This window comes from Antennarius striatus, chromosome 18 (genome assembly GCF_040054535.1).
Source record: "Antennarius striatus isolate MH-2024 chromosome 18, ASM4005453v1, whole genome shotgun sequence".
NCBI classification, from domain to species: Eukaryota; Metazoa; Chordata; class Actinopteri; order Lophiiformes; family Antennariidae; genus Antennarius; species Antennarius striatus.
This window is the reverse complement of record NC_090793.1, coordinates 3,204,201-3,265,868: the sequence shown is the minus strand read 5'-3', so window position 1 is coordinate 3,265,868 and position 61,668 is coordinate 3,204,201. Positions and strand designations below refer to the sequence as shown.

The 61,668-nt window shown below is 41.9% G+C and overlaps 4 protein-coding genes and 1 pseudogene across 7 annotated transcripts; 3 read left to right on the top strand and 2 right to left on the bottom strand.

The window, feature by feature from the left end:
* Positions 1-6,111: 6,111 nt before the first annotated feature.
* LOC137612186 (leptin receptor gene-related protein) lies at positions 6,112-9,260 on the bottom strand. The gene is made up of 4 exons (XM_068340585.1): positions 9,131-9,260; positions 8,660-8,735; positions 7,960-8,146; positions 6,112-7,724 (listed from the first exon to the last, which is right to left on the bottom strand). Exons 1-4 carry the CDS (start codon positions 9,144-9,146, stop codon positions 7,608-7,610), a joined length of 396 nt encoding a protein of 131 aa, XP_068196686.1. The 5' UTR covers positions 9,147-9,260; the 3' UTR covers positions 6,112-7,607.
* An 8,089-nt stretch (positions 9,261-17,349) lies between these two features.
* LOC137612405 (acyl-coenzyme A thioesterase 1-like) lies at positions 17,350-21,031 on the bottom strand (annotated as a pseudogene).
* Positions 21,032-21,397: 366 nt separating this feature from the next.
* Positions 21,398-29,798, top strand: LOC137612715 (acyl-coenzyme A thioesterase 6-like). The gene is made up of 4 exons (XM_068341384.1): positions 21,398-21,405; positions 26,817-27,278; positions 28,129-28,316; positions 29,030-29,798. Exons 2-4 carry the CDS (start codon positions 26,828-26,830, stop codon positions 29,606-29,608), a joined length of 1,218 nt encoding a protein of 405 aa, XP_068197485.1. The 5' UTR covers positions 21,398-21,405; positions 26,817-26,827; the 3' UTR covers positions 29,609-29,798.
* A 1,358-nt stretch (positions 29,799-31,156) lies between these two features.
* LOC137612674 (acyl-coenzyme A thioesterase 6-like) lies at positions 31,157-43,641 on the top strand. 3 transcript variants are annotated; one of them, XM_068341319.1, is made up of 5 exons: positions 34,674-34,761; positions 39,598-39,762; positions 40,922-41,386; positions 42,101-42,288; positions 43,002-43,641. In XM_068341319.1, the coding sequence occupies exons 3-5, from the start codon at positions 40,933-40,935 to the stop codon at positions 43,578-43,580; spliced, it is 1,221 nt and encodes a 406-aa protein (XP_068197420.1). In that variant the 5' UTR covers positions 34,674-34,761; positions 39,598-39,762; positions 40,922-40,932; the 3' UTR covers positions 43,581-43,641. The 3 variants fall into 3 exon arrangements, with proteins under 3 accessions (XP_068197418.1, XP_068197419.1, XP_068197420.1); XM_068341317.1 differs by lacking the exons at positions 34,674-34,761; positions 39,598-39,762 and adding an exon at positions 31,157-31,266; XM_068341318.1 differs by lacking the exon at positions 39,598-39,762 and having other exon boundaries at positions 34,655-34,761.
* A 1,432-nt stretch (positions 43,642-45,073) lies between these two features.
* Positions 45,074-58,050, top strand: LOC137612673 (acyl-coenzyme A thioesterase 6-like). 2 transcript variants are annotated; one of them, XM_068341315.1, is made up of 4 exons: positions 45,074-45,183; positions 54,830-55,294; positions 56,009-56,196; positions 56,900-58,050. In XM_068341315.1, the coding sequence occupies exons 1-4, from the start codon at positions 45,117-45,119 to the stop codon at positions 57,476-57,478; spliced, it is 1,299 nt and encodes a 432-aa protein (XP_068197416.1). In that variant the 5' UTR covers positions 45,074-45,116; the 3' UTR covers positions 57,479-58,050. The 2 variants fall into 2 exon arrangements, with proteins under 2 accessions (XP_068197416.1, XP_068197417.1); XM_068341316.1 differs by lacking the exon at positions 45,074-45,183 and adding an exon at positions 48,612-48,678.
* The last annotated feature ends 3,618 nt before the right edge of the window (positions 58,051-61,668 follow it).

Here is a 61,668-nt window from a genome sequence, read left to right as displayed (position 1 = left end):
CACTGTGTTCAAAAAAGATATAGTAGCCTCATCACCGCTGAAGCCACTAAGCAGCCAGAAAGTGACTCATCAGATTGGCAGCCAGAGCCTTTAAAACAATCAGCTGCATGCGAGTGCATTGTTGTTTCAGTATTGACTGAGTATAAAAGAACAATGGCCAGAGTTCAGGCCGTGTGACCGGCTGCACAGAAAACCTGGGCTTGCGCTAGCCATTCGCCACTTCACCATAGGCAAAGTAAATTCCAGATTGGCTACAAGGTTTTTAGACTGTGTAGCCACAGTGGCGTTCTTATTTTTACGGAAAAAAGGCTAAAACTTAAAACTTTGTCGCTCGCTATTTCTGCTAGCGAGCGGCTTTCGCTATTTCCGCTAGCGAGCGGCGCTAGCGTCACCATTTCCGCTAGCGAGCGGAAATGGTGACGCTAAATATGTATTCACCTCGCTTGCTATTTTTCATGCCTTTTTAAATTGAAATGAAAAATCATGTTGAATTAAAAAATAAATAAATAAATAAACTATGGCATACCAATGGTGTTGGTCAAAGTTAAAATGTCTTCTAGTCTAAGTAAAACTTATTTTGTATGACTGTATCTTCACATAGTGAATGCAAGTTTTCAATTGTTGAATCTCACATTCATACCTGCATAAAGTAGGACAGAAATAAAGATAGTTAAGCTTGAACTGTTGAGTTTAGTGTATTTTTGTAGGTAAACTGAACAGAAGATTTTGTCCTCAGAATGCACCAGAATGCAGGAAAACAACCCCATTTTCTAAAACATTTGCGGGGGGTGTCCCCCCCATGCCCCCCGCAACGAGCATCCGCGCACTGCGCCACTGTCTTGGACACAGAATGTGGCTTTTTGTGGCTTGCTCAATTCATTTACACTGAGCCGCAGTGGCTTAGTCATACTACTTCCTAGTGCAAGCCCAAAAAACCATCAGTTGAGCTTGAAAGTCAGGAGCATAATATGGGTCAGGAGCATATGAGACTGTCATGGCGGTGAAACGTTGTCAAGAATTCAACAGTTTAACCATTTAAAATTGATGCAAATGTTTAAAAGATGAGGGGGAATGCTGTAGGGATGGCAAAGTGTTGCTGCTGTACTGCAATGGACATGAAGCAGATGGTGACATTCGAAAAGAGACATTTCCTGCAATCCAAAAGCTTCAATCTGTGCAAGATTCGTAAAATGTTCTGGTAAGGTAGTTGCTGGACAAGCCTGAAGGTTATGCTACACAAAGGAATGAAACACAAACTCACATCTCACAACATGAGACAAAGTTGAGTTTGAATACTAAACATTTGTAAAACTGAAGTTTATGCGGGAAAGAAGATTGAGGTAAATGTTTTCGGCATCCATCTGTTTCAACTGTTCTCACCATAAATGCAGGGTTTACGTATGAAAATGAACTTCAAACCCTAATCACACTCATTTCAACATGCTTTGTGCATTTTTATTGATACAAAATTTCACTGCAGGTTTGGCATAATCATTGAAATGCAGATCATTAATACATCCCCAATAATGCAGTTGTGTTAAGTCTTTAGATAAAAACGGATGTTTAGTTCTCTTTTCAGGTGAAATATGAAGCCTAACAAGTACTGCCATTCATATGCCATCACCACAGTTAATACACACATCAGTGTTACATTGATTGTGGAACAGCGATTGATCGTGTAAAATTGATTGTATGTCATGGGCCCATTACAAAACATGGTAGAACAAAAACAATCGTCACCTAATGAGAGTGCTAATGTGGGTTTACCCAAGCTTTCCATCGCACCATTAACAAATAAATCAGACTCTAGCTCAAATACAATCCAAGCTCTTTTATTTCTGGACAGGGATGTCATTGGACTGCTTTTACTGGAACACTTTGCCCAGTATTTTCCTGTAGCGATATTGGATCCATACTGGATTCATGTAGAATGCAGAGCCAAATAAACTACACATAAGGCTAATACAACATTGGACAAAATGACAGTTAACTCATTAATCCCAGTCCGTTTGTTTCCCTGTGAAAAACATGAGAAAGCAACATCGACACCCTGACAATTGGTCGTATCAGTCGTCTATCGTGTTCATATCGCACAGAATTGTTACTGACTACTGTGCAAAACCTGTAACACTTGAAACCTCACTATTATATGCAGAATGAGGGCATATCACGGACAATAACATTAGTAACATCGCTGTAACACATTAACAAAGGATGTCATATCTGTGCTGTCAAGTTGGGTAAATAATTTGCAAATTTACATTGAATTTTCAGACAGAAAATCCAACATATCTTTTTGTCTGGTTCAGATATCCTATTTTCCCAACACATCATGAAAGCAGCACCACTTACACTTATAATGTGTAGCCTTATGAGCATGTTGAAAAAATATTTAGAAATATGAAAAGTTTTTTAGATAAATATAATATGTATATATATATGTAAAGATATATCTATATTTTATATATTTAAATTTATTAATATAATGTTACACGATCAATCGCTGTTACACAACCAATTTAAATGCTATGCTATTACCTAGCATAGCATTTCAGCGTTCGCAAAGGGGGTTGGTGCTCCAGGGCAACTTTACGTCCCAGTTTGTGTGCAGACATTTCTGACTGTAGTGACACAAAAAACTCTGGAATACCTCATCATCACATTTCACGGGAAGTGAAACCCCCAAAGTTTGTGCAGGTTGTTGTTGGTTGAGTTCGTTCAGAGACGAGTGAGGATGAAGCTTGATACGTGGTGCTAGAGAGACCTGGAGTCACGAGTGGGATGAAACGACCTACGTACGGAGTCAAAAAGACATTTTACTGATGTCCCGCTTTGCTACATTCTCTTTCAATTAATTGTTAACCTGCCAAAATTTCCCGTAATCTTCACCAAAAGAACGCTACTATTGTGAAAATGTGCGAAAACTTTGAAAACATCGCCATTTTTTGTTAATAGCTTCGTATTTCTTACCGTCGGTGCACCCGTCGCCCCGCGCGCTTGACGCCGTCCAGGCTCGCGCCGCTTGTCTCAGCGATCTCTGCGGCGACTCGGCTGCACGCGCCCCTTTTTATAAGGTTCTATTCGTTCCATTCGCGCCCATTCGACTTCCTGATGCTGCGAGCTCATCGATTGGCTCCGACGTTCTTCCGCTGACCAATGGCTGCCCGCGGACACGCCCTCACGGCTGGTCTCCGCCCCGATCCCCTGATGAGTTTCAGCGTGAGGAGAGAATGGATGCGTCTGTCTCAGTAATTTAATCAAGATTCCCCCCACCTGACCTGCTGTCTGCCTTCCATTCCCTCTTTAGACAAGCATTATCTATCCAACTGCAATAAAAGCCCTCCTTTGTCTGTGTGCTGATGATTTAGTGGGGTAAAAAAAAAATCAGAGTGAAGTTTGATTTGAGAAATAGATAATTGGATGTGCAAAAGTGAAGATTATAGTGCAAACGTCCATCAGTGTAGCTCAGTTCCCCTATTACGTGACTGTACGTAAATTAATAGACCTTTGTGGATGAAAATCCACCCTTAGAATTTGGAATCGCATTGAAATTGTTTTTAGGTTCACACACACTCTAAAAAAACCGGTGGTTTGCTTCAGCATCTACCTCTGTACAGTACCTTTTGAAGATATATTCGCATAAATCTTCAATTTGATCTTGGGTGGAAGGCTGTGGCATCATGTGTTAGCAAATTATACAGAGCCCTATAAATTTTTATGCAACTTGGATCCATATCAGATGCTCACTTGGGATCTTATTGTATATATTTTTTAGAATGTTATTGACATTTTCCCTGTAGAGAGAAGAAAAAAAAAATTCTAGATCAAAAGATGAGCTTCAAAAATTATTCAAATCTGTTCAAAGCTTTTGACAGACTCCATACTCCAGTGAAGAAAACTCCTCGGTTGCAGTAAAAACACATTATATATAAACACAATTTTATATTATAGATTTTGCTGATTAGTTTTGTTCTTATTTATCTATTTATCAGCAAACTACCTCAAATAGCTATCAATTGATTTTCATGCTGTTTTAAAAATGCAGATTTTGAGTCACTTTTGCTTAACATTGTGAAAAAAGTAATGTTTGAAGTTTTTAAGCCATTAAAAATCTACATTTGAAGGGGAATCATCTTCATTGGGTCCCAGGATGGGATAGAGAGACAAGCACTGCCACCACTAATTTACTGAGATTCCGTACATTCGGTCACTCAAATGGTTTTCAGGCATCTCTAAATTTAGGAAGGTATGTAAATGTAATATGAGATTATTGTTACAAATCAAACTCATTATTCCTAATCCTAGGAGCGGCTTCCCAGGGTCAAGAAATTAATTGGTTTTGTTGAGTTTGGTGTGAGACAGAATCAGAAAAGGCAACACCATCATGTTGTCAGCGTGTGCTGTGTCCTGGTGGGATGATGCAACTATCGATCAGTGATAATGGACTTGGCGATGGTATGCACTCTCGCTGCCTTCTAGCTTGAAGTGAATGCCTCGTTGCACTGCGTTAAACTGAATCAGCTCGTATGACCTTGTGCGGCGTTGGAATGAGTGAAACCTGAGTGGCGTTCAGCTGTGATGTGTTGCACCGAGACGCAATTTCAATCAGATGCATTTTTTACTGTATCAGTCGACAGCAACTTATCATATTGCGTGGTTTGTTTTGCTCATCTACGTTGCGTTGCTGTATAATATTTAAGACCAGACTCAGGAGTCTTTTAGAAGAATTTTGATCCCTTGGCTGTTGCCAGGCAACAGCTGTCCTGGAACAGAAATGAATTGATGTCCCTGAGCTCTTTCTCCTCCTTCAGCTCCATCTTTGCCTTTATATGTTTTTCGTCTTATCAATGTATCTCTGTCTCTCTGATAAGACACTCCAGCATTCAGCCTCACTCTATAAGCACTTTTATTTCATTGAAGTGCTGTGATGTTGGTTTTGGGTCATAGAAAAACTTCATATTCACATGGTCTCAGTAACACCGATGACCGAAGTAAAGAAGCAATGGGTTTGTCTTTCAACTGCAGTGGCGGTGAATGGAATAAGACAAGATTCTTTATCATAGATGTAGTTTATCTGGAGGCAAGTCTTCATCAGACACTTTCAGGTCTCTCTGGTTCTACCAGAGCTCATTTTGCACAATTCGGGTTAGGAGTAGCTTGTGTACCAAGCGGTCATCCCTTTCCCTGGCACTGTTCTACACACATGTGCTTTATTGTGATTATAACGTCGTTGGTCTTGGCGTCAAAACTGTCTTCCCTGCCATCCAGTAATACGGCTGATTTTTCACAAGGTGGCCGAAACAGCTGCTACCCCCCTCTGTGGAACATGAATCCACGCAAACTGTGCGAAATGCAATCAAAAAGAGATACGTAGCACAAATGATCTTCACGGGAAGGCTCATTCATATGCAAAGTGTAGGATTTGTTTGTTTGTGGAGGAAATTCGTTTGGCTTAACATGCAAATTGGTGGGAAAGCCTGACTGCATTCATGACACACGTGAACAGAGAATGAAATTAACCCGCAGGTAGTACGCAGCCGTATGGAAGATTCTGTCACGTCCTATTTAACACTGATTAGACAATCCAGGCTGTTCACATTGGTTTGTCAGACGTTTCCCTCACAATTGCCAAAGTTGTCCATCTGTAGTAAACAACATTTGTGTAAAGAGACAGGGAAAAGAAAGTTTTATATTTGGATAAAATTACAGCCCTGGGGTCAGGATGTCTATAATTTGAGTTCCTGCAGCATTTAGCACTTTAGGATTCTCCAGTCATACGTGTCATTATTGTAATTATTTAATTTTAAATGTAATTTTAAAATTATTACAAATTATTATTTTTAAACATTTATTATTTTAAATTTAATTATAAAAATTAATTATTTGCATATCTTTTTAACCCGTCCTGCTTTTTCTCCTGTTTCTATGTGTGGGTGTTGCTCTGCATTCGCTGTGTTTAAACTGCCATTAAAACAGACACTCTTATGTCTATTAAAAGAGCTGCTGATGCACAACATACAGTATGTACCTGTCTAAGGTACTTATGGTTCAGAGTCATAAGAATGATGGAGAAACATGTAAAACATACATCAGAATCAGGAGAGCCTGTAGTGCATTTATATATAATTTTAATCAATGTTAGGAGACAAAATGCAGTCAAGTGTGTATAAAATACATTTTGAGTGCTCTTGTACACTCGTTAGTGAAGGTATGGGAGTCACATAGAGGGAACCAACTTTCTTTGTTAAGCAGATCATAAAGCAGTTGAGGAGTTACGAAATCATGAATTGTAGAGCAATCTACCTACGATTCTTAATGCTGGTGTCTGTAGATAATCATATAAACCACAGACAACTCATACATAGTCAGTGGATGACAATGACGACATGGAACATGAAATATCTAATAAGATAACAAACAACACGTTATATTGATTTATAATTACAGAGTTCATCCTCTGATGACGGAATACGAAACATTGACGTGAAATCACAGCACAATTATTTTTCTATCAGTATAACTTTCTCTATAAATGACAGGCACTTATGAATGGATTTGCTGGTGAAGCCCCCTCAAAAAAGAGAAGTACACAAGGCCTAAAAATAGACATTTAGCACACTGACATTATCATTTTAAGTTTGAAACATCAATCAATGCGTATCACGCTCTGGTGTGAATGTCTTTTGTCATTTGCAGGGAAATCAAATTGATGGCAGTCCTCTCTCTCTCTCTCTGAGCTGGCCACACAATCACTGAACATAAATTCTCTGAGTTGTGATATTTGGTACCAGAACACTTTCAAAGGGCTGCAGCTTGCTTTTGAAGATCATATTGCTGCATTGCACAAACCAAAACCCACAGATTAGTGGTAAATATGTTTAATTTAGTATTTTAAAATAATCTTTGGCGAACATGTAAACACTTGCACCAAAAAAAACAAAAAAACAAAAAGCAAGGTTTCAAAGTCTTGTAGAAAGATGAAAATAAACACATCATCTCCATATAAATATATCATTACCTGACCAGGGGGTTCTTTAACTAGTTACCAGACAGTATGGATTAAGATTGCCCTGCGTTTATGCTTTAAATAAACACTGTTCGTTATATGAAAGCCATAAGTACATGTCTGACTTGAAAAAATGAAGCCACATAATGTGATGAGCATTTGGGTGTAAATTGTAAAAGGTTATTATTTAGGATCTCTTTGTGTTAATAATGAACTGATGCATAATGAAATGACAGACAGCAGCAATGAGGGGTGATTTAGGGGTGGACAAAAGGATGAGGCGAGCTAAAATAATCAGGTTAAAGTGGGTGGGTCATAGCATGAGAGGGCAAGAGGAGGCAGATTCTGTGATCCCAGACATAAGGAATATTGACAGAGTACACAGTGTTCCTTTCGAACTTAATACCCCTTATATATTAATTGGCCCGACAATATTTAGAGTAATTGGAATTATTGCAGCCTACTTTATGATGTAGAGTGCAGGGCACATGCCTTTCTGTCTGCTGTCTGACTGTAACTACACACACACACACACACCCACCCATCCATCCATCCGTCAGTCTGCCAGTCCATCTGTCGTTCCGCCTGTTGGCCGTCGACTCTACCACTGCTCCCAGCTGAAATCATCCCCACCTCCAAAGACGACAAAAAAGCCAAAGATGGTGAGGTAGATGACAGCATTCCCGGTCATCACCAGACCACAGGCTCCCCATTCGATCTGTTGGAGAAAAGTATTTACGCTAAGTGTTTTTTGGCACAAAGAAATCCATTATCTTCGAACTCCTACACAGCCAGCTGAGTGTAAGTCTCCCAATATTAAAGTGCGAGACAAATATAACAAAAATGAACATGACACAGATTGTGTAGGTAAATACAAACGAATAAATGAAAACAAAAAAGGATGGCCGTCGATTTTATTGAAAAAGAATGAGCATGATGCAAAACGAACTTACTAGGTGAATACGAGCTAGCACGATGGGAAACCCAAAAGTGGAAACCACAATGCCAGTCGTTAAGAAGTAGGCCAGCTCTCTGCATGCATTGCTGGCAGACTCAGTATCATCAGAGAGGCGTCTGGATATGAAGGTTGGGATAGGACTTAACATGTAGAAAATCAGGACAAACATCGGCCAGTATACCCTGCAAAAACAGAAGGGGAACAGTTAAAATGATGGAAAGAGAAGGAAGTATTTTAAATAGTCCTACAGAGGTTTGTATTCTACAACTTAACATTCGTTTACCAATCAGCAGAGGTTTAATCTACAAAGCAAACATTGGACAGCTTCTTTGACCCTGAGGGCAAATTCATTGCCTGTTGTCTAAATCTAAAATCTATAAAAAGTACTGTAAATAATCATTATAATATGGGAGTGTGGGTTAAAGATGTGGGTATTTGGCAGTTTTCATACTTAAAAAAAAAAAAGGAAATTAAACATCTGCATTTGTTGGAGCGGTCTGTGATTCTGAGCGTGCTTTTAAAAGTCCCTGACTTCTCTGAAAAGTCAACTATCGAAAGGATGGTAGATCGATCCTTCGAGGGTCTGCTTCAGCATTATTTTTGTGAACACCTCTTATGTCTTTGTGATATAGATATGGATAAGCCTCATTAACACATTTTTAGTCATAACTTTATCAAATACTTAAAGCACCTACCCATACTGTTCCAGTGCACAACCCAAGAGAAGAAATGTAAGTCCAATAGCACCACTGAAGGACAAACCAACCAGTGCTGAAAGAACATATTACATTATATATATTATATACAATATATATATATAACATATTTGATATTACATTGCAGTGTATTACAATGGCAGAGAGACATTTGTCCGGTCATGGTTGGAGACTAAATGGGATTGCAATGACCATTACGTCAACATAAAATAATAATGTACCATGATAAAAAAAACCCCCCAGATTAAAACTGAATTACAGCCATTTTTTAAAGCTTGCTAACAGTCTTAACGTCCTCAGACAGTGTTGCTAGATGAAAACAGCGCAAACGTTTCCAAAAATATTCTGGAAATAATGTTATCAAAGTTTTTTTGAGGTATTGACGGTAAAGTATGTCAGTGTCTCCAAATATATATGACGTTTCACTCAGAAAAACATTGATTAAATTACCTTTAATTCCTGCCATTGCGACAAACTAATTAAATTGTCTCCCGTTTCGTTTTCTGTCTTTGTTCTTTGTGTATTGTTTACGTGCCCCCCTTCTTCGCACAACTTCCTGCTTCCTACATCTGAGCTCGCTTTGTGTCACGTGACTTTTCTTAAAGGGACAGTAGCTCAGTATTCTGTCCCAACGTGGGTCAGTGTGGTCCAAGTCCTAGATCCAAATCTGTTAATAGTAGTAAATTACAAAAAAAAAAGCACTAAATATTATTGAAATTCATGAAGCATGACTTTATAGTTTTAAAACTATCTTTACAGTTTCACAATTTCCACAATCTTTACATATTTATTACCCCATTGCACATACATATTGTTTATATCGTACATACTTGTTATTGTGTATTTTAGTGTTAGTATTGGCTTTCTGTGTATTAAAATTTGCTGCTTTATGTGCCTTAAATTGACCTTTGGACACAAATAAAGATTTCTGAATTGAATTTCAATAATATTTATCATCATCATCATCATCGGTCGATTGTAGGTGTCTCATTGAAATAAAAAAAACGTGTGCTGGCAGTTGCATTGCAGGAAATAAGACAATTTGAGCACTACATCCAATTACTCAAATCTAACCCCCTAGAAAAGCTTATTTTCAGTATTCCAGTCTCTTGATTTATGTCCTCTGAACATTCATGTAATTTGTTGGATTTCTTTCCTTTTTCATTGTAACATTCATAGTATAATTTAATTTAATTCAATTTAATTTGATACTGTATATATTTTTTTTAATTTTACACTGTTTTATATTTTAATTTAATTTTATACTGTTTATATTTTAATTTTATACGGTTTATATTTTAATGAAACACTGTTATATTTTTTAAATTTTATACTGTTTATTTTTTAATTTTATAGTGTTTATATTTTAGTTATAGTTTAGTATATAAGTCCTGTTAGTGCTGCATGTATCTGTTAGTGTAGTGTATGTCTTGTGGTATGTCCTGTGATGTCAGTGTTTCTTTTTCTACTGGTGTTTATCCAGTATTTATTCATAATGTAATGCCTGAGCAGTGGATATATACAATTTCCTCCGGGATTAATAAAGTATCTATCTATCTATCTATCTATCTATCTATCTATCTATCTATCTATCTATCTATCTATCTATCTATCTATCTATCTATCTATCTATCTATCTATCTATCTATCTATCTATCTATCTATCTATCTATCTATCTATCTATCTATCTATCTATCTATCTATCTATCTATCTATCTATCTATCTATCTATCTATCTATCTATCTATCTATCTATCTATCTAAAAAGTATGCTTGTGGGGGAAAAAAGAGTTGAAAACTTACTGTCTTACTTACTTACTTATTCCTTCACCTTTGTGACTGATAATTTTCGTCAATTTCTTTTAAACATAAAACCAAATTACACCACGTGAAAAGGCGACCTCAGATGAACTAGAGCTGAGTTGAACGAGAGCTCGACCTGGATTTCAGGTTCAGTATAACATAGAGGTAAAATCATTGGAAAGCTGTATCACATCAAAGAGCATGACTGATCACAGCAGTGCACCAGGTTGTTGGCAGATTGACGTTGCTGCTGTCCTGATGGAAATAATGCATTGAATATATTACATTGCTATCCACTGTACAACAACTGAAATGTCTCTCACCGTCACAAATATTTAGCATTTTTAAAAGTGAAATATTAGAAAACATCTTCAGATACTCCTGATAAGGAATGATGCGTTTGTGTTTGTCATTCTCATTCTGCAGCAGCACAGACTCGACTTCAATTTCAGATTATTATTCAGTGATGAGTATGGATGATTCAAATAATCATCTGAAGCTTGATGACAGGAAAATGAGCATCGTGTGCATGAGGAAATGTTATTCATGGGTGAAATGTGTTGTTCCTTTTCCAAACCGACTTCTCTGCAGTCTTCAGAAGCTACTGCTGAACACAAAACTGTAAAACTGACCCCCTGAGTGTCCACAGTCACAAACAACATGGTGGAACTGTGAGTCACTGCGTAGCTGCGTGTGTGGAAATATCTTCTATCAGTTTTGAGATGCTGATTCTTCCAAAACTAATGATTCATGGGAGTCATTCTGCATTTATACTTTGCATTAGAAGACATTTTTACAGAGGAAATTAAACTGTATTTTAGGGCCAAATGTATTGGATGACTAATTTGTATTTTAATCACTATGAGTGGGTGCTTAGGATTTCAAAACTCAAAGTTTTTTGTGCCAGGAGCTCACTAGTTTAAATTATAACTGCAACAACCACAGATGCCAAAAGGGGAATTATTTGCTACTACAGCATATGAAGCAGGGGCATGATTCTGACATGAACAAAAAATAAAGAGCAGTTTAATGTGGTACACTGCAAAAATCACAGCATGTTTTTTATCAGCAAAAAAACACCACTGTAAAAAAAACTACTGCGAGTTGAGCTCGGAGATCTTCAGAGCAATGGTTGCCAAGTGAGAAACCTGTCCCAAACATAGACAATATTGTTAAATACTCAAAAACCTCTTATTTAATTATCACCAATCAAGTATTTTTATTTAATTCTCAAAATTTATATAATGTTCTTGAACATATTTGAATTCTAGTGTTAATTATGTTACTAAAATTCCAATAAATGCTTACAAAATCTTTTCATGCAAACCTAATCTTTTAACAATAGATTACTGAAATATTTGTTATTTTGGGTGAAATATTTCTGAAATGCTCAGTTATATGTTTCACCTGCATGTCTAAAAAGATTTTCTTTTTCTCATCGGTGTCTATGTGGATCCAAACCCATAGCTGCCGGTCCCACTGAGTCTCAATATGATTCGTGACCCATCAGAGAAGATTATCTGCAGACCCTGGTGAAATAACAGTCCGTTATAACTGTGTGAAGCTTTTAGGATCTACAGGCATCCATTATAACCAGCAGATGTATTCAGCATCACCTTTACTTCACAGGACTACAGCTGGATCCTGTACCTAGTTCCCGGCCATGGTACTGTCTATCGGGTCTGTGTACCTAAAATCGTCTGCTTTCTCCACCTGCTAGATTTGGTTTCCCACAGTGAATCTCCGATTTATGATGGACTTGTCGCTGATCAGGAGTTTCATATCCTCCATCAACTCACAGGCAGTGTCTAGGTCTATATTCTCATAGTTATACCTGAGCAAAAAAAGAAAGATACACAAAACAGAGCAAAATGATAAACTAAACATTGTGGAAGCTTAGTTTCCCCAACATAGACATAGACTGTGGCTTAGTTTGACCTTCGTTTAATTGCAACATTATCATTGCAAGTTATTTAAGAAAAATATGATTTCACTGCTGGTGGTTTTCTTTATAGTAGGTCCATAGATCCGAGCAGGAAATTATTGCCAGAATTGCTCAAACATCAACTGCTCTGGTAAAACTCGAGCCCATATGGCATCAAAGGTGAGACTGCTGTGCTCACTTGTCATCACCAGATCTTCAGGCCCTCCTACAAGGAACAGTACAAGGTGGCAGGAGACAGGGAGACATAAGAAAAGATGGGAGATAGTGACAGCTGCTGAGAACAGAGAGGGATAGAGAGAGCTGGTTAACAGATCGTCTGTGGTGCCCCAACGACCCTCCAGGGTTATGGGATAGGCAGGCTAGGCTAGATTTTCTTCAAGTTCTAGATCAGATGAGTTCTATCTACGATTTAATCTTGGTTCCAGATCTTTATCTTTATTATTTTATAAAACAACAGAAAATTTCCAATGAGTCCCATAAATTCAATCTCTATAGATTACCAGATCAAAAATGTCTCTCGGATCCAGATTACATTTTGATGTGTGACAGATCTTATGGGAATGTAATGAAGTAAAAACAGAATATGCACTGTGTTTGCGTGGTTTTTTCTCTCTCTGTACATTCTTTTGTAGAAACACAAAATGTCTTTTGTGTGTAAAAAGAAAAGAAAAGAAGAGATTATGTAATGTCATATATGTGCCACTAGGTGTCAGGACTTTCCTGTATGTATACAGTAGAAAGCACTATAATAATGTGACAGAATTTGTCATTGTCAGTTTTTCAAACACTGCTTCCTCGCATTTTACATTTTATTTTTATTTTTTCACCTATGATGGCGCACGGGTCCACTCCTCACCTGGTAAAGTTGTTTCAACCATGTTTTATACACTGGTACTTAAGAATATCCTCTGGTGGCCAGGATGGAGAGCCATGCCAGCACAACCCAAAACCCATCCTTCTCATGAATATGGTCTCCACCTGATACAAATATGTACCGGTAATTACATTTCCCACCATTATAAAAAAAATATGTCAGAATCTTACTCTCTTCGTTATTTTAATTAAAATTCAGCATGTTTTGATAAAATGACTTTCGGTGGGGATGCTGCACCTGAACCAATGCTTTCCTAACCACACAGAGAAAGCCTGCCTGCTTCCATTACATTTCCAAAGAACTTCCACTCAGTGGGAGTTTGATATGATTGTATTTTTGTTGCCTTCACTACTCCGCAGGAAAAAAGATGTGAGAATGTTGCAAGAAAGCACAATCAATATTTGAAACTAGAATATTTATTTTTTATAATATGTACTTTGGCATTTAAATTTTTTTTTAACAATCCATTTTACACCAAAGCTTCTGCATCTATGATGAGGGTAAATGAACCAGTTTGTTATAGCAGAGACATGAAAGACAAATATTTTTTTATGCAGGCTGATGAAGAATCCGTGTTTTTCAAGAATCACGAAACAGTCCTAGAGGGCTGGACAGAGGTTATAAATCCTTGCCTTAAATTCAGCTTTCAGTTTTCATGGTGATAATGTGAAATGTTTGTGTCAATAAGAAATATTAATATAGCTAACAATCTAAAGACAGGGACATATAAAACTATGCGCTCCCCATCACCATCAAACGCTGCCCCAAAGTCATACCGTCTGTTTCTCATACTGTCAAAGAAATCTGAGGCATATGCGAGAGTAGAGTCAGGGTGATGACCCCCAAAGTCCTCCAATGAGACACAGTTGTATTGGTGAAACATGATTCCCAAGACTCCTTGTTCTGACACATCTGATTTATAAAAATAATTTTAATCCACCAATCATGTATTAATAATCCGATAATAAAATGTAAACACTCCACTAAGGAGTCTGTGTCATCCCTCAGCTCTCATGTGGACTCTCTTCTTCTTCATCTCCCCCAGAGAGGAGTTGAGCAGTTTAATGGCTCGGGGGATGAAGGAGTTCGTCAGTCTGTTTGTCCTGAATGTTGGAAGGCGCAGCCTCTGGCCACAGCCCAAGATATTTATAGGTCTGCACAATCTCCTCCTCCTCCGTTCCTATCAGAACTGGTCTAGGTTGGGGTCTGTCCCTCCTGAAGTCAATGACCAGCTCTTTAGTTTTGGAGGTGTTGAGCTGCAGGCTGTTGCTGTGACACCAGTCAACAAAGTCCTTCACCAGGCATCTATACTCCTCCTCCTCATTGTCCCTGATACATCCCACAATAACTTCTGGATGTGCCACAGTTCTGAGTTGTAGCAGAAGTCCGCCGTGTACAGGGAGAAGAGGATTGGGGACAAGACAGTCCCCTGTGGAGCACCGATGCAACTGACCACAGTATCAGACGTGGCGTCCTTTAGCCTGACGAACTGTGGTCTGTCGGTGAGGTAGTCGTGGATCAAAGCAACCAGGCAGGCAGCAACCAGGTATTAGAAATCTTAATTACATAAGATTAATTACTTAATTACACTTAATTACATACAGTAGGTCAGCTATTAGAAATCAAGCAAATAAGTTTCCTCCTATGTAACTCACACACACATATACATTTATATTACATAGACAGGCATAAACATGTAATGTACAGTATATCTCCAGTTGCTTGATTGTACTCTGCAAGAATCAATAGTTAACACATTAAATTAAATTATTTAACAGTCGGTCCAGTGTTTTAACAAGTAATGTAGGACGACAATCGGGGAGTTGAATAATTTGGAGCCTGCAGTCCTTAAAACTAGAATTATGTGCTGATATGAAAGCAAAAAATTTGATCTATTTAAACTGTTGTTTTTATATGATTTCTGTAAACAGCTGAGAAAATACATGTACTATGGTATAATATACTACAGAATGGGTGTTGACATTTTTTCCCTTCAGTCTGTACGTCCTTCCAGTGTGTAACTGCAAATAGCATCCTGAGGTTTTTTCAGCAAAAGTTTTACAATCACAGAAGCATGAGTAACAAGTAAGACAAGATTTACACGTTCTTTGTTAAACCTACATATTGCAAGCCAGTTGAACTTGTCTTTCCTGGAAGGTATAAGCATCTCTGCCGGTATGGATCTGATCTCTCGTTGACATGCTTTTGTTTGTAGCCACTGAAATCAGGTGGTTGGTGTTTATTCCTTTGCCTTTTGCCAGAATCAGAATCAGAAAATAGTTTATTGCCAGGTACAGTAAAGTTAACCACACGAGGAACTCGACGCGGTGTCGGGTGCATTAAAAGGTGGCAAGAAGTAATAAGGAATAAAAATATAAGAAATACAGAAAAAAAAACCCAAAACAACTATTTACAATTAGGGCTGTCAGTTTCGTGCATTAATTAGATTAACTAATTACGCTGCAAATTAACGTGCTATAAAAAGTAACGCAATTAATCGTGAGTGGCAAGTCAATGCACAAGCATTTTAAATTTGTCCCATTGACAGACCCGTAGGCTGCAGTGACGTCACTTCGTACCTGCGCAACTAGTCAAAAGCAGAGTGACTGACAACAGAGATGGACGCGACACAGGAGAGCGAGGCAGGCCCAAAGGTCCTTTGATTTATAAAAAGAACGAAGACAGGACTATCTACAAAAACGCAGTGATTTGTACCTTTTATAAAAGAAAATTTTCATATCACCGAAGCAGCTCCAGCCTAACGTATCATTTAAATACAAAACATGTCAAGGACACGGAGTTGTCCGTTGTCAGTTCCTGTAACGTTAGCTTACCCGTTTAAAGGAAATGCATCTTACTATTGACGTTGTCTTATGTAGAGGCATGTTATACTATTCATTTTGAATTGCTGTATTCAGTCAGCTTTACTATTTATTTTGATTGAGAGTCTGCTTATGTGCGTATTTGAGACTGAATTTTATTTAATTTATTTAACTGTATTTGTATCGCATTTTTGAGAAATGCACCTGGCCTAATTGGTTTGCCGATGTGCTTGGCCTTTTTTCTTTTGAATTTCATTTATAAAGCAAACAACCAATTAAACAAAAAATGTGGATTTCAAATCTTCTGTTCTTGTTGTGTTCTATTGATTGGGGGGGGGGTTGGCTGCATTGTTCATGAGGCTGACTGCAGGGGGGAAGAGGATATTTTTGTAGCTAGAGGTCCTGGTCTGGATGGACCTTAGCCTCTTACCAGAGAGGAGGGAGGGCCTGGAACAGTTTGTGGCCTGGATGAGAGGGGTCAGTAGCAATCCTGGCTACACGGCTAGAGTCCTTGTGTGGAACAGTTCCTGGAGATGTGGGAGGCTGCAGCTGATCACCTTCTCCACCGAGCAGATGACACGCTGCAGCTTGGCCTTGTCCCTGGCCGTGGCTGCAGCAAACCACACTGACATGGAAGATGTGAGAATGGACTGAATGATGGCAGTGTAGAAGTTCACCAGCATCTTCACAGAGAGATGAAACTTCTTCATCTGCCGCAAGAAATACATCCTCTGCTGAGCCTTCTTGGTGAGGGAGCTGATGTTCTGCTTCCATTTGAGCTCCCGGGTGATGGTAGTGCCCAGGAAGCGGAAGGACTCCACAGGGGTCACTGGAGTGTCACAGATGATGACGGGGGGGAGGGCAGGAGGGTCTTTCCTGAAGTCCACTATCGTCTCCACTGTTTTGAGAGCGTTGACCTCCAGGTTGTTCCTGCTGCACCATGATACAAGCCGGTCAAACTCCCTTCTGTAGGCCGACTCATCCCCGTCAGAGATGAGGCTGACGAGGGTGATGTCGTCAGCAAATTTCAGGAGTTTGACAGACTGGTGACCAGATGTGCAGCAGTTGGTGTACAGGGAGAAGAGCAGAGGGGAAAGAACGCAGCCTTGAGGGGATCCAGTGCTGATGGTCCGGGTGTCGGAGACATGCATCCCCAGCCTCACAAACTGCTGTCTGTCTGTCTGTCTGTCTGTCAGGAAGCCCGTAATCCACCTGCACATGGAGTCAGGCCTGTTCAGAGCTGAAGTCCACAAACAGAATCCTGGCGAAGGATCCTGGGGAGTCCAGGTGCTGGAGGACAAAGTGTAGTGCCATGTTTATGTCCTGTGATCATTGTCTTCATGGGGACTGGGACGATGGCTGAAGTCTTGAAGCATGCTGGTACGTGACAGGTCTCCAGTGAGAGGTTGAAGATGTGCATGAACACAGGAGGCAGCTGGTTGGTGCAATGCTTCAAGGTGGAGGGAGAGATGGAGTCTGGGGCCCCGTCCACACGATGACAGATTTTTTTGAAAACGCAACTTTTTAAAAACGCATCGAAAACGATTCGCGTCCACACGACAGCGTTTTCAAAAATATCTCCGTCCACACGTAAACGCGTCAGTGCGTTTTCAAAGACGGCTATAAGCATGCCAAACCATGTGGTGGCAGTATTGAGTCAAATTTTATCCAATAGGAATCCTCTGTGTTTTGTTGTCACTTCCGTTAGAAATTAAAAGATGGCACCAGGATCGTTTGTTTGGACTGACAATGAGGTGGAATTGCTATTAAACTCAATTTTGGAGTACAAAGTTAGCAAGACTGCAGAAAATGTGGACTGGGAGTCGTGTCAAACGAAGTATGCTGACATACTAGACATTTATATGGAGAAATATCCCGCAGAGGCAACAAATGACTTTCCACATAGAGGGGGGGAGTTAACACGTGTTGTACTCGCATCGAAAGTCAAGACAATTCGGGGTAAATATCGCCAGGCCACCGACAGAGGACGTAGGAGCAGGTCTGGCCGGGTCGTTCTTTTGTATTTTGAGCTATGCGAGGAGATATAGGGCGGTTCTCCTGCCACCACAGCCCTGCCTTTTGGGATTAAAACCGCTGACCTGTTGGAAAACATTCCTGTTCCCTCGAAGTCCTCGGCCTCTTCCGACTCATCCACCATGGAGGACCTGAATGCTGACATGGATGCGGAGAGCAGTGTGACACACGTAGGGCAACAGCGCAGAGACGCACTGCAGGCATGTATTTTCATTGAATCACTCATTCTAAATGTTTGCTGTTTGGTTTGGCACAAAATCACATTGCTGATTCTTTGTCATGATGCCGCATGGAAGAGCACAAAATACGATACCATTATTTTAAATTAACGACCTATAAATCTCTTTTCAAGGCCAAGCTGAAAGGCTAGAGGCATGAGCGTCTGAAGAGGAAGCTGTCAGCTCAGGCCCGGTCATTCCAAGCAATGGAGGAGGCAAAAACCCTAAATCTGCTCAGCGCATCAGTTGCTGATGGGTTTGCTGTGCTGAAGCAAACTATGCAGAGTCCTCCACCTCCTCCGCCGCTACACTACATGCCTTACCCGGAAAGAGGGCACATGTCATACCCGTCGCCTCTCCAATCAGTCCACCCAAGCCAGGCGTATCAGTCCTTCTCACACGCCTCTGCCATTAGTGGAGCCCACAGCAGCACACAGGATGCGCCTCGGTCCGGCACGCCACTGGAAAACACAGGCCTCACTGGTTTTTCCTACACAGAAGTTCTCTTTCAGGTTGAGTCGTAAGGCCGATTAGGCAGGGCTGTAAGTTTATTGTTAATATTTATGTTTGAAATGTTAATACTGTAAAAAATGTGGTTAGAAAATACTAGAGATGTAAAGACTAGGAGATAGCTCTCCTCAAAGCTCCGAAACGGGCCTTAAGTCGTCCAAAGGCACACTCTGTCACCATACGAGCTCTGCACAAGGAAAGCCCAAAATACAGCTCCTGTGCTGTACTTCCATCCTTAGCGTATTCCTTCATTGGGTATGGCAGCAGGGGATAGGCAGGATCGCCCAAAATGTAAACTGGGATCGGTTGTTCGTTTTCCACTATTTGTCTTGCACATGGAGGAATTTTGTCACTTTTGAAGGCATCACTGATGACACTGTTGGCAAAAACACGTGTATCATGTACATGTACACTTCCAGCCCATTTTAGGACCGCATCCATGAAACTATATATATATATATACACACACACACACACACACACACACACACACACACACACACACACACACACACACACACACACACACACACACACACACACACACAATTTTAGGAATACTTGGAAGTGCCCGTTGGTTGCTTTATTGCTATGTGTGTGCCATCCACTGCACCTAAGCACTGGGGGAGGCCATGCATCCTCTCAAAGTTATCCACAAGCACTTGAACCACACTTTCTGTTGTGGGCAACTGTATGTATTTGGGTCCCAAGTACACCATTATATCATGACAAACCTGCCTAACAATGTTTGAGACACTGCCTTGACAGACCAAAGGCATTCGCTGTTTTCCGTAGCCTGCCCTCATCAGCTAAATAGTACAGAGTACAGGCAACTTTTTTGACCACACTGACCGGTGATCGCATAACAGTAGACTGCCCCTCTATGTAAGGACGTAACAATTCCGCCAAGGACAGAAGCGAGGACCGGCACATGCGAAAATTCTCACGCCATTCCTCTGGGAGAACGACTTCCATCTCAAAGTTGTTCCACCAACTGGCAGTGTGGTTTTTCAGTACGACAGAGCCCAATGGAAATGTCTGCCAGAGATAATAATGTGCAAATTCATTAATTTAATCCCCTCTTCTGGAACATGAATTGTTGCTGCTAACATTAGTAGGTCACGAAACTCACCTTGGGTTGTCGCTATAAGAAATCTATTCCATCTCTAAAGCAGTCCAGATGAATCTCCTTCGTGTTCTTGGGCTTAACATTGAATACACATAAAGCCAGAACCACAAAGCCTTTATTGGCCAGCAGAGCAGCTCTTTTCTCTGATAGGAAGCTGTTCAGATCCAACACAGCAGGAAATGGACCTGCTCCTGGAAGACAGAAATATAAATGAATGGCAACAGAATCCAAAATTTTACATAAAATGAAGGCATGCACTGTTGAGTCAGCATCACTAAGATGATGTCACTTCATTTCCATAGCATCAAAACTAAAATTTACATTGAGTCCTCAGTTCTGACTCTATAATATATCCACTATCCTTAATAGTTTTTCTGGCTGTGGAGGAGCGGAAGTAGTTTATGCAGGAAAGTCAACTGATGGTTGCTTAACAATGTTTTTTTCAATGTAAAATGTAGAAAAGTACTATTACACAGAACGGTCCATGTTGTGTCATGTGACTATTTTTCAACTGTGAAATACTTCTTTTAACATTAGATTATGAAAAATTGGCAGGCTACATACCTGGGGGGGTAAATAGGACGTTTGTATTCCCCTCAATGACAGGAAGTCGGGTGATGCCATCTCCAAGTAGAAGCCTCTCATTGGTCGCCTCTGCCAGCACCATGCTCTCTTCTTCATCGTGTACAGAGAATGTGACCACCTTGGGCTCCAGAGCCTTCTCCTTTTGAAAGTACCGATGCAAGGCTTCTGCCTTCAGTGACCACAGCAGACCCATTGGCTCCACCCCAACATAGCTGCCACCAAGTGAGGGGTGTTTGTTCAGGTCGACCTCTCCTCTGTAATCAGTCCTGTAGATGGCCGAGGAACTGAACATCACTCTCCTCTCGTCAGTGGATCTGGCTCTCATGTTGACCACCTGTCTCGACCTCAGCCTGGTCACCTTCATCTGAACAAGTTCATCTAAGAAGCATCTAGCTCTGGGCAGCAGCCTCAGTCTAATTTTAGAGGACATCTCTTCACAATCTGCAGACGACACAATAACAATATTGTGCCAGGATTGTTGCTGTAATCATGTACAGACACAATATTCAAGAATCAGTTCTGGCAGTTTGGTGTCTTGTGGTTTCCAGTGTGTCAGTTTTAATGGTCCTTAACATTCCAATATGTGTGGGCGTGGCTTGAGTATCATCTGTACATTAATCAAGAAATACATTATGACAACTTTGTTTATGTATATGTAACATAGTTGAATAAGTTGTAGTTAAAATCCTGCTAAAATGGGGAAACTACGCCATCTACTGTTGTACATGTCTGCATCATACCTGCTTCGTGTTAGCGAAGCATGATGGGAAATCCTCAGTACGCCGGAGGATTTTCATGAGACAGGTAATGTCCGTGCGTCCGTGGACAAAATAAATTATAATTTTGAAAAGCCCTTAAAAGTTAATCTGGGATACATGCCTGAAAGCAAACACCATTAGACTAACTCTGTTACATTTCGTGTTAGCTCAAACATTAACTCTGGGTACATTGTTTCACTTGTAAAGAACGTGTCCAGTACAGTTAGCTAACAGGTTGTGTCAGTGTTTTCCCAGACAGGACATGTGCTTTGGTCCACAAATTGACACCTTGTACACTGTCTCCTGTGTCCATTTGTTGTTTAATGCAGGTATGTTGCAAGTGTGATAATTTAATGTGTATTTTTTTTTATTGCAAGTGTGATTTGGTTAAGCTAAAATAATATTCAAAAAAATGGTAACAGTTAATGGTGGAAAAATATGCTACATTTATTGTGGGTTTTTTTTAATGAGGATATGAGATTTGCCTTGTTCATCTGGCTGTATAAAAATCGCTTTACGATCACTAAATCATACACGTACAGTATAGTAGCCTGTACAGGAAATCCTCAGTACGCCGGAGGATTTTCATGAGACAGACAGGACATGTGCTTTGGTCCACAAATTGACACCTTCTACACTGTCTCCTGTGTCCATTTGTTGTTGAATGCAGAATAAACCCCCACCTGAGCTATTGCCACCACATGAGTTCAAGCGTGTAATTAATGCAGAGAAGACATACATCGGTCACATTGGTGCCGTGACTCATCGAAGACTGTCGGACCGGGCTGGTGTTTTCTCATGACTGCATCACTGGAGCTGTATTCCTTTGTGGTGGACTCTCAGCTTAATTATTAATATAATATGAGTGGGAACTTTGTTATCTAAAAAAAACATGAGCGCTGGTCAGTCTGGTAAGTTTGATAGAACCTCTGTTAGTTGGGATAAGGATATTGCATGTGGTTTAAACAGTCCTGTTGAATATGACAATGTATCCTCACCACATGTTCAGTCTATACATGGGTTACACCCACCTCAGAGCACTAGCACCTCTGCCCAAAACCCTATCCCTGATGAAGTGAGATTTGCTGACCAAATGAACACTGTTGTACAACAGATAGGACAGCAGATAGCAAATAGTGTTTTATCACACTTCACATCGACCCCTGCATCACGTCCTACATTAAACCCTGTAGTTACGGTTGCGGACGTGTCCCATTGTCTTTCTGTGCAGGACATACCAGAACCAGATCGTGTCCAGTCCAGTACACTTCTTCTTTTCCTTTCGGCTTTTCCCTTCAGGGGTCGCCACAGCGAATCAATTTCCTCCATCTAGCCCTGTCCTTTGAATCCTCTTCCCTCACACCAACTACCTTCATGTCTTCCCTCATTACATCCATAAACCTCCTCTTTGGTCTTCCTCTAGGTCTCCTGCCTGGCAGTTCAAAACTCAGCATCCTTCTACCAATATATTCACTATCTCTCCTCTGGACATGTCCAAACCATCTCAGTCTGGCCTCTCTGACTTTATCTCCAAGACCTCTAACATGTGCTGTCCCTCTGATGTACTCATTCCTGATCCTATCCTTCCTGGTCACTCCCAGAGAGAACCACAACATCTTCATCTCTGCTACCTCCAGCTCTGTCTCCTGTCTTTTCTTCAGTGACACTGTCTCTAGACCAAACAACATCGCTGGTCTCACCACAGTTTTGAACACCTTTCCTTTCATTTTAGCTGAAACTCTTCTATCACACATCACACCTGACACTTTTCTCCACCCGTTCCATCCTGCTTGTACACGCTTCTTCACCTCTTTTCCACACTCTCCATTGCTCTGGACTGTTGACCCTAAGTACTTAAAATCCTCCACCTTCTTGATCTCTTCTCCCTGTAACCTCACTCTTCCACTTGGGTCCCTCTCATTCACACACATGTACTCTGTCTTACTGCGGCTAACCTTCATTCCTCTCCTTTCCAGGACAAACCTCCACCTCTCTAGCTTCTCCTCCACCTGTTCCCTGCTCTCACTGCAGATCACAATGTCATCTGCAAACATCATAATCCATGGAGATTCCTGTCTAACCTCGTCTGTCAGCCTGTCCATCACCATAGCGAACAAGAAGGGGCTCAGAGCTGCTCCCTGATGCAGTCCCACCTCCACCTAGAACTCCTCTGTCACACCTACAGCACACCTCACCACTGTCTTACATTCCTCATACATGTCCTGCACCGCTCTAACATACTTCTCTGCCACTCCAGACTTCCTCATACAATACCACAGTTCCTCTCTGGGCACCCTGTCAGAAGCTTTCTCCAGATATACAAAAACACAATGCAGCTCTGTCTGGTCTTCTCTGTACTTTTCTATCAACATCCTCAAAACAAATACTGCATCTGTAGTACTCTTTTTCGGCAAGAAACCATACTGCTGCTCACAAATGCTAACTTCAGCCCTTTGTCTAGCTTCAACTACTTTTTCCCATAACTTCATTGTATGGCTCATCATACAATACAATGCTGCTGCAAGTCCTTCCCATCTCTGTCTCTCTGTCTTGCCTACCTGTATAGATCAGTTTCTCCCTCCTTACTGTCCAACCTAGCATACAAGTCAACATAAGCCCCTTTTATGGCCTTTGCTACCTCTACCTTCACCGTACGCTGCATCTCCTGTCTACTTTCCTCAGTCCTCTCAGTGCCCCACTTCCTCTTAGTTAACCTCTTTCTCTGTATACACTCCTGTACCTCCTCATTCCACCACCAATTCCCTTATCTACTTTCCTTACAGATGACATACCAAGTACTCTCTTACCTGTCTCCCTGATCACATTAGCTGTCGTTGTCCAATCATCTGGAAGCACCTCCTGACCACCCAGAGCCTGTCTTAAGTCCTTCCTAAAAGTCCTGCAACACTCTTCCTTTTTCAGCTTCCACCATTTCATCCTCTGCTCTGCCTTCGCCTTCTTCATCTTCCTCACCACCAGAGTCATCCTACACACCACCATCCTATGTTTGGCTACAATCTTGCCTACCACTACTTTGCAGTTGCGGGTCTCCTTTAGATTACACCGTCTACACAAGATGTAGTCTACCTGTGTGCTCCTGCCTCCACTCTTATAGGTCACCCTATGTTCCTGCCTCTTCTGGAAGGAAGTATTCACTATAGCCATTTCCATCCTTTTAGCAAAGTCAACCACCATCTGTCCTTCTGCATTCTTTTCCTGGATACCAAACCTGCCCATCACCTTCTCCACCTCATGATATGACTACCTACTAAAAATCCACGATGTAGTGGATATCTTGAAGCGCGAACAAAAGAGGGATTACTGTACATACAAATGTGATCCTTGGTGATGGTTCTCCAAGGAACCATCACCTCTCCAAGGAACCATCACCTTAACGTGGTGGAGAGGTTTGTGTGCCCTAAGGATCCTGGGAGCTATGTTGTCGGGAGTCTTGTACTCCTGGTAGGGTCACCCAAGGCAAACAGGTCTCAGGTGAAGGGCCAGACAAAGAATGGTTCAAATATCCCATGAAAAACGGAAAAGGGAAAACTGTGACCCTGCCCGGAGGAAGCCCGGGGCCCACGTCTGGAGCCAGGCCTGGACAGAGGGCCCGTCAGCGAGCGCCTGGTGGCCGGGTCTGCCACGGGGCCCGGCCGGGCTTAGCCCGAAAAGGCAACGTGGATTCTTCCCACCCCTGTGGACCCACCACCCGCAGGGCAGACCGATGGGGTCGGGTGTGCTGCCATATGGGTGGCAGTGACGACAGGGGGTCACGACGGACCAGACCCGGGCGGCAGAAGTTGGCTTTGGGGACGTGGAATGTCACCTCACTGGCGGGGAAGGAGCCGGAACTTGTGTTGGAGGTGGAGCGCTACCAGTTGGATCTGGTGGGGCTTACCTCCACGCATAGCCTCGGTTCTGGATCCAAACTCCTGGATAGGGGTTGGACCTTGTTTTACTCCGGAGTTGCGTCAGGCGTGAGGCGCAGGGCGGGTGTGGGGATACTCACAAGCCCCCGGCTGAGCGCCGCTGTGTTGGAGTTTACCCCGGTGGATGAGAGGGTCGCTTCCCTACGCCTTAAGGCTGTGGGGGGGAAAACTCTGACTGTTGTTTGTGCATATGCACCAAATATCAGTTCAGAGTATTCGGCCTTCTTGGGGTCCCTAAATGGGGTCCTTGAAGGGATCCCTGCAGGGGACTCCATTGTTCTCCTGGGGGACTTCAACGCACACGTCGGCAATGATGGAGACACTTGGAGGGGCGTGATTGGGAGGAATGGCCTCCCTGATCTGAACCCGAGCGGTGTTATGTTGCTGGACTTCTGTGCTAGTCACGGATTGTTCATAACTAACACCATGTTCGAACACAAGGATGCTCATAAGTGTACCTGGTACCAGAGCACCCTGGGTCGGAGGTCAATGATTGATCTTGTGATCGTATCATCTGATCTTCGACCGTGTGTTTTGGACACTCGGGTGAAGAGAGGGGCAGAGCTGTCAACTGATCACCACTTGGTGGTGAGTTGGGTCCGTTGGCGGAGGAAACCTTTGGATAGACCTGGTAAGCCCAAACGAGTAGTGCAGGTGAACTGGGAACGTCTGGAGGAGGACTCTGTCCGTGAGGCCTTCAATTCACACCTCCGAAGGAGCTTCTCGTGCATCCCTGTGGAGGCTGGGGGCATTGAACCTGAATGGTTGATGTTCAAAGCTTCCATTGCTGAAGCTGCAGCTGAGAGCTGTGGTCTCAAGGTCTTGGGTGCCTCAAGGGGCGGTAACCCTCGAACACCGTGGTGGACCCCGGTGGTCAGGGAAGCCGTCCGACTAAAGAAGGAGGCCTTCAGGGGCATGTTGTCCCTGGGGACTCCTGAAGCAGTTGCAGGGTACCGACAGGCCAAAAGGACTGCAGCCTCGGCTGTGATGGAGGCAAAACAGAGGGTGTGGGAGGAGTTCGGAGAGGCCATGGAGAAGGACTATCGGACGGCACCAAAGTTGTTCTGGAGGACTGTCCGACACCTCAGGAGGGGGAAACGGGGAACCATCCAAGCTGTATACAGCAAAGATGGGACACTGTTGACCTCGACTGAGGAGGTTGTCGGTCAGTGGAAGGAACACTTTGAGGAACTCCTGAATCCAACTACCCCAACTGACCCGTCCTCTGTTGCAGAGGCAGAGCTGGAGGATGATGGGAGTCATGTTAGCAACCTGTAGCCAATTAAAGTGTTGCTGGCACCAACTTCAAAATGGGCGTAAACGTTTTCATATTTGAAATTTTTTTGTGCATGTTTATGTGTGGGCGGCACAGTGGTGCAGTCGGTAGCATTACATGAGATAATCCAAGCACCAGTCAAACTGAGACCACAAGACACCAAACACAGCCAGAACTGGTTCTTTTATACTTCTGACTTCTGTACAAGGTCAGAGTGACATTATTGATGCAATATTGTTTTGTTGTCTGCAGATTGTGAAGAGATGTCCTCTCAAATCACACTGAGGCTGCTGCCCAGAGCCAGATGCTTCTTTGATGAACCTGTTCAAGTGAAGGTGACCAGGCTGAGGTCGAGACAGGTGGTCACCATGAGAGCCAGATCCACTGACGAGAGGGGAGTGGTGTTCAGCTCCTCTGCCACCTACAGGGCTGATGACAGAGGAGAGGTCGACCTGAACAAACACCCCTCACTTGGTGGCAGCTATGTTGGGGTGGAGCCAATGGGTCTGCTGTGGTCTCTGAAGGCAGAGGCCTTGCATCAGTACTTCCAAAAGTGCAAATCATTGAAGCCTCATGTGGTGACAATCTCCGTACATGATGAGGAGGGCCGGGTGCTGGCAGAGGCGACCAATGAGAGGCTTCTACTTGGAGACGGGGTCACCCGACTCCCTGTCAATGAAGGGAATATAAACGGGGTCCTATTTACTCCCCCAGGTAAATAATCTGGACCATCCCAGAAGCATCTTTGCACCTTGGATCTGAGCTCTTCCAGTGAACCCTGTCATCTTTGCCCTTGTACTTAGGATTGGTTCTTGCACCACAAAATTCCATAGTTTTCCAGCCATTCGTAGGTCTTCTTTGTATCACTTACAACTTTCTCTTTCTCTTCCAGTGGTACATGCCATGGAGGGCCTGTCCTTCCATGCTGATTTTTTGTCTTGCTCCTCACTCTCATCAGGTTTCTGCTGCTTGAGACATTTACATAGCAGTTCATCCTAGTGGCATTCTTCTTGTACTTTTGGGTTTTCAATCAATCATCCTGGCCTATGGTCCTGATCCTCCCTCATCCTTGATCTTCTTTTTTACAGTCTGTATTCTTCTAATCTTGGTGAACTGCTTTGTCTGGATTCAGTGGTGTTACTGCCAATTCCTTTCTGTGTCCTGCTCATGCTTTCAGTCACCTCTCTTAGCCACCATGATGCCTGACAGGGGGTTTAATGTTATGCAGACACAGGTTATTGGCCAGCTGAACTACAGTACATGGGCTAAGTCGTGATGGGATGGGCTACGTCAAGTCTCCTGTCAATTACTTCTGTCGTGATGTCACAAGTAGTGATGATTTTTATGTTTTTGTAGATATGAAAGTCGGTGCAGGACCCGTTTGTTTTTTCCAGATTCTAGGACTTAGTAGAGACCTTCAAAAAATGTAAATTGATAAGTTTGATGCTGTAGATATGGTAGAAGAAGTGACATCATTTTGAGTATGCTGACCAAACAGTACATTCTTTATTTTTATATGAAATTTAGGATTCTGTTGCCATTTAGTGATATTTCTGTCTTCCAGGAGCAGGTCCATTTCCTGCTGTATTGGATCTGAACACCCTTCTATCAGAAAAAAGAGCTGCTCTGCTGGCCAATAAAGGCTTTGTGGTTCTGGCTTTATGTGTTTTCAATGTTAAAGTCACAAACACAAAGGAGATTCATCTTGACCACTTTCAAGAAGGAATAGATTTCCTACAAAGACAACCCAAGGTGAGTTTTTGTGATCAACTTGTGACCACAACAACATGAAGTAACAGTAATCAAACAGATTTAATGGTACGGAAATATGACTTTGGTTTTCATTTGTGTGCAGTGGAGACTAGTTATCATGCACTGAATTGATTTAACAATCTGCAAGAAAAGTATTGAGCTCAATGCTCCACCAACAAGCCAATTGTGTGTTTGCTGCTTGCTGATTGATAGACCTACCCTGTGTTTCTGAAAATGCAGTTTTAAGAAACTGTATTTTGAAATCAAAAAGTTATGAAATCGAAGTATGAAATTTTGTAGTAGGACAGTCAAATAACACCTCATTTCACAACGATTTATGTCATAGAAGACAGTGCAGTAAAACCTGTGTCACAACTCTTCAGTGTTGGGTAACTTTGAATGATTCTGTGAATAATGGAGAAGAGTGCAAGGTTTGGTAAAAACTATCTGGTTGAAGGGGGAGGAAAAAAAATCACAGCTTTTGTAAAAAAGCTGGTCTTTAATCTGATTATTTTGCACATTATTTTCCAGTACCATCTCAAAACAAACAGTTCCCACCCAGGTTAGAATGGGTCACATACAGTAGGGTTGAGTCCTGCCAGATGTGTAATTTATCGCGATCTTTCATTCACTTTTCATCGTGAATCACCTCCATTCCCCAGTTCCTGTAAGCTTTGCGTGTTTATCATGTCCTCTTTTTTATTTATTCACAGGTGGGTGGTCAAGGAGTTGGCGTATTATCACGTTCGAAGGCATCAGATATTGCGCTGTCACTTTCTGCTTTTGTACCGGCTGTTAAAGCTTGTGTGTGGATCAACGGCTGCAATGCAAACACAGTCGTCCCTCTCCATTTCAAGAACCACCAAATCTTTTCATCAGCCCGCTTTGACCCCAGCAGCGTGATTCACACTGAGTCCGGTGCTTACATTTTGAAATTTGCTTTTGCAAATCCACTGGCAGAGGATAACAAGGAGAGCCTGATCCCTATCGAACAAGCAAAGGCCCAGCTCCTCTTTGTGGCCTCGGAGGACGACATGTGCTGGAACAGCAAGGCTTACATGGATGAGATGGTGGAGAGACTCAAACATCATGAGAAGAACAACTTTGAAAGTGTTTGTTACCCGAGAGCTGGACACATGCTGGAGCCACCATATGGACCATACTGCAGGTCATGTCCTGCGGGGACGTATCCCTATCAAGCCTTGTGGGGAGGTGAGCCTAGTAGTCATGTAGCAGCTGAAGTTCATTTATGGAAGAAGATCGAGGAGTTCTTCAGAGTTCACCTGAGATAACAAGTAGGTTCACAGGGAAGACTTTATAGTGACATCATTGTTCCCAATTTAGTCCAATAAAAAACCCTTCATTGATCTGTTTTTGGTGCAACTACCAAAATAGACAGCTACCTTCCTTGCCATGTGCTTGAAACGCTCCAAAGAGATCTTGATAAGGCTCTGTACTGATGATCTGAGTATCAATAAAAGAATTCCCATTTTGGCTGTAAAACCATCCTCTTTGTACTTTGGTTTTATTTTGGTATTTTGCTGGATAAAACACTCTCACCACAACTGGGGGACGGCGGAGTCCCACAAATTCCGTGGGAAATAGAGGACGACGGAGTCCTGTAAAGTAGAAATTTAAATTCTGTAAAACAAACGCTTGTGAGAGAATGAGAGTGTGAATGGAAATAAAATACCATTAGGTATTTTTATTTCATACCAAAACAGTAGGATCATAAGCAGCAGACTGGTGTGGATGCAAAAGGCAAGAATTCTCCACTCGAAAGAGTTGAAGTGAGAATTACCACAACAGAAAATGTAAATTACTGCCCTACTGATAGAACACCAGTTTTTAGAACACCCTAGGTGCTGACAGACTGGACTAAATTTCCTAAAAATGGGGAAAAGAATAAGCCAAATAAAACCCAAAGTTAGACTGCAGTGTAAAGACTGGAAACTTATCAATAAACAGGATCCTAAAAAAGTTTAAAATTTAGATGATAATAGATGATAGTATAAGTTGGAGGTAAATTGAACACGTAAACATAGCAGCACTTCAGGAAATAATTATTTTTAAAAAAGGGTAGCTACAACATAATGGGGAAAAAATAAAAATAGATAAAAGTAAAAATAAAAGAAAAGTAAAAAGGCAAAATAAGAAAAATAAAAAATTAGCACCCATATCCGCTGTACCACAATCAGAACTTGTTTGGTTAATAGATCCCCAAGAGCAGTCCTGTCAGATGTCAATATTAATGTTTCCTGATTGTCCTGTAAATCTATTGAGGCCGTGACGGTCTGCTATGGCAATGATCTTACTTATATTGATGCCACAAATAAGATGATCAGGTAGCAGGAGGGTTTGAGTCCTTGTTTTGTTGGTGGTGTGCGATTAACAAGAATGTAGACAGGATGAATTACATCCACTATAATGTTCAAAAACTGGTGAACTGGACACAGAGTGGGTTTGAAGCTGTTTACAGTCAGCTATCAGCAACCTCCCTCAAGGCATTTCAGAACTGAATAGCCCTTGACATGTTGTTGGCAGAGGAGGGAGGGGTTTGCTCAATGTTTGTCGCACTTCCATCCCCAAAAACACAGCTAGACAGAAGCCTCACCAAAGCTATAGAGGGACTTAGGACTCTCAATAGCAAAATGAAGGAACACTCTGGAGTTGACACGTCCATGTGGGACTGGTGGATGGATGCCTTTGGCAAGTATAGAGCCTTAGTGACCTCAGCTTTAGTTTCAATTGGAGTTTTTGCTGCAATTCTAACCCTATGTGGATGTTGTTGTATACCTTGTCTGCATTCTCTCCTTAAACGTTTAATCACCACAGCTTTTTCACCTATGGAAGAAAGTATGGCTCAAATATATCCTTTGCTCGATGCTGATGGCTACAATGACAATGACGGTGAAGATTATGAATTGGACATATAACATGATCTCTGAGTGTAAGTATATTTGTTCTCATAAAAATGATCTGGCAGCTGAATATCCTCACGAAGAAGCTGACACTGTGATATGAGGATTTGATGTGATAAATGTGATAAAAAGGAGGGAAATGTTATAATAATGTCCATAAGTTATCCCAAATTTACTGATTTACATTCTTTTATTCTTTATACTGCATCCCATGAGCATATAAATGTGTATGTGTTTGTGTGTGTATTGCTATGCACTGAGTGAGTCCCAGAAAAAAAATAATTTTGGAATTCAAAACGTGTTTTTATTTTTGTTTTATAGTATGTCCTTTGGAGAGGACATCAGGACTCTTATGGAAAATATTAACATATGAACATATTTACAAATCTTTTGTTACTCTTACATTTACACTCTGACATTTAGGATTGTACAATTAAAGTCTAACCCTTCTGAACTTTAATTTTTAGTGCAAACTCTTTTCTTCCTGAGAGAAATTACACTTGAGAGTGTTGTGTCATCTGGTCCCAGAAAGTCAATGTCAAATGGTAAGCAAAATGGCCATAATGTCCACCTGGTGTGTTAGTTATGGGTTGTTTGTGGTTTGTGGTACTCCATGAAGCAGTTCTTCTTCTTTGAGATGTAGAGATACATATTGCACTTGATTCCCTTAATGTATGTTTTTCCAGTGCATCCTTCTGCTCTGCACCTGGAGGCATTGTGGTCATTCATCATCTGTAGCAAATGGATGGCTCCATACTTTCTCACTTTCTTGTCTGTCTGGGGCCTCCTTCTTTTGTCTGATGGAGCGCAGAACTCATCACTGGAAACATCTGACTCGATTGGATCACTTTGGCCTGACTGCGCCTGGGCAATCAGTTCCTCACCAAAGAGCAGTTTGAACTCATGGTATTGGAGAGTTTTCTTCATGGTTCATGCCAAAGCCTGGCTGTCTTCCTTGTACTGTAACCAGGAGTTGGTGATGGCCAGATCAAAGAAGTGTAGGATTGTGCGAACGGTCCACTTCTTAGTGCGGTTGGACATTCTGTAAAAGCTGAGCATTCTATCACACATATCAACACCTCCCATGTTGATGTTATACTCTGCCACCACTGCAGGTCTTTGCACTTGAAGATGCCTTTTGTCTTTCTGTGACCATCTCGTGCAGGTATCCTGTGGTTCTATTCCATGCACTGTGGATGCCATGAGTACGGGTATATTGTCAGTCCATTTTGTCACAGCCAGCTCAGCAGGTTTTCTTGTCACCATTACGGAGGATCCTCTCCCTTTTTTCAGTAGATCGTTATCAGATGGAATTTTGCATTCCCTTGGGACTCAATTTTTCATCAGTGTTCCAGTTGCGGGCAAGCCCTTTTCCAGCAAGTTATCCAATAGTTTGATTGAGGTGAAGTACCTAGAAGGACAGACATGGATAAAACAAGTTCCATAAAGTTTCCTGTTCATATCAGTACCACCATGCAGGGTCGTCACCATACTCTTACCTGTCAAAGTACATGTAAGTTCCCCTGGGAATGGACTTAGTCAAGCGAAGAACTGCATTTGCTCCTATTCCAAGTCCTGTGTCTCTGCCAATGAAAGGTGTTCTTTCCTTGGTAGACTTCAAAATCCAACACAATTCCAGTTGGACTAGCAAGAAGAAACACTTTTAATCCAGTTGGATTTGGCTTCCCAGGAACAAATTGATGGACTGGACATCGACCGGTGAAGGGAACCATTTGTTCATCAACGCAAACTTTTGCTGGCCTGGGGAGGTTTAGGCATCCTTGTTGCACCTTCTTCAGAAGCAGGCTGACTCTGCAAAGCAGGTTTTGCTTCTTCTGTTATTTCAAGATTATTGGGGACTTTGAGAGACCATCTGATCTTGAAAAAGAGATCCCTTGCCATGGACTCAGCAACTATTGGCACTCTTGTTTTTGTGGCCCAGTACATTTTGAATTGTGGATAGCCAAGACATGCCATGTACACTGATACTCCAAAGACGGGTTTAACCTCCTCAGGTGTTGTTTAGAGTGGAGCCTCTCAGCTGAAGATGTCTCTGATTTGTATGAAAAGACACATCCTCAAAAACGTTGTTATTGTACTGATCGAGATATTTTGATTGCGGCCAGTCCACACGATTTGAGGCAGTACTGCCTATGACATAAACTAATGTACCCCACAGAGGACAAAAATGAATGACTGGGTCTCAGGAGTATGTGCAGAGGTCGAAAGGTCACAACTGAGGTAGCAGCTGATGACTAGTTTGAGATGTAAACCTTGACCTGCTGAAAAAAGGACAATACCATAAAAGGAAGAGGTTACTCTTGTGACATTATACCATACATAGTGCATTGCTGATATTTTGTCCCCCATCCTTTAGGACACATTGTAAACAGGAACTGCCCAACTGAAATAAAAAAGAGGTTTCGGCAGAGACATGTTGAGAACGGGGTGGAGATCTGTAACTGAGCACATCTCTGTCCTTTCTCCTCGCGAGTAAAAATGATAAATGTTGTCTTCTCCTTTTTGTGAGTGTGTTTTAAATGTTCTAGGTTGTTTGAACCTGACCTGTACTACCTTTTCCCACACTCTTATAGACTGTTTAAAGCACTTTTGTGTTTCACTGAAGTGTGCTGTATTCCGTGAGTCTCGAAATGCAGCGCACTTCTGGATGCTGTCAGCCAATAGCACGCGCTTATGGTATCACATGACTACCTACTAAAAATCCAAGATGTAGTGGATATCTTGAAGCGCGAACAAAAGAGGGATTACTGTACATACAATTGTGATCAAGGTTAGCAGAACATGAATAGGGTTGTCCTTCATCCGGGAGGGGACAGAGGGTGGCAGTGTTGAAAGCAGAAAAATGTTGATCAGTAGCATGAGGAAGATTCTAAATAGTTGTGGAGTAACGTAGCCAGTGAGCTACCAACAATCTCATGAGTAGCTAACACAGCCAACGTATCCCAGGAAGGTAACCTGTTGAGAAACGAAATGAAGCTTGGACAAAGAAGCCTTATGTCCTGCAGCCACAAGATGACAAAGCAGAGCAATGGTGTCTGAGGTTCACAATGTTGTTTTGTAGGAGAAGCAACTTATCCATATTCTGGAGGAGGGCTGAGATGTATGATGTAGCTTCTACTGTGTTTGAAAGCCTCACAGTAGTAGATGGGGCTACAAATCAAACCTCGACACAGCTGTGTCCAGGTGTATTTCTGCTCCTTGAAACAGAATGCCAACCAAAATTGTGAAACAGGACAAACTGGAACAGATAAAAAGGCATCAGAGAAAACCACAACCACAGAAAACCAAGAAGAATCTAAGACATGAGGGTGTTAGAGGCTGGGTCATTACACATTCCCAGTGTGTGACTGCAAATAGCATGCTGAGGTTCTGTCAGCACAAGATATGACCAATCATCGAGGAGGATGAGTGAACAGTGAAGACAGATTTCAATATAAATAATTTAATTTTCACATTACAAGCCAGTTGAACTAATCCTTTAGGTACGGTAAGGATCTCCACAGGTAAGGCTCAAGTTTTAATTCATTTTAATATGATTTACAACTTGTCTAATTCGTCTGGTGTTAGCTTTCTGTTACCATTTCCGACGTTAACGGGTCGGTTTCGACCCGCGTTTTAAATCATCTCTAAAATACACTAAAAGCAATCATCTATCATCCAAATTGTTTCTCATCTCTTGGTTACATTGTTAGGCTTCGTTATCCATGAAAATATTAGTTTTAATATTTTTGGTGTGGGCCTCTGGGCCTTTTTTTGTCAGTATAGCCCTCGATTTCAATTTTAAAAACTGGTAAAATGAGCCTCAAGAGAATCTAATAAATAAAAAATAGGTTGTTGTGTTACCTGACTATTACTGAGGGGTATTATAACACATCTCTTGAATAAATTTTTTTCATTTATTTTTTCATTTTAATATTATTAACTATAGTAACATCTATGGTGTTACGGGTCAATTTCGACCCATATATATTTACTTCAAGGAAATGAAAAAAAAAGTATTTTTTTCAGCAATAGAACTTTAATATGAACACAACATGAAAAGCAGAACAAGTAATAACACAAAATATAGATTTGCAAGGTCAAACAACCAATCAAGCGCATGTTCCAAAATTCCAAATTCGAAAACTAATAAAAAACTAAAACAGAGTAAAAGTCTCTGTATGCAAGAACATTCATATGAATGTGTGTGTGTATGTATGTTTAGATGCATGTGTGGCAAAAAGTGACACTATTTGCGTGTTCTTTGCAGCTATATTTCTTGCACTTGAAGCACAGTTCGTTTGTCTTTCTGTCCTTCCTGCTTGGGCAGACCTGACACCTCTTTCTTTTAGAATCAGGTGGCCTGAATTGGGTTCTGGCTGTGGCTGGTGCGATTGGTGTTGAGGCAGGGCTGGCTGAGTAGGATGCCGGCGAGGATGCTCTTTGTGTTGCTGATGTTGTGGACGGAGTGGTAGGTGAGCTCTGCAGCTGTCTGACCAAGGCTGCAGCATCTGGGTCTCGGGGAACCCGCTGCCTTTGCTCAATGTGTGGCTTCACGAGGGAATTTCCGAGCTCCTCAAGAAACAATCTCCGCTTGGCTTTTTTGGTTGAGTTCCATCCTAGGTGGATGTGGGTCCACAACACAAATGCATTATATGCAGACACATCAAGCATGTTGTAAAATACAACCATTGGCCATCTCCTGGTCATTCGCTGGCAAGTGTAGGTGGCAGTCAGCTTGTCTAGGTTGTCCATCCTCCTTCTTTCTTGTTGTAGTCAAGGATAATTGTGGGCTTTTTATTACTTCCTGATGACACAGCTGCATCTTTGTGAAGAGTAGACAGCAGTTATCACATTCCTTCTTTTTTTTGGACAGTATGAGACATCAGACAACCCTCATTAGCATACAAAGATGAAACTCACGTTTCAACGACCCCATTTGACACCCCCACCAACAATCGTTGAGCCAGACGGGTTTCAACGACAGTCGTTGGAATGTGAATAGCACTGACCACACCCCACAGGGTTAATAAGCTGGGACATGATCAGCCGCCCTCTGAACTGAAGAAGTCTTCTTCTTTTCCTTTCGGCTTTTCCCTTCAGGGGTCGCCACAGCGAATCAATTTCCTCCATCTGGCCCTGTCCTTTGAATCCTCTTCTCTCACACCAACTACCTTCATGTCTTCCCTCACTAGATCCATAAACCTCCTCTTTGGTCTTCCTCTAGGCCTCCTGCCTGGCAGTTCAAAACTCAACATCCGTCTACCAATATGTTCACTATCTCTCCTCTGGACATGTCCAAACCATCTCAGTCTGGCCTCTCTCACTTTATCTCCAAAACCTCTAACATGTGCTGTCCCTCTGATGTACTCATTCCTGATCCTATCCTTCTTGGTCACTCCCAGAGAGAACCTCAGCATCTTCATCTCTGCTACCTCCAGCTCTGTCTCCTGTCTTTTCCTCAGTGACACTGTCTCTAGACCAAACAACATCGCTGGTCTCACCACAGTTTTGTACACCGTTCCTTTCATTTTAGCTGAAACTCTTCTATCACACATCACACCTGACACTTTCCTCCATCCGTTCCATCCTGCCTGTACACGCTTCTTCACCTCTTTTCCACACTCTCCATTGCTCTGGACTGTTGAGCCTAAGTACTTAAAATCCTCCACCTTCTTGATCTCTTCTCCCTGTAACCTCACTCTTCCACTTGGGTCCCTCTCATTCACACACATGTACTCTGTCTTACTGCGGCTAACCTTCATTCCTCTCCTTTCCAGGACAAACCTCCACCTCTCTAGCTTCTCTTCCACCTGTTCCCTGCTCTCACTGCAGATCACAATGTCATCTGCAAACATCATAGTCCATGGAGATTCCTGTCTGACCTCGTCTGTCAGCCTGTCCATCACCATAGCGAACAAGAAGGGGCTCAGAGCTGATCCCTGATGCAGTCCCACCTCCACCTTGAACTCCTCTGTCACACCTACAGCACACCTCACCACTGTCTTACAGTCCTCATACATGTCCTGCACCGCTCTAACATACTTCTCTGCCATTCCAGACTTCCTCATACAATACCACAGTTCCTCTCTGGGCACCCTGTCGTAAGCTTTCTCCAGATCTACAAAAACACAATGCAGCTCCGTTTGGCCTTCTCTATACTTCTCTATCAACATCCTCAACGCAAATACTGTATCTCTAGTACTCTTTTCTGGCATGAAACCATACTGCTGCTCACAGATGTTCACTTCTGCCCTTAGTCTAGCTTCCACTACTCTCTCCCATAACTTCATTGTATGGCTCATCAGCTTTATTCCTCTGTAGTTGCCACAACTCTGCACGTCTCCCTTGTTCTTAAAAATGGGCACCAGCGCACTTCTCCTCCATTCCTCAGGCATCTTCTCACTATCTAAGATCCTGTTGAACAACCCAGTCAGAAACTCTACTGCCACCTCTCCTAGACACTTCCATACCTCTACAGGTATATCATCAGGACCGACTGCCTTTCCACTCTTCATCCTCTTCAATGCCCTCCTCACTTCATCCTGACTAATCTTTGCTACATCCTGGTCCACAACAGTCACCTCTTCTAGTCTTTGTTCTCTCTCATTTTCCACGTTCATCAACTCTTCAAAGTACTCTTTCCATCTTCCCATCACACTACTGGCACCTGTCAATAGACTTCCATCCCTATCCTTAATCACCCTAACCTGCTGCACATCCTTCCCATCTCTATCTCTCTGTCTTGCCAACCGGTATAGATCAGTCTCTCCCTCCTTACTGTCCAACCTAGCATACAAGTCCTCATAAGCTTCTTGTTTGGCCTTTGCTACCTCTACCTTCACCTTACGCTGCATCTCCCTGTACTCCTGTCTACTCTCCTCAGTCCTCTCAGTGTCCCACTTCTTCTTAGCCAACCTCTTTCTCTGTATACACTCCTGTACCTCCTCATTCCACCACCAAGTCTCCTTATCTACTTTCCTTCCAGATGACACACCAAGTACTCTCCTACCTGTCTCCCTGATCACATTAGCTGTAGTTGTCCAGTCATCTGGAAGCACCTCCTTGCCACCCAGAGCCTGTCTTAACTCCTTCCTAAAAGTCCTGCAACACTCTTCCTTTTTCAGCTTCCACCATTTCGTCTTCTGCTCTGCCTTTGCCCTCTTGATCTTCCTCACCACCAGAGTCATCCTACACACCACCATCCTATGCTGTTTGGCTATACTCTCACCTACCACTACTTTACAGTCACTGATCTCTTTCAGGTTACACTGTCTACACAAGATGTAGTCTACCTGTGTGCTCCTACCTCCACTCTTATAGGTCACTCTATGTTCCTGCCTCTTCTGGAAGAAAGTATTCACTACAGCCATTTCCATCCTTTTTGCAAAGTCAACTACCATCTGTCCTTCTGCGTTCCTCTCCTGGATACCAAACCTGCCCATTACCTCCTCATCACCTCTGTTTCCTGCACCAACATGTCCATTGAAGTCTGCTCCAATGACAACTCTCTCACTTCTAGGCATGCTCTGCATCACTTCATCAAAGTCCGACCAGAATTTCTCCTCCTCCAGCTCACATCCTACCTGTGGAGCATACCCACTAACAACATTGAACATCACACCTATTTCTAGCTTCAGACTCATCACTCTATTCGACACTCTTTTGACCTCCAGGACATTCCTAACAAACTCCTCCTTCAAGATAACTCCTACTCCATTTCTCTTCCCATCTACACCATGATAGAACAACTTGAACCCTGCTCCTAAACTTCTAGCCTTGCTACCTTTCCACCTGGTCTCCTGGATACACAGTATGTCTACCTTCCTTCTCTGCATCATGTCAACCAACTCTCTACCTTTTCCTGTCATAGTTCCAACATTCAACGTCCCTACTCTCAGTCCTATACTCTTGGTGTTCCTCTTCTCTTTCTTCGTGCGAATGCACTTTCCTCCTCTCCTTCTTCGACCAACAGTAATCCAATTTCCACCGGCGTCCTGTAGGTCAACAGCGTCGATGGCGGTCGTTGTTAACCCGGGCCTCGACCGATCCGGTATGGGAGTCATAGGTTTGATTCGCATCTTTGATTTGGCAAAAGTTTTACGCCGGATGCCCTTCCTGACGCAACCCTCTGTATTTATCCGGGCTTGGGACCGGCACAATAAGACACTTGCTTGTGTCCTCCTGTGGCTACATTGAACTGAAGAAGTCTATTGGATGAGATACAAAACGTTTTCAAGAACTTTCCTAACGTCGAGTGGATTGACTTCAACAGCTTTTGGATAACAATGACCTGGATGACTGAGAACCTACACAGACATCTGACATGCCCGATTTCATTTGTTTTTGTTTCTGTGCAGGTAAACTGGAAAACAAAAATCCAAAATGAGATTCCACTAAAGCTCACACAACTAGGAGAGGAGCTGGCTGTCTGACAGTGCACTTATGCTATCAATTTTTGCTCTAATTATTGCTTTATGAGCTTATTTTATAACAGGGTCGAAACCAACCCTAGCACCACAAAGGTAACAATTTCAACCAGAGCATTTTATAATTTAGTGAAAAATTCTTTTTGGATATTATTTTGTTGTAATAGAGGTACCTGACAAAGTCAAAAAGCCTTGATGCAATAAACACATTTTTGTGGTATTTTTAGGAATTTAAAATCAAGAACGGGTCGGTGGCGACCCTAACAACAGACGAAGGCTAATTTAGCCACTAACCTCTTATTGCTGTATTTTCAATCTATATAATTTAACAAAAATTGAGTTTGTGTTAATACTTTTTCACAAGTTAATCCAGGATGTAAACATACATTCCAGACATAATGTTCAATTTTCAGCCTGTATAAAACTGATATTTCTGAAGGTGACTTGATGTCAGGATAATGATGATCGATGAAATTATTCTAATCTGATGATGAAAAATTTTCAAGCGTTTGACAAGAGCGTCAAATATCAGAGATTACTGATGAAAAGAGGCCATTGAAGAAGTTTTGGGCAGATTAAGGTTGACATCATTTAGATTGTTTACATGAGAACAATTTAAGAAATGTAAAAAAATAGGTTAATTTGTTTTTTACAAAATTTCACAAAGAACATTTATAAATTATTTCCTCACGTAGCGTTTGATACACAAAACAAATTTCAACCAAATTGTGACAGAGTAACATATAAGTATGTATTGCAAGAGCTCATCTTTAACCAAAATCTTTGAGTGCTTTCTTGTTTTGTTTTTATCTTTTTCATGTCGTCATTATGCACCTGGACTCTTTTATCCTCTGTGGTCATACTTTGTCAGAATTTATGATTACAGAGAATAATGAACAGAATGTTCTTTAATTGTCTTGCTGAAAACAAAACAAGACGATCCCTGAATCAAACGTCTACTTGGCAGCAGAAGTTGCTTCAAAACCTGTAACCTGAGTCATGTTAGCAACCTGTAGCCAATTAAAGTGTTGCTGGCACCAACTTCAAAATGGGCGTAAACTTTGTCATATTTGAAATTTTTTTGTCTGGGTGGCACAGTGGCGCAGTCGGTAGCATTCCATGAGATAATCCAAGCATCAGTCAAACTGACACCACAAGACACCAAACACAGCCAGAACTGGTTCTTTTATACTGAATTCTGTACAAGGTCAGAGTGACATTATTGATGCATTGTTGTTTTCCGTGTTGTCTGCAGATTGTGAAGAGATGTCCTCTCAAATCCGATTGAGGCTGCTGCCCAGAGCCAGATGCTTCTTTGATGAACCTGTTCAGGTGAAGGTGACCAGGCTGAGGTCGAGACAAGTGGTCACCATGAGAGCCAGATCCACTGACGAGAGGGGAGTGGTGTTCAGCTCCTCTGCCACCTACAGGGCTGATGACAGAGGAGAGGTCGACCTGAACAAACACCCCTCACTTGGTGGCAGCTATGTTGGGGTGGAGCCAATGGGTCTGCTGTGGTCTCTGAAGGCAGAGGCCTTACATCAGTACTTCCAAAAGGGCAAATCATTGAAGCCTCATGTGGTGACGATCTCCGCACATGATGAGGAGGAGGGCCGGGTGCTGGCAGAGGCGACCAATGAGAGGCTTCTACTTGGAGACGGGGTCACCCGACTCCCTGTCAATGAAGGGAATATAAACGGAGTCCTATTTACTCCCCCAGGTAAGTAATCTGGACCATCCCAGGGGCATCTTTCTCTTCCAGTGGTACATGCCATGGAGGGCCTGTCCTTCCATGCTGATTTTTTGTCTTCCTCCTCACTCTCATCAGGTTTTTGCTGCTTGAGACATTTACATAGCAGTTCATCCTAGTGGCATTCTTCTTGTACTTTTGTGTTTTCAATCAATCATCCTGGACTAAGGTCCTGATCCTCCCTCATCCTTGATCTTCTTTTTTACAGTCTGTATTCTTCTAATCTTGGTGAACTGCTTTGTCTGGCTTCAGTGGTGTTACTGCCAATTCCTTTCTGTGTCCTGCTCATGCTTTCAGTCACCTCTCTTAGCCACCATGATGCCTGACAGGGGGTTTAATGTTATGCAGACACAGGTTATTGGCCAGCTGAACTACAGTACATGGGCTAAGTCGTGATGGGATGGGCTACGTCAAGTCTCCTGTCAATTACTTCTGTCATGATGTCACAAGTAGTGATGATTTTTATGTTTTTGTAGATTTGAAAGTCGGTGCAGGACCCGTTTGTTTTTTCCAGATTCTAGGACTTAGTAGAGACCTTCAAAAAATGTAAATTGATAAGTTTGATGCTCTAGATATGGTAGAAGAAGTGACATCATTTTGAGTATGCTGACCAAACAGTACATTCTTTATTTTTATATGAAATTTAGGATTCTGTTGCCATTTAGTGATATTTCTGTCTTCCAGGAGCAGGTCCATTTCCTGCTGTATTGGATCTGAACACCCTTCTATCAGAAAAAAGAGCTGCTCTGCTGGCCAATAAAGGCTTTGCGGTTCTGGCTTTATGTGTTTTCAATGTTAAAGTCACAAACACAAAGGAGATTCATCTAGACCACTTTCAAGAAGGAATAGATTTCCTACAAAGACAACCCAAGGTGAGTTTTTGTGATCAACTTGTGACCACAACAACATGAAGTAACAGTAATCAAACAGATTTAATGGTACGGAAATATGACTTTGGTTTTCATTTGTGTGCAGTGGAGACTAGTTATCATGCACTGAATTGATTTAACAATCTGCAAGAAAAGTATTGAGCTCAATGCTCCACCAACAAGCCAATTGTGTGTTTGCTGCTTGCTGATTGTGTAGACCTACCCTGTGTTTCTGAAAATGCAGTTTTAAGAAACTGTATTTTGAAATCAAAAAGTTATGAAATCGAAGTATGAAATTTGTAGTAGGACAGTCAAATAACACCTCATTTCACAACGATTTATGTCATAGAAGACAGTGCAGTAAAACCTGTGTCACAACTCGTCAGTGTTGGGTACCTTTGAATGATTCTGTGAATAATGGAGAAGAGTGCAAGGTTTGGTAAAAACTATCTGGTTGAAGGGGGAGGAAAAAAAATCACAGCTTTTGTAAAAAAGCTGGTCTTTGATCCGATTATTTTGCACATCATTTTCCAGTACCATCTCAAAACAAACAGATCCCACCCAGGTTGGAATGGGTCACATACAGTAGGGTTGAGTCCTGCCAGATGTGTAATTTATCGCGATCTTTCATTCACTTTTCATCGTGAATCACCTCCATTCCCCAGTTCCTGTAAGCTTTGCGTGTTTATCATGTCCTCTTTTTTATTTATTCACAGGTGGGTGGTCAAGGAGTTGGCGTATTATCACGTTCGAAGGCATCAGATATTGCGCTGTCACTTTCTGCTTTTGTACCGGCTGTTAAAGCTTGTGTGTGGATCAACGGCTGCAATGCAAACACAGTCGTCCCTCTCCATTACAAGAACCACCAAATCTTTTCATCAGCCCGCTTTGACCCCAGCAGCGTGATTCACACTGAGTCCGGTGCTTACATTTTGAAATTTGCTTTTGCAAATCCACTGGCAGAGGATAACAAGGAGAGCCTGATCCCTATCGAACAAGCAAAGGCCCAGCTCCTCTTTGTGGCCTCGGAGGACGACATGTGCTGGAACAGCAAGGCTTACATGGATGAGATGGTGGAGAGACTCAAACATCATGAGAAGAACAACTTTGAAAGTGTTTGTTACCCGAGAGCTGGACACATGCTGGAGCCACCATATGGACCATACTGCAGGTCATGTCCTGCGGGGACGTATCCCTATCAAGCCTTGTGGGGAGGTGAGCCTAGTGGTCATGTAGCAGCTGAAGTTCATTTATGGAAGAAGATCCAGGAGTTCTTCAGAGTTCACCTGAGATAACAAGTAGGTTCACAGGGAAGACTTTATAGTGACATCATTGTTCCCAATTTAGTCCAATAAAAAACCCTTCATTGATCTGTTTTTGGTGCAACTACCAAAATAGACAATACTGATGATCTGAGTATCAATAAAAGAATTCCCATTTTGGCTGTAAAACCATCCTCTTTGTACTCTGGTTTTATTTTGGTATTTTGCTGGATAAAACACTCTCACCACAACTGGGGGACGGCGGAGTCCCACAAATTCCGTGGGAAATAGAGGACGATGGAGTCCTGTAAAGTAGAAATTTAAATTCCGTAAAACAAACGTTTGTGAGAGAATGAGAGTGTGAATGGAAATAAAATACCATTAGGTATTTTTATTTCATACCAAAACAGTAGGATCATAAGCAGCAGACTGGTGTGGATGCAAAAGGCAAGAATTCTCCACTCGAAAGAGTTGAAGTGAGAATTACCACAACAGAAAATGTAAATTACTGCCCTACTGATAGAACACCAGTTTTTAGAACACCCTAGGTGCTGACAGACTGGACTAAATTTCCTAAAAATGGGGAAAAGAATAAGCCAAATAAAACCCAAAGTTAGACTGCAGTGTAAAGACTGGAAACTTATCAATAAACAGGATCCTGAAAAAGTTTAAAATTTAGATGATAATAGATGATAGTATAAGTTGGAGGTAAATTGAACACGTAAACATAGCAGCACTTCAGGAAATAATTATTTTTAAAAAAGGGTAGCTACAACATAATGGGGAAAAAATAAAAATAGATAAAAGTAAAAACAAAAGAAAAGTAAAAAGGCAAAATAAGAAAAATAAAAAATTAGCACCCATATCCGCTGTACCACAATCAGAACTTGTTTGGTTAATAGATCCCCAAGAGCAGTCCTGTCAGATGTCAATATTAATGTTTCCTGATTGTCCTGTAAATCTATTGAGGCCGTGACGGTCTGCTATGGCAATGATCTTACTTATATTGATGCCACAAATAAGATGATCAGGTAGCAGGAGGGTTTGAGTCCTTGTTTTGTTGGTGGTGTGCGATTAACAAGAATGTAGACAGGATGAATTACATCCACTATAATGTTCAAAAACTGGTGAACTGGACACAGAGTGGGTTTGAAGCTGTTTACAGTCAGCTATCAGCAACCTCCCTCAAGGCATTTCAGAACTGAATAGCCCTTGACATGTTGTTGGCAGAGGAGGGAGGGGTTTGCTCAATGTTTGTCGCACTTCCATCCCCAAAAACACAGCTAGACAGAAGCCTCACCAAAGCTATAGAGGGACTTAGGACTCTCAATAGCAAAATGAAGGAACACTCTGGAGTTGACACGTCCATGTGGGACTGGTGGATGGATGCCTTTGGCAAGTATAGAGCCTTAGTGACCTCAGCTTTAGTTTCAATTGGAGTTTTTGCTGCAATTCTAACCCTATGTGGATGTTGTTGTATACCTTGTCTGCATTCTCTCCTTAAACGTTTAATCACCACAGCTTTTTCACCTATGGAAGAAAGTATGGCTCAAATATATCCTTTGCTCGATGCTGATGGCTACAATGACAATGACGGTGAAGATTATGAATTGGACATATAACATGATCTCTGAGTGTAAGTATATTTGTTCTCATAAAAATGATCTGGCAGCTGAATATCCTCACGAAGAAGCTGACACTGTGATATGAGGATTTGATGTGATAAATGTGATAAAAAGGAGGGAAATGTTATAATAATGTCCATAAGTTATCCCAAATTTACTGATTTACATTCTTTTATTCTTTATACTGCATCCCATGAGCATATAAATGTGTATGTGTTTGTGTGTGTATTGCTATGCACTGAGTGAGTCCCAGAAAAAAAATAATTTTGGAATTCAAAACGTGTTTTTATTTTTGTTTTATAGTATGTCCTTTGGAGAGGACATCAGGACTCTTATGGAAAATATTAACATATGAACATATTTACAAATCTTTTGTTACTCTTACATTTACACTCTGACATTTAGGATTGTACAATTAAAGTCTAACCCTTCTGAACTTTAATTTTTAGTGCAAACTCTTTTCTTCCTGAGAGAAATTACACTTGAGAGTGTTGTGTCATCTGGTCCCAGAAAGTCAATGTCAAATGGTAAGCAAAATGGCCATAATGTCCACCTGGTGTGTTAGTTATGGGTTGTTTGTGGTTTGTGGTACTCCATGAAGCAGTTCTTCTTCTTTGAGATGTAGAGATACATATTGCACTTGATTCCCTTAATGTATGTTTTTCCAGTGCATCCTTCTGCTCTGCACCTGGAGGCATTGTGGTCATTCATCATCTGTAGCAAATGGATGGCTCCATACTTTCTCACTTTCTTGTCTGTCTGGGGCCTCCTTCTTTTGTCTGATGGAGCGCAGAACTCATCACTGGAAACATCTGACTCGATTGGATCACTTTGGCCTGACTGCGCCTGGGCAATCAGTTCCTCACCAAAGAGCAGTTTGAACTCATGGTATTGGAGAGTTTTCTTCATGGTTCATGCCAAAGCCTGGCTGTCTTCCTTGTACTGTAACCAGGAGTTGGTGATGGCCAGATCAAAGAAGTGTAGGATTGTGCGAACGGTCCACTTCTTAGTGCGGTTGGACATTCTGTAAAAGCTGAGCATTCTATCACACATATCAACACCTCCCATGTTGATGTTATACTCTGCCACCACTGCAGGTCTTTGCACTTGAAGATGCCTTTTGTCTTTCTGTGACCATCTCGTGCAGGTATCCTGTGGTTCTATTCCATGCACTGTGGATGCCATGAGTACGGGTATATTGTCAGTCCATTTTGTCACAGCCAGCTCAGCAGGTTTTCTTGTCACCATTACGGAGGATCCTCTCCCTTTTTTCAGTAGATCGTTATCAGATGGAATTTTGCATTCCCTTGGGACTCAATTTTTCATCAGTGTTCCAGTTGCGGGCAAGCCCTTTTCCAGCAAGTTATCCAATAGTTTGATTGAGGTGAAGTACCTAGAAGGACAGACATGGATAAAACAAGTTCCATAAAGTTTCCTGTTCATATCAGTACCACCATGCAGGGTCGTCACCATACTCTTACCTGTCAAAGTACATGTAAGTTCCCCTGGGAATGGACTTAGTCAAGCGAAGAACTGCATTTGCTCCTATTCCAAGTCCTGTGTCTCTGCCAATGAAAGGTGTTCTTTCCTTGGTAGACTTCAAAATCCAACACAATTCCAGTTGGACTAGCAAGAAGAAACACTTTTAATCCAGTTGGATTTGGCTTCCCAGGAACAAATTGATGGACTGGACATCGACCGGTGAAGGGAACCATTTGTTCATCAACGCAAACTTTTGCTGGCCTGGGGAGGTTTAGGCATCCTTGTTGCACCTTCTTCAGAAGCAGGCTGACTCTGCAAAGCAGGTTTTGCTTCTTCTGTTATTTCAAGATTATTGGGGACTTTGAGAGACCATCTGATCTTGAAAAAGAGATCCCTTGCCATGGACTCAGCAACTATTGGCACTCTTGTTTTTGTGGCCCAGTACATTTTGAATTGTGGATAGCCAAGACATGCCATGTACACTGATACTCCAAAGACGGTTTTAACCTCCTCAGGTGTTGTTTAGAGTGGAGCCTCTCAGCTGAAGATGTCTCTGATTTGTATGAAAAGACACATCCTCAAAAACGTTGTTATTGTACTGATCGAGATATTTTGATTGCGGCCAGTCCACACGATTTGAGGCAGTACTGCCTATGACATAAACTAATGTACCCCACAGAGGACAAAAATGAATGACTGGGTCTCAGGAGTATGTGCAGAGGTCGAAAGGTCACAACTGAGGTAGCAGCTGATGACTAGTTTGAGATGTAAACCTTGACCTGCTGAAAAAAGGACAATACCATAAAAGGAAGAGGTTACTCTTGTGACATTATACCATACATAGTGCATTGCTGATATTTTGTCCCCCATCCTTTAGGACACATTGTAAACAGGAACTGCCCAACTGAAATAAAAAAGAGGTTTCGGCAGAGACATGTTGAGAACGGGGTGGAGATCTGTAACTGAGCACATCTCTGTCCTTTCTCCTCGCGAGTAAAAATGATAAATGTTGTCTTCTCCTTTTTGTGAGTGTGTTTTAAATGTTCTAGGTTGTTTGAACCTGACCTGTACTACCTTTTCCCACACTCTTATAGACTGTTTAAAGCACTTTTGTGTTTCACTGAAGTGTGCTGTGTTCCGTGAGTCTCGAAATGCAGCGCACTTCTGGATGCTGTCAGCCAATAGCACGCGCTTATGGTATCACATGACTACCTACTAAAAATCCAAGATGTAGTGGATATCTTGAAGCGCGAACAAAAGAGGGACTACTGTACATACAATTGTGATCAAGGTTAGCAGAACATGAATAGGGTTGTCCTTCATCCGGGAGGGGACAGAGGGTGGCAGTGTTGAAAGAAGAAAAATGTTGATCAGTAGCATGAGGAAGATTCAAAATAGTTGTGGAGTAACGTAGCCAGTGAGCTACCAACAATCTCATGAGTAGCTAACACAGCCAACGTATCCCAGGAAGGTAACCTGTTGAGAAACGAAATGAAGCTTGGACAAAGAAGCCTTATGTCCTGCAGCCACAAGATGACAAAGCAGAGCAATGGTGTCTGAGGTTCACAATGTTGTTTTGTAGGAGAAGCAACTTATCCATATTCTGGAGGAGGGCTGAGATGTATGATGTAGCTTCTCCTGTGTTTGAAAGCCTCACAGTAGTAGATGGGGCTACAAATCAAACCTCGACACAGCTGTGTCCAGGTGTATTTCTGCTCCTTGAAACAGAATGCCAACCAAAATTGTGAAACAGGACAAACTGGAACAGATAAAAAGGCATCAGAGAAAACCACAACCACAGAAAACCAAGAAGAATCTAAGACATGAGGGTGTTAGAGGCTGGGTCATTACACATTCCCAGTGTGTGACTGCAAATAGCATGCTGAGGTTCTGTCAGCACAAGATATGACCAATCATCGAGGAGGATGAGTGAACAGTGAAGACAGATTTCAATATAAATAATTTAATTTTCACATTACAAGCCAGTTGAACTAATCCTTTAGGTACGGTAAGGATCTCCACAGGTAAGGCTCAAGTTTTAATTCATTTTAATATGATTTACAACTTGTCTAATTCGTCTGGTGTTAGCTTTCTGTTACCATTTCCGACGTTAACGGGTCGGTTTCGACCCGCGTTTTAAATCATCTCTAAAATACACTAAAAGCAATCATCTATCATCCAAATTGTTTCTCATCTCTTGGTTACATTGTTAGGCTTCGTTATCCATGAAAATATTAGTTTTAATATTTTTGGTGTGGGCCTCTGGGCCTTTTTTTGTCAGTATAGCCCTCGATTTCAATTTTAAAAACTGGTAAAATGAGCCTCAAGAGAATCTAATAAATAAAAAATAGGTTGTTGTGTTACCTGACTATTACTGAGGGGTATTATAACACATCTCTTGAATAAATTTTTTTCATTTATTTTTTCATTTTAATATTATTAACTATAGTAACATCTATGGTGTTACGGGTCAATTTCGACCCATATATATTTACTTCAAGGAAATGAAAAAAAAAGTATTTTTTTCAGCAATAGAACTTTAATATGAACACAACATGAAAAGCAGAACAAGTAATAACACAAAATATAGATTTGCAAGGTCAAACAACCAATCAAGCGCATGTTCCAAAATTCCAAATTCGAAAACTAATAAAAAACTAAAACAGAGTAAAAGTCTCTGTATGCAAGAACATTCATATGAATGTGTGTGTGTATGTATGTTTAGATGCATGTGTGGCAAAAAGTGACACTATTTGCGTGTTCTTTGCAGCTATATTTCTTGCACTTGAAGCACAGTTCGTTTGTCTTTCTGTCCTTCCTGCTTGGGCAGACCTGACACCTCTTTCTTTTAGAATCAGGTGGCCTGAATTGGGTTCTGGCTGTGGCTGGTGCGATTGGTGTTGAGGCAGGGCTGGCTGAGTAGGATGCCGGCGAGGATGCTCTTTGTGTTGCTGATGTTGTGGACGGAGTGGTAGGTGAGCTCTGCAGCTGTCTGACCAAGGCTGCAGCATCTGGGTCTCGGGGAACCCGCTGCCTTTGCTCAATGTGTGGCTTCACGAGGGAATTTCCGAGCTCCTCAAGAAACAATCTCCGCTTGGCTTTTTTGGTTGAGTTCCATCCTAGGTGGATGTGGGTCCACAACACAAATGCATTATATGCAGACACATCAAGCATGTTGTAAAATACAACCATTGGCCATCTCCTGGTCATTCGCTGGCAAGTGTAGGTGGCAGTCAGCTTGTCTAGGTTGTCCATCCTCCTTCTTTCTTGTTGTAGTCAAGGATAATTGTGGGCTTTTTATTACTTCCTGATGACACAGCTGCATCTTTGTGAAGAGTAGACAGCAGTTATCACATTCCTTCTTTTTTTTGGACAGTATGAGACATCAGACAACCCTCATTAGCATACAAAGATGAAACTCACGTTTCAACGACCCCATTTGACACCCCCACCAACAATCGTTGAGCCAGACGGGTTTCAACGACAGTCGTTGGAATGTGAATAGCACTGACCACACCCCACAGGGTTAATAAGCTGGGACATGATCAGCCGCCCTCTGAACTGAAGAAGTCTTCTTCTTTTCCTTTCGGCTTTTCCCTTCAGGGGTCGCCACAGCGAATCAATTTCCTCCATCTGGCCCTGTCCTTTGAATCCTCTTCTCTCACACCAACTACCTTCATGTCTTCCCTCACTAGATCCATAAACCTCCTCTTTGGTCTTCCTCTAGGCCTCCTGCCTGGCAGTTCAAAACTCAACATCCGTCTACCAATATGTTCACTATCTCTCCTCTGGACATGTCCAAACCATCTCAGTCTGGCCTCTCTCACTTTATCTCCAAAACCTCTAACATGTGCTGTCCCTCTGATGTACTCATTCCTGATCCTATCCTTCTTGGTCACTCCCAGAGAGAACCTCAGCATCTTCATCTCTGCTACCTCCAGCTCTGTCTCCTGTCTTTTCCTCAGTGACACTGTCTCTAGACCAAACAACATCGCTGGTCTCACCACAGTTTTGAACACCGTTCCTTTCATTTTAGCTGAAACTCTTCTATCACACATCACACCTGACACTTTCCTCCATCCGTTCCATCCTGCCTGTACACGCTTCTTCACCTCTTTTCCACACTCTCCATTGCTCTGGACTGTTGAGCCTAAGTACTTAAAATCCTCCACCTTCTTGATCTCTTCTCCCTGTAACCTCACTCTTCCACTTGGGTCCCTCTCATTCACACACATGTACTCTGTCTTACTGCGGCTAACCTTCATTCCTCTCCTTTCCAGGACAAACCTCCACTTCTCTAGCTTCTCCTCCGCCTGTTCCCTGCTCTCACTACAGATCACAATGTCATCTGTAAACATCATAGTCCATGGAGATTCCTATCTAACTTCATCTGTCAGCCTGTCCATCACCATATCGAACAAGAAGGGGCTCAGAGCTGATCCCTGATGCAGTTCCACCTCCACCTTGAACTCCTCTGTCACACCTACAGCACACCTCACCACTGTCTTACAGTCCTCATACATGTCCTGCACCGCTCTAACATACTTCTCTGCCACTCCAGTCTTCTTCATACAATACCACAGCTCCTCTTTGGGCACCCTGTCATAAGCTTTCTCCAAATCTACAAAAACACAATGCAGCTCCGTTTGGCCTTCTCTATACTTCTCTATCAACATCCTCAACGCAAATACTGTATCTCTAGTACTCTTTTCTGGCATGAAACCATACTGCTGCTCACAAATGTTCACTTCTGCCCTTAGTCTAGCTTCCACTACTCTCTCCCATAACTTCATTGTATGGCTCATCAGCTTTATTCCTCTGTAGTTGCCACAACTCTGCACGTCTCCCTTGTTCTTAAAAATGGGCACCAGCGCACTTCTCCTCCATTCCTCAGGCATCTTCTCACTATCTAAGATCCTGTTGAACAACCCAGTCAGAAACTCTACTGCCACCTCTCCTAGACACTTCCATACCTCTACAGGTATATCATCAGGACCGACTGCCTTTCCACTCTTCATCCTCTTCAATGCCCTCCTCACTTCATCCTGACTAATCTTTGCTACATCCTGGTCCACAACAGTCACCTCTTCTAGTCTTTGTTCTCTCTCATTTTCCACGTTCATCAACTCTTCAAAGTACTCTTTCCATCTTCCCATCACACTACTGGCACCTGTCAATAGACTTCCATCCCTACCCTTAATCACCCTAACCTGCTGCACGTCCTTCCCATCTCTATCTCTCTGTCTTGCCAACCGGTATAGATCAGTCTCTCCCTCCTTACTGTCCAACCTAGCATACAAGTCCTCATAAGCTTCTTGTTTGGCCTTTGCTACCTCTACCTTCACCTTACGCTGCATCTCCCTGTACTCCTGTCTACTCTCCTCAGTCCTCTCAGTGTCCCACTTCTTCTTAGCCAACCTCTTTCTCTGTATACACTCCTGTACCTCCTCATTCCACCACCAAGTCTCCTTATCTACTTTCCTTCCAGATGACACTCTCCTACCTGTCTCCCTGATCACATTAGCTGTAGTTGTCCAGTCATCTGGAAGCACCTCCTTGCCACCCAGAGCCTGTCTTAACTCCTTCCTAAAAGTCCTGCAACACTCTTCCTTTTTCAGCTTCCACCATTTCGTCTTCTGCTCTGCCTTTGCCCTCTTGATCTTCCTCACCACCAGAGTCATCCTACACACCACCATCTTATGCTGTTTGGCTATACTCTCACCTACCACTACTTTACAGTCACTGATCTCTTTCAGGTTACACTGTCTACACAAGATGTAGTCTACCTGTGTGCTCCTACCTCCACTCTTATAGGTCACTCTATGTTCCTGCCTCTTCTGGAAGAAAGTATTCACTACAGCCATTTCCATTCTTTTTGCAAAGTCAACTACCATCTGTCCTTCTGCGTTCCTCTCCTGGATACCAAACCTGCCCATCACCTCCTCATCACCTCTGTTTCCTGCACCAACATGTCCATTGAAGTCTGCTCCAATGACAACTCTCTCACTTCTAGGCATGCTCTGCATCACTTCATCAAAGTCCGACCAGAATTTCTCCTCCTCCAGCTCACATCCTACCTGTGGAGCATACCCACTAACAACATTGAACATCACACCTATTTCTAGCTTCAGACTCATCACTCTATCCGACACTCTTTTGACCTCCAGGACATTCCTAACAAACTCCTCCTTCAAGATAACTCCTACTCCATTTCTCTTCCCATCTACACCATGATAGAACAACTTGAACCCTGCTCCTAAACTTCTAGCCTTGCTACCTTTCCACCTGGTCTCCTGGATACACAGTATGTCTACCTTCCTTCTCTGCATCATGTCAACCAACCCTCTACCTTTTCCTGTCATAGTTCCAACATTCAACGTCCCTACTCTCAGTCCTATACTCTTGGTGTTCCTCTTCTCTTTCTTCGTGCGAATGCACTTTCCTCCTCTCCTTCTTCGACCAACAGTAATCCAATTTCCACCGGCGTCCTGTAGGTCAACAGCGTCGATGGCGGTCGTTGTTAACCCGGGCCTCGACCGATCCGGTATGGGAGTCATAGGTTTGATTCGCATCTTTGATTTGGCAAAAGTTTTACGCCGGATGCCCTTCCTGACGCAACCCTCTGTATTTATCCGGGCTTGGGACTGGCACAATAAGACACTTGCTTGTGTCCTCCTGTGGCTACATTGAACTGAAGAAGTCTATTGGATGAGATACAAAACGTTTTCAAGAACTTTCCTAACGTCGAGTGGATTGACTTCAACAGCTTTTGGATAACAATGACCTGGATGACTGAGAACCTACACAGACATCTGACATGCCCGATTTCATTTGTTTTTGTTTCTGTGCAGGTAAACTGGAAAACAAAAATCCAAAATGAGATTCCACTAAAGCTCACACAACTAGGAGAGGAGCTGGCTGTCTGACAGTGCACTTATGCTATCAATTTTTGCTCTAATTATTGCTTTATGAGCTTATTTTATAACAGGGTCGAAACCAACCCTAGCACCAAAAAGGTAACAATTTCAACCAGAGCATTTTATAATTTAGTGAAAAATTCTTTTTGGATATTATTTTGTTGTAATAGAGGTACCTGACAAAGTCAAAAAGCCTTGATGCAATAAACGCATTTTTGTGGTATTTTTAGGAATTTAAAATCAAGAACGGGTCGGTGGCGACCCTAACAACAGACGAAGGCTAATTTAGCCACTAACCTCTTATTGCTGTATTTTCAATCTATATAATTTAACAAAAATTGAGTTTGTGTTAATACTTTTTCACAAGTTAATCCAGGATGTAAACATACATTCCAGACATAATGTTCAATTTTCAGCCTGTATAAAACTGATATTTCTGAAGGTGACTTGATGTCAGGATAATGATGATCGATGAAATTATTCTAATCTGATGATGAAAAATTTTCAAGCGTTTGACAAGAGCGTCAAATATCAGAGATTACTGATGAAAAGAGGCCATTGAAGAAGTTTTGGGCAGATTAAGGTTGACATCATTTAGATTGTTTACATGAGAACAATTTAAGAAATGTAAAAAATTAGGTTAATTTGTTTTTTACAAAATTTCACAAAGAACATTTATAAATTATTTCCTCACGTAGCGTTTGATACACAAAACAAATTTCAACCAAATTGTGACAGAGTAACATATAAGTATGTATTGCAAGAGCTCATCTTTAACCAAAATCTTTGAGTGCTTTCTTGTTTTGTTTTTATCTTTTTCATGTCGTCATTATGCACCTGGACTCTTTTATCCTCTGTGGTCATACTTTGTCAGAATTTATGATTACAGAGAATAATGAACAGAATGTTCTTTAATTGTCTTGCTGAAAACAAAACAAGACGATCCCTGAATCAAACGTCTACTTGGCAGCAGAAGTTGCTTCAAAACCTGTAACCTGAGTCATGTTAGCAACCTGTAGCCAATTAAAGTGTTGCTGGCACCAACTTCAAAATGGGCGTAAACTTTGTCATATTTGAAATTTTTTTGTCTGGGTGGCACAGTGGCGCAGTCGGTAGCATTCCATGAGATAATCCAAGCATCAGTCAAACTGACACCACAAGACACCAAACACAGCCAGAACTGGTTCTTTTATACTGAATTCTGTACAAGGTCAGAGTGACATTATTGATGCATTGTTGTTTTCCGTGTTGTCTGCAGATTGTGAAGAGATGTCCTCTCAAATCCGATTGAGGCTGCTGCCCAGAGCCAGATGCTTCTTTGATGAACCTGTTCAGGTGAAGGTGACCAGGCTGAGGTCGAGACAGGTGGTCACCATGAGAGCCAGATCCACTGACGAGAGGGGAGTGGTGTTCAGCTCCTCTGCCACCTACAGGGCTGATGACAGAGGAGAGGTCGACCTGAACAAACACCCCTCACTTGGTGGCAGCTATGTTGGGGTGGAGCCAATGGGTCTGCTGTGGTCTCTGAAGGCAGAGGCCTTACATCAGTACTTCCAAAAGGGCAAATCATTGAAGCCTCATGTGGTGACGATCTCCGCACATGATGAGGAGGAGGGCCGGGTGCTGGCAGAGGCGACCAATGAGAGGCTTCTACTTGGAGACGGGGTCACCCGACTCCCTGTCAATGAAGGGAATATAAACGGAGTCCTATTTACTCCCCCAGGTAAGTAATCTGGACCATCCCAGGGGCATCTTTCTCTTCCAGTGGTACATGCCATGGAGGGCCTGTCCTTCCATGCTGATTTTTTGTCTTCCTCCTCACTCTCATCAGGTTTCTGCTGCTTGAGACATTTACATAGCAGTTCATCCTAGTGGCATTCTTCTTGTACTTTTGTGTTTTCAATCAATCATCCTGGACTAAGGTCCTGATCCTCCCTCATCCTTGATCTTCTTTTTTACAGTCTGTATTCTTCTAATCTTGGTGAACTGCTTTGTCTGGCTTCAGTGGTGTTACTGCCAATTCCTTTCTGTGTCCTGCTCATGCTTTCAGTCACCTCTCTTAGCCACCATGATGCCTGACAGGGGGTTTAATGTTATGCAGACACAGGTTATTGGCCAGCTGAACTACAGTACATGGGCTAAGTCGTGATGGGATGGGCTACGTCAAGTCTCCTGTCAATTACTTCTGTCATGATGTCACAAGTAGTGATGATTTTTATGTTTTTGTAGATTTGAAAGTCGGTGCAGGACCCGTTTGTTTTTTCCAGATTCTAGGACTTAGTAGAGACCTTCAAAAAATGTAAATTGATAAGTTTGATGCTCTAGATATGGTAGAAGAAGTGACATCATTTTGAGTATGCTGACCAAACAGTACATTCTTTATTTTTATATGAAATTTAGGATTCTGTTGCCATTTAGTGATATTTCTGTCTTCCAGGAGCAGGTCCATTTCCTGCTGTATTGGATCTGAACACCCTTCTATCAGAAAAAAGAGCTGCTCTGCTGGCCAATAAAGGCTTTGTGGTTCTGGCTTTATGTGTTTTCAATGTTAAAGTCACAAACACAAAGGAGATTCATCTAGACCACTTTCAGGAAGGAATAGATTTCCTACAACGACAACCCAAGGTGAGTTTTTGTGATCAACTTGTGACCACGACAACATGAAGTAACAGTAATCAAACAGATTTAATGGTACGGAAATATGACTTTGGTTTTCGTTTGTGTGCAGTGGAGACTAGTTATCATGCACTGAATTGATTTAACAATCTGCAAGAAAAGTATTGAGCTCAATGCTCCACCAACAAGCCAATTGTGTGTTTGCTGCTTGCTGATTGTGTAGACCTACCCTGTGTTTCTGAAAATGCAGTTTTAAGAAACTGAAGTATTATGAAATCGAAGTATTAAATTTGTAGTAGGACAGTCAAATAACAACACCTCACTTCACGACGATTTATGTCATAGAAGACAGTACAATAAAACCTGTGTCACAACTCTTCAGTGTTGGGTACCTTTGAATGATTCTGTGAATAATGGAGAAAAGTACAATGTTTGGTAAAAACTATCTGGGTGAAGGGGGAGGAATAAAAATCACAGCTTTTGTAAAAAAGCTGGTCTTTAATCTGATTATTTTGCACATCATTTTCCAGTACCATCTCAAAACAAACAGTTCCCACCCAGGTTGGAATGGGTCACATACAGTAGGGTTGAGTCCTGCCAGATGTGTAATTTATCGCGATCTTTCATTCACTTTTCATCGTGAATCACCTCCATTCCCCAGTTCCTGTAAGCTTTGTATGTTTATCATGTCCTCTTTTTTATTTATTCACAGGTGGGTGGTCAAGGAGTTGGCGTATTATCACGTTCGAAGGCATCAGATATTGCGCTGTCACTTTCTGCTTTTGTACCGGCTGTTAAAGCTTGTGTGTGGATCAACGGCTGCAATGCAAACACAGTCGTCCCTCTCCATTACAAGAACCACCAAATCTTTTCATCAGCACGGTTTGACCCCAGCAGCGTGATTCACACTGAGTCCGGAGCTCACATTTTGAAATTTGCTTTTGCAAATCCACTGGCAGAGGATAACAAGGAGAGCCTGATCCCTATCGAACAAGCAAAGGCCCAGCTCCTCTTTGTGGCCTCGGAGGACGACATGTGGTGGAACAGCAAGGCTTACATGGATGAGATGGTGGAGAGACTCAAACGTCATGAGAAGAACAACTTTGAAAGTGTTTGTTACCCGAGAGCTGGACACATACTGGAGCCACCATATGGACCATACTGCAGGTCATGTCCTGCAGGGATTTATCCCTATCAAACCTTGTGGGGAGGTGAGCCTAGTGGTCATGCAGCAGCTGAAGTTCATTTATGGAAGAAGATCCAGGAGTTCTTCAGGGTTCACCTGAGATAACAAGTAGGTTCACAGGGAAGACTTCATAGTGACATCATTGTTCCCAATTTAGTCCAATGAAAAACCCTTCATTGATCTGTTTTTGGTGCAGCTACCAAAATAGACAGCAACCTTCCTTGCCATGTGCTTGAAACGCTCCAAAGAGATCTTGATAAGGCTCTGTACTACGTTTCAACTCACAACTTAATTGAAATGCATGTCATCAAACACACAGCAGTTCATAGTTGACTCGCTCTAGTTCGAATCCAAGAAACACACTTTTACTACAGGTCCTGCCCGTGTCTGCATGAGTTTCCTCCAGTTACCCTCGTGTTAACCCACTTTCCTGAGTTACAGAAATAAATCACCCTTACACGTATTAATTGAACGGGAGAGAAGAACCCAGTTGTGCAAAAAACAGGAAACACAGGAAGCGGGTCAAGTTGACATGGGGTGGTTACCTAGGTTTGGATAGTTGCCCAGAACAAATCTTTTCCTGTATTCCTATGAATGAGACATGCATACCCTCTTATATACACAAGAGTGAAGGACTGTGACTATATAAGGGTCAGGAGACATGCATTCAGTGGCTGTTCCCGATTGATCTGTACTGATGATCTGAGTCTCAATAAAAGAATTCCCATTTTGGCTGTAAAACCATCCTCTTTGTACTCTGGTGTTATTTTGGTATTTTGCTGGATAAAACACTCTCACCACAACTGGGGGACGGCGGAGTCCCACAAATTCCGTGGGAAATAGAGGACGACGGAGTCCTGTAAAGTAGAAATTTAAATTCCGTAAAACAAACGTTTGTGAGAGAATGAGAGTGTGAATGGAAATAAAATACCATTAGGTATTTTTATTTCATACCAAAACAGTAGGATCATAAGCAGCAGACTGGTGTGGATGCAAAAGGCAAGAATTCTCCACTCGAAAGAGTTGAAGTGAGAATTACCACAACAGAAAATGTAAGTTACTGCCCTACCAGTTTTTAGAACACCCTAGGTGTTGACAGACTGGACTAAATTTCCTAAAAATGGGGAAAGGAATAAGCCAAATAAAACCCAAAGATAGACTGCAGTGTAAAGACTGGAAACTTATCAATAAACAGGATCCTAAAAAGGTTTAAAATTTAGATAGATGATAATAGATGATAGTATAAGTTGGAGGTAAATTGAACACGTAAACATCGCAGCACTTCAGGAAATAATTATTTTTAAAAAAGGGTAGCTACAACATAATGGTGAAAAAATAAAAATAGACAAAGTAAAAACAAAAGAAAAGTAAAAAGGCAAAATAAGAAAGAGAAAGAATTAGCACACATATCCCACTGAAATAAAATGGGAATATGAATTTATAAACTATAAAAGTAATTGATATAAACTGTGGTGAGTGTTTCAGTGTCTGGTATGCATATTGTGTACACTATTGGGGTTACCTGCTTGGAACATTAGTGTCAAACAAGCCACCTGGCTGAAAGATGGTCCCCCAAAGTTATTATGTGTTTGATAAGATCCAACTATATGTGTATGGGAAGATCAGTGCGAATGTCAATTCAAATTATAGGGTAAAATGTGATTATTAATGTTTCACTTTGGCACCGTATCACAAATGGAGTTCACATTAATGTGAAGGAAGGAGATATAGCTAGATTATCCTGATAAGAAAAGAGGAGATTAAGATTGACTAGAAGAATGTGATACGTTGACAGAATCACATTTAAAGTGGAATGTGAGACCAAAAAAGTTCTTATAAACTTACAAGATTGGTTGTTGATGGATGGAGTTAAAGCAGAAATACGGCTATTGGTAAATGGAAAACCTTTGACTTTTTGTGTGACTCTGGTGCGTGTAGAACGACATGTAAGGAGTCTATTCCAGGCTCCAGACAGAGTAACCAGAGTGTGATAATGAGATCTGCTAATAGCAAAATGTCTGCTGTACCACAATCAGAACTTGTTTGATTAAGAGATCCCCAAGAGCAGTCCTGTCATATGTCAATATTAATGTTTCCTGATTGTCCTGTAAATCTATTGAGGCCGTGACGGTCTGCTATGGTAATGATCTTACTTATATTGATGCCACAAATAAGCTGATCAGGTAGCAGGAGGGTTTGAGTCCTTGTTTTGTTGGTGGTGTGCGATTAACAAGAATGTAGACAGGATGAATTACATCCACTATAATGTTCAAAAACTGGTGAACTGGACACAGAGTGGGTTTGAAGCTGTTTACAATCAGCTATCAGCAACCTCCCTCAAGGCATTTCAGAACTGAATAGCCCTTTACATGTTGTTGGCAGAGGAGGGAGGGGTTTGCTCAATGTTTGTCGCACTTCCATCCCCAAAAACACAGCTAGACAGAAGCCTCACCAAAGCTATAGAGGGACTTAGGACTCTCAATAGCAAAATGAAGGAACACTCTGGAGTTGACACGTCCATGTGGGACTGGTGGATGGATGCCTTTGGCAAGTATAGAGCCTTAGTGACCTCAGTTTTAGTTTCAATTGGAGTTTTTGCTGCAATTCTAACCCTATGTGGATGTTGTTGTATACCTTGTCTGCATTCTCTCGTTAACCGTTTAATCACCACAGCTTTTTCACCTATGGAAGAAAGTATGGCTCAAATATAACCTTTGCTCGCTGCTGATGGCTACAATGACAATGACGGTGAAGATTATGAATCGGACAAATAACATGATCTCTGAGTGTAAGTATATTTGTTCTCATAAAAATGATCTGGCAGCTGAAAATCCTCATGAAGAAGCTGACACTGTGATATGAGGATTTGACGTGATAAATGTGTGATAAACAGTAGGGAAATGTTATAATAATGTACATAAGTTATCCCAAATTTACTGATTTACATTCTATGCACTGAGTTATGTTTAGGCAGAGGTCGAAAGGTCACAACTGAGGTAGCAGCTGATGACTATGTAACCCCCTTTACAGGTAAAGTACACACTAGGTTCGTAGGGCTAGGTTGGAAAAAGGTTGGACACGCAATGAGTAAGAAAGGAGAACACACGGGTCAGTTTCAGTAACTGTATTAACACTTTTAACAAATAAACAATTTATAACCACTGCCGGCAGTCACTTTAGTTGTTGTTTGAAATTGTCTTTTGTTTTTTACTGGGTGCACCCTTAATGAATAAAATAAAATAAAATATCTTTCCCAACAATAGCTCAGTTCAACTGTCCTAGGAAGTCCCTTTCCCCAGCCCTACCACTCTGGCAGGACAGCACATGAAGAATGGGAAGGTCCCTCCTTAGTCCAGATGCTCACTCGGGTAGGTCGCCATCTCCTCGTCAGAGAGAGAGAATCATTCCAAATCCAGGGTCCAAAATCTCAGGGTATCAAAAAAAACCCAGCCTGTATAACATAACAGGGCTGATATAAATCTGTTCAAACTCTATTAACTGTACAGTTCTATTCTTTTTCCAGTATCCAGGTAAAGTGAAACTTTTCATGGTTAACTTATTAAAAGATAACTGCTGCATTGAATGTCTACACATAAAATGTCCATTTCACTGTTATATAGTGAAAACAAAATCATGAAATTACAGATTAACAATCAGAAACGCACATACTAATAATCTAAACCATTCAGACTTAATCTTGAAACACTATATGCTGCATAATGTAACATAAAATTAATAAATCTCATCACATTACTGTTCTTGCCTATAAATTGTAACTTCGTAACACATGAACCTCAGCTTAACAGTGTCTTTCTCTCCTTGCACAATGTAAATAACATGTACACATTCTTGGTTTTCCTCCGCAATCATTAGAAAAATACCACACTTTATGACCTTACGCTCCACTAGGTGGCTAACACACCACGAGGCTGGGCTAATTCACGGAGCTATCTGCTAATGCAGCTAGTACTCACCGGGACAAGAAAGTAATAAAACAACCACTGGATGTTCCCAGGGTCGCTTCAGTGGTTCACAAACTTTTATCTGCTTGCACAGTCTCTCATACCAACATAAAGATTTTTACAAGTTCCATTCATCCATCCATCTTCCACCGCTTATCCGGAATCGGGTCGCGGGGGCAGCAGCTTCAACAGGGAGCCCCAAACTTCCCTTTCCCCGGCCACCTCCACCAGCTCTGACTGGGGGATACCAAGGCGTTCCCAGGCCAGTGTTGAGATATAATCCCTCCACCTGGTCCTGGGTCTGCCCCGAGGTCTCTTCCCAGCTGGACGTGC

Coding starts and splice junctions, on each gene's coding strand:
- LOC137612186 (XM_068340585.1), bottom strand. Junction 8,147..8,659: donor TGTGCACTGGAACAGTATGG/GTAGGTGCTTTA, acceptor CTGTTTTTGCAG/GGTATACTGGCCGATGTTTG. Junction 7,725..7,959: donor TGCTAGCTCGTATTCACCTA/GTAAGTTCGTTT, acceptor TTTCTCCAACAG/ATCGAATGGGGAGCCTGTGG.
- LOC137612715 (XM_068341384.1), top strand. CDS start 26,828: ATGTCCTCTCAAATCACACTGAGGCTGCTGCCCAGAGCCAGATGCTTC. Junction 27,279..28,128: donor GGTCCTATTTACTCCCCCAG/GTAAATAATCTG, acceptor TCTGTCTTCCAG/GAGCAGGTCCATTTCCTGCT. Junction 28,317..29,029: donor TCCTACAAAGACAACCCAAG/GTGAGTTTTTGT, acceptor ATTTATTCACAG/GTGGGTGGTCAAGGAGTTGG.
- LOC137612674 (XM_068341317.1), top strand. CDS start 31,200: ATGCTGATGGCTACAATGACAATGACGGTGAAGATTATGAATTGGACA. Junction 31,267..40,921: donor ATATAACATGATCTCTGAGT/GTAAGTATATTT, acceptor TGTTGTCTGCAG/ATTGTGAAGAGATGTCCTCT. Junction 42,289..43,001: donor TCCTACAAAGACAACCCAAG/GTGAGTTTTTGT, acceptor ATTTATTCACAG/GTGGGTGGTCAAGGAGTTGG.
- LOC137612673 (XM_068341315.1), top strand. CDS start 45,117: ATGCTGATGGCTACAATGACAATGACGGTGAAGATTATGAATTGGACA. Junction 45,184..54,829: donor ATATAACATGATCTCTGAGT/GTAAGTATATTT, acceptor TGTTGTCTGCAG/ATTGTGAAGAGATGTCCTCT. Junction 55,295..56,008: donor AGTCCTATTTACTCCCCCAG/GTAAGTAATCTG, acceptor TCTGTCTTCCAG/GAGCAGGTCCATTTCCTGCT.